The following is a 51,845-nucleotide window of genomic DNA, read 5'->3' on the forward strand; positions in this document are numbered from 1 at the left end:
GCTACGCATCACGCCGCTTACGACAAGTAGCAGTGCGCAACAGCTTTATCACTAGGTAGAGTAGTCCTCCTCAGTCGAACTGTTTCCTGACACTGTAGCGCTCATTAGTGGCAAAGACAGTGATCGTCTTATCCGAAGTGAGTGCGTCTTTTCACAAAGCACAATATAACTTTTCCAGGGTCCCGTACGTTGAATATTCTGCCACGTTGACTAGAACGTTCTGCATCTTCAACAAAGTCTCGCTTCTGTCGCATCGTTGCAACTAGGATGTAATTACCTGATTGGGTACAACTTACCACTACTGGTCAGTGGAAGTTGTCGGCACAGTGCTCGACAGGCATACTTTGAAAATTCCGGCAATGACAAGCTTTCGTACGTTCACCATCGTGTCCCCTTTGAAGCGGCGCTACATACGTATCATTCACACGGCATGTCAGCGTCCTTCCTTTCACAATTTCGAACCTCACAGGCACGAAAACACTCAAAGGAACGCGCAAAACACGAGCAGCTGAACCACAAAGAGATGCACATTACTAAAGACGTGCCGGGGAACACTGGTTCTAAGAACGCGTGACGAACGCGCAATCTTCCTGCATACCGAAACCATTTGCCGCTTGATGAGACCGCCCACCTGCTGACGTGGGGCGAGTGGAAAGGGTTTTATCACTAAGCCCTCCTCCTTTTACGGTTGGTGTTTGTTACGCGCGGCGACTAGACTTAGCTAGTGAAGCAAACTATGAGGCCTGGAGATATAATTCATGCCTGTTCTACCCGTTTTATTATGTTTAATTGCGCCACTTTTGGCGAACGCTTGAACTCGCATAAAGCAACTTGATGTTTCATTTCATAGATGGAGCTACCACCAAAAAACGCCTGTGAGTCTTATGATTCATTGAAAATATTTTGTTTGAAGCACTGAGTGGTCAAGTTAGTGAGCACAAGTAGATAAAAGACCCAATATGCATCTACTAATGTGCAATACTCGTTGGCAATTAGCGTCTAAAAGAAAAAAATAAGCGAGTTTCTACGGGACTGGTCAGCAGGAAAATTACGTAAATTCACTGCTGTCTTGCAGGTTCCCTATTAAAGGTAAAGGAATTTTCTCTTCATAGAATCATATAAAGGGCCTTGCTTCTTCATTATGTAGAAGTTCACAGTATCAGCTTGTATAGTTTTGTCGCTTCATCGGTAATGCGTGACCAAGTACAGCCATAAACTGCCGCATTGACACAATAATAATTCATCAAGTTTTCGTCAGAACACAAAGCAACTTCGCATGGAAAATAAGTGTACTGTAGTCTACGTAGCCACTAAATATTATTGTTCTGCTTTGAAAAGTAAAAAAGATATTCTCACAAAAACTTTTAATATTTTGCCCATTTTCATTGGAGTGTAAATAAATTACTAATTACTTTATGGCTAATATCTCTTCATAGAAACCTTAAATAGCACTTCTTCTAAAGGCACGGTAAATTTGGTCTTGTTATGTTGAACAGTTTCGCCGTACTGGCAGTACAACGGAGGCTTGTACAACGAAAATGCCTTTTGTTGCTCACACTATTTTCATTGCTATTAGGTAACGCTTCCGAACAGGCATTAACACCACGTGTCATTAGAAAGCGGAGAAAGCCTGGAACACCCACGGACACATTACTGCAGTGGCAGGGTGGTGTGATTCATGGGTATCCCGTCCACCTATTGTGAACACTACACGGTTCAGTGCTCACCATATTTTGTCGTTTGTCCTCTCTGCACCAGCATTTGTCGACGCACTTCAGTTGCTGGCCTAGGCTACAGTGTACTAGAAGGGGCAGTGAAGCGGGCGGCAGCCTCCGCGTGACTCCGGCGGCGTCGCCAGCAGCGGCGGCGCTGCGATCGACCAATCTTGAAGAGGAGCACGCGAAACGTAGCAACCACTGCGACGCTCGCATGTGCTTGGCGCGCGCTGTGTCTGTGGTTCAGATGTTTGCGCGTAAGCACTTCGCTTATTTAGTCTGTATTATCTGCTAAGGACCAGAAACTACAAGACAGATTGGTTTTCCCACAGATGAAAACGCATTTTGAGAAAGTACTCCCCGCTTGAATAGAGCCACGCTCTTGAAAACACGGACACTTTCCATCGCAGTTGAGTCCCATTGGAACATATTCAACCGTTTCAGCAATCAGGATTGAGTTTGTTTAGCTTACAGAACTTGAAAGCGCAGACGAATCTCTGATAGAGAGCGAGTACATTCGGATCTTGGGTAAACGCGATAGGGAAGCCGTGTGAGAAAAGAATTAAAAACGTAGCTAGTCACCGCAACTATCAAAGTAAGTTTAAACTAAACAGTTACACAGTGCGCTCGTTCTCTTTGCACAAGGCCTGAAAAAAAAAATAAAAAGAAAGTGATCGCGCAAATGTACAACGTCACGCAGAATCAGCTGGTCTCGTTGCTGAAACAGCTATAATAAAACATTTGTGCACGAATTTGAACAGTCATATACGCCCACAGCAACAATTTATAGAAATCATGCCCGAAACACAAGGCAAGTAAGCTGAAAAATAGGTCTAGCACAGCACTGATGCATGCAGAAAGCCAAGTGGGAACTTCCTTAAACTTGCAATTAGCAGCCAATTTTATTTATAGGGACCGTGCAGGCTTCGGCGAGCAGTTAAACGAGCTACAGCATTTCACAAAATGGACACAAGGTCATGGTCTCCGTAATCAGTGAATTAATGTGACAATGCATCACAGACAATGCATCACAGAATATGAGAACACACACATGAGGCAGTAGGGCACAGAGCATTGATATATGACATTGTTTTTCACACTAATGCAATGAGAGCATTGCCATAGTAATGGGTAGAAAAAACAACTGAATTACTGTACAAAAGGGAAGCCGCTTGCTTTGATTCAGCAAATCCTCACAGCTGGCAAGGTAAAGCTCAGAAAATCTCAGAAATAACAGCAGGTGAGGAAGGCAAAAGTATAATGCATGCTGAGAGTGTTGCCATGCAGCTAGTTTAGCCTGCTTAGTTTGAGGTGCTTGGCAAAATTGTTTCCTCAGCAGATTGGACTTATTCCCGCCTGTCACAAAAAAGTACAGTAGCATATAATAACGTAAAACCCAAAACTGCGTACTGGTATAGGGTCTTAGCGTGAATTTCGCAATCGACCTGCAATGGGGAAGCATGATGAATCATGTGCAACACATCCATAACACTCTCGCTATGAAGTTTGCGTCCACTGAATAACGTTCAATAGCAAATAACGTTCCCAATCGCTCTGGGACTGGGTCTGCGGGCGCTTTAAACAACGAAAGCTTCGCCGTTTGTTTGCTTCGAGAGTACGCTGTGCTGCACCAGGAGCGAAGAAATGGTTCAAGCGTTGTTTTTTAGGAGCCATTCGCACGTTATAGCATCACACATTGAGAGAAAAGCGGGAGAATCACTTCCAAACAAGCGCGTTCCAGCCAAGGAGCCGGCAGTACGAGGCACCCGCCTTCAAGATTGAGCGACTGCAGCGCCGCCGCTTCGTTCGCCAGCGGCGGCGTCACCTGCCCCTATGGGTCGGTGCCTCCGCCCGCTTCACTGCCCTTTCTAGTACACTGTACCTAGGCAGTATGTGGTGGCGCTGTCGTCAGTAGCGATGGCCGATTGGGGTGCCACGCCTTTTCTTGAGTATAGGAATGCACGGAACCGAGAAGATGGTGTTTGAATTTCTCATTGCATAGCGGAGTTATGAATTCTAGCTTTTGTGAGAAAATTACTCTTACATCTTAGAAAAGCTTGCAGAACAAAAGATCTGGCATTGCAAACCGATTGTATATTTAAATACTACATGTATAGCAGCAGAAGCATAACACAGATACAACCATGCCATTGAACTGCCAGGTGAACATCTCAATGTGTCTCACACTCTGGCAATCACCGATAATGCAGGTACTTTGTCAACAGCTGGCCAGGGCATGTCGTAACTTTTTCGCTAACAACGTTAGCTACGCCAGCTGATTCGGAGAAAATTAAAGAATATCTAGATTGTACAGACTAACCGAGAGTTAAATGCGTCACTGCGTACATGGCGTCAGGATGCGCATAACGTGAGGAATACAGCTTCAGGTTTCTGGCATAAAGAAATAAGGAGATCTGATTTCTCTGTTTTCTGTATTTTATCAGTCGCAAAGCACGGCACTACACAAAAAAGGGCGCATCGATCGTGAGACCAATTTTATTCAACCTTATCCTTAAAAACTACGAAATAGCTGTCGAACGCTTGTACTCGACCGATGGAGATGTAGATACCGCAGCGACTGACGAGCGCTACGCAAATCCACATGAAGGTGTTGTCGAGTAAGCGAAGAAAGTCGTACGCAAGAAACTATAGCAAGCGAAATCGGCGCATCTGACGACCGAACATGCAGAGAGAGCAAAGTTAGCGTGAAAAGTAAATGAAAAAGAGAACCACACTGAGTGTGCATAGTCACCGACATTTCTCCTTGCAGGCTGATTCCCTTACCAAGACGATATGCACGTATATCATCAAAAACAATTCCAAACGCATACACGCAAAGCACAAAGATGGTTCTTGCGGTACTGTTCAACAGAAGAACGGCGAATACTTGGGAAATCTCGTACTTGTTTTTCTGTAAATGCGAGCTACAAAGAAAAAAGGTTCAGCTTCGAACTAGTGGTGCTAAGCCTGAAGTAAGTTCGGAGCTGGGCGGCCTGATTTGTTTCTCTTTAGTTGTCTCTTCCTTTCTTCCTCTCTTCCTTTCTTTTTGTCGCTTCTGTTTCTTCCGTCTTTTTCTCTGTTTATGTATTTCTCACTCTATCTATTCCTTTTTCTTTCTTGCTCTTTCTTTCTTGATTTAGACGCGTATGTAGTGAACACCATTTCCTCGGCGTAAATGTCATTCTGATTAAAATTCTTCGTAGACATTAACAATAGCAAACTCATGTGCTGCTTCCGTGCTACGCGGTTCATTTTCTTGGCGCCAGGCCTTTGGTAAATATGTATAGTTTACCACAATGCATGTGAAAGTATAGCAGTCTGCATGTAAAACCGCCAAATGAAAGAGTAAACTTGAGTGATGGGATATGAGCCATTCTAATGAGTGCAAAAATCTATTTGTGACAAGTCCGAGAAATTCGCAGCTGTTTACGAGCTTTTAACACGGCTGTACGAGCGCAAATTTTCTTCCCTGTATTTACAGGCAGGACATGAACAACATCCTTCAGTCATGTGGTCGGCAGACGCTCACATTGGCTCTAGTGCGAGCCGGATGCCGCAAAGGGGCGTGGTATGGCTTCACAACGTTCGAGGCTAAAACGTGGGACCCGCAGCAAAAAGCTTTCAGCCGTCTGCATATTGTGCAAGTACGCATCATCCTGTCAGTTCAACTCGTAACCAATTGCTGTGGCGTTACCAGAGATCTATACTTGCCGCATTAGTATAGTGCTTCGGGCGAATTACGCTGCTAAGCTCGAGATCGGAGGTTCACTTTGATGGGGGCGCGAAATGAAAAAAAAAAAGTCGTGCAGTTACATTTAAGTTTAGGTTAATGAAAAACTATACAGGGTGTTTCAGATAAAAAGCACCAAGTATTAAATTGTTGTCCTGTCTCGTTGCGCTACTTAAGATGGCATTTAGGTCCATGCACCAACTCGCCCAACGTTCAACACTCTTAAATTTTCAAAGTACATTTACAATTAGGGTGCTTCACTACGCCCTAAATAACTAAGAAACTTCTGCTTTCTCATCATTCTAACGGTTCCGGGTTGGAAACCATGACCTCGAGTTTCGCAGTGCAACGCGACAGGCACGTAGCTAACGTAGTAGGTGCTGGTATAGTAAAGCACCAGCACGTTGTACAAGGCAAAATTACAGCAATAGGATCATCGAACCCGATGACAGGAGTGAGAATGACCAACGTTGCATTTAGCACAGAACGAGACGGCCTGGATAACCTTCCCGTAATGCGCGCACATGCCGGTCAAGAGGGTGCTATCCTGGACTAATCATGCGATGGCGGTGTTTTGAGCCAATAGGCCGTGAGAGCTGTGTGGGTCAATGATTGCTTACAAAGTGGGGAATTGGACTCTGTCCAGGCTACCACTCAAAATGTCGCGTGCATTCGACTTCGGAGGGGCTTACGTTCGGTTGGCTGATTGCCATACGTGTTTTTATTGCTATGAGCTTGCCAGCGCCCTTAGGGAACGATGATGTATCGCGAAAGTTCGAGCAGCCTTCAAGTATAAAGCACCCGGAAACGGACGTAGCATCGTACACTGATTTTCTCTTGCCTGTGCCCTTGGTGAACATACATTGAAATCATGTCATGATCGACAGGGTAGTGCGTACGAGCGTGAGTTGCAGCCATTGTTATACCCTTGTCACAAGGTGCAACTTAAGTGCACTTTGAGGGAGCGCACTTCGCCGCTAGTGTCATTTGCACGCTGTCACACAGGAACGCTTAGTGACACTCGCTGCAAAGTACACTTACCGGCAAGGTGCGTTCGCCAAACTCACTTCGCTGCGACGGAGTGTCTAGCCTCGGTAGCAGTGGCTTGTAGATAAACACGCTAATGCAAAACGCGGCGATCATAGTATTTTTAAACCATCGTTCTCGTTATTAGGAATACTGCCATGTATTCAAACAAATCATACTACAACAAAAAACCTCGCTATAATCTCGCCCTCGGGCAGTTTGCGGCGACGTCCGCTAGGGGGATGCGGGAGCACATGCCGTGCAATGGCCGCGTCCGTGGCGTTGTTTACTTCCGTTGCCCATGTGTAGGTCAGTCATTCTTTAGTAATTTGCGATGGCGTGTGCCACGGGTGCCGCTTCCATGAAGACAACGTGGTCCGACGCAGAGACGCGGGCGCTCATACGCATTTGGGAGGAGCAAATGAGTGTTGCTTAAAACACGCTCCAAGCGCCCGTCACCACTACGCGTCCCTTCTGCACCGGAGTCCGCCATTTTTGTTTCCGATTCGTCTTTGATATGACACTGCCTTGTCTCGGCTCGCGACTACCAACGAGGTTATGCGGTTGCAATAGTATTTACTCCATTTTCGCGCAATGTTTATTGTAAATTATGTTCATGCCTATAATACGCTATTAAACAGCGAGCATTGCCAAAAATAACAAATATATGTTGCGCTACTAAACCACCAATTGCCACTGCCATCATTTCCAAAGCACACTTCTCTTTCTCGTGTAGCAGCGCGCTGCCAAAGTGACACTCTGTGAGCGTAAGTGCGCTCGCTCAAAATGACACTAAATTTGCCAGTGTGACCGGGGTATTATACGTACCAAAGAAAAATGCAACGCGTGATTGACGTATATAACACTCTTAAAGCAAGCACTTTCTGCCCCCTCTGTGCTGTGTATATGAATGCTTTCCATGCTCCAAGCAAAGTTATTTAAGAACTCTAGAACTTGTCGCCATTCGCATCTCACAGTTGGGAAAAGCAACTTCATAGGACATATATATCATCCAAAGAATTCGTTGTTTCCTGGTCTTTTTAAAATTTGCCCCTAAGATTTAGTTCTCGCAACAAAAAAAAGAACGCGGGTTTCACGAATATTTCAGGTTTCTTTTACGGCAGTGTGCAACATGTAGAGGACATTTAGGTAGAGAATTGATTGGTTAAATTTTAATATCCTGCACTGTTACATAAAGAACTTTTTGTTTAAGTTTACTGTAACCTTATTCGATAATGTTAAGTTTCTTACCGAGTGAAATCGAGTTAATTATTACGGCTCCTTGAATATTAATTTAATTCGTGTGCTGCGGGGTGCATCAAGATTTACATGAATCAGAGGTGACGGTTTCTTAGAATTAGGGCTGGCCACGCACTGATACTCTGGATAAGCGCATAACCAGCCCAAGCAGCGTTGGCCCAACCAACACCAACGAGCTGAAAACGGGCTGTTTGCTGATGTGTAAGCACGTATCAAAGAACTAGAATGTTGTTGCGGATCATGTGTGTAATTCTGCACAGTAGCGCAAACAAGCACACGGACGGCGACAGATCAAAACGGGGCACAGCGCTACGTGTACACAGCGCTATGCGTGCGTCTTCGCTAAACTTCGGAGCCACATTTCTCGCGAGATGGATGCGAAGTGTGCGTCACATAGAGTTTCTTTACTATAATACTGCCACGTGCGTTTCTTTATCACTTTTGCTGTATTTGGTTTTCGGCCACAAAGACTGTCAGCAACGCTCAGCGCGAACCGCGCCTCATTGTTCGAGAAGCTTCGCGATCATTGTAGATCGTTTTGTTAAGATTGCGCGCAAGACGCGCACACTCGAGCTTATTCTAGAATTTGCACGACAGCCAGCGATAACGCTGGAATATTCGACGGCGCATGTTTAAATGCCGACGCGCTTCATCGCTTGTCAGTTGATCGACGGTCGACTCTCTGTTCGCCGCTATCAGCGCATACAGTGTGTATTGCTGTAAATTACCTTTCCGTTTCTCGGCCACAAGTTCGGCCAAATAAAGACTTTCATCTCGGACACGTCGCCTGCGGTCTTCGTCCACGTCACGACCCCGTGACAATACCTAGAGGGGAATCTGGCGCTAGTGTCTACGCGGGCTCGTTCAGCGGCGCTTCAACCACCATGGGAATGATGGGAAGTACAGGCTTCAGATTTGCTTCGGATGCCTTTCGTTCTTGAGATTTGCGACGCTTGTTTGCCGAGTGTAAAACAAAGTGATGCGAAGTTATTTTCAATTAAAACTTGCTTAAATCTTTTTTTACGTAAAACTTATTGCAAAGTCTGTGTGACCGTGAGATGGAAGTGAAACCTGGAAAAATTCCACCACCAGGGTATGCATTGCTCTACAATTGTGTTCCACGTTTGGCATCACCATATAATGAATTATTTTTTATAACACTTAAAAAAACATGCTTCTTTTTCCCTCGAAAGTATACGCATTATCTATTTATGGAAATAACAGTAGCATATTACATGCTACAACTACGCGCAGCGCTCAGTGCACGACGCTTTGCTAAAACTGTCAAAATACTACCTGTAAAGCAGCAACGTCGCAGCAAACCAAAGACCTAGTGGTCTACAGCCTTTTTGAACGACAAAGGCACTGCTTGAGTGCTTCGCAACGCACCCCCACTGCCCACGCCTCGCGAAGAACGAAACTGAAACTAGAAAAAGATCCGTAGCCAGTTCGCTAGCTAACGCAATTTAATCCGAAGTCTGTACTTCCCATCATTCCCATGGTGGTTGAACGATCGCAGCGCCAGTTTCCTCTCTAGGTTATTGTATGAAACTCTATGGTGCGTCATAAAAATTGATGGAAAACGCAATGTTTTGCTTAGAATACGCCAGGTGGCGTACAATGTGACGCAAGTGTCTGGAATATAGGAGTGGCTATGCATATTTATGAAAGCCAGTTTCACCTTTCAAACCACGCATCTAAAATGGGGCGAAAGATTTTTTCATTTTCATTTTTTTTTTTTCATTCCATAGCGTAATATTTAAACGGTAATGTTCATTTAGGTCTGGCCATGCTGAAAAACGCACGTCGTCACTCTGGCCGCGAGCTAACAGTATCGTGCGCGAGTATGTAACTTCGTAACAAGGCGATTGATGTGACATTACTGATGAGATCGTGGCAAAACTGGTAGGCCTGCCTTTTCCAGGCGTAAATAATTTTAGGAATTACTTTAATAAAACAAAGTCACAGTTTCGCCGCAAGAGCGAAGCAATGAATGCGATAGCACGAAATTGGAATCTCACACGAAGAACGAAAAGAAGCTCGATACTTGCAGCGCCTGTCACAGTTGTAACGTCTTTGTGCTTGAGCAACGTGCTGCAAATGTCCAGAATAGAGAATCAGATGATGGTGATGATGATGATGATGATTGCCTTTATGAATGGCTCACACCCACTCTGGGGGATTGGCCAAGAAACGAATAATTAGATGCTCTTAGATATTTGGCTGCAAGTGTCCAGAATAGAGAATCAGATGATGATGATGATGATGATTGCCTTTATGAATGGCTCACACCCACTCTGGGGCATTGGCCAAGAAACGAATAATTAGATGCTCTTAGATATTTGTTTTTCTTTTAAACTGCGGCGCGTAGAGTGACCCCCTGCGTTTCTTGCCACACGGGGGCGTCTGATGCAAGGTGTGCCCCGGTGTTCTTTTTTTTTTTCTTCTTCCACATCACGAGTGGGTACAAAAATGGCCACTTTGTCGTGCGCGAAAGAAAATTAGAAACGTCCCGTGATAGAAAACACGATCAAGCTCCTCCGAGATTTGCTTACCACCAGCGGTAAATGGTGTATATAAATAGCTCGCCATTATTTCGCCGGCGCATACATGGGGCATGGCTTGAGTTGTCTAATGCAGCAGACTGGGGAGCGAGAGGTCGATGGTTCGAATCCCCGGTTGGGTGCTTCGGAATTTTTTTCTTCTCCTTATTTTTCTTTCTGCCTTTTTACATATATACATACATATACATATCCGGGGCATGACGGCGACGGCGACGGCAAAAATCAGTCGAGAGTGTCCATATAATTGCTATCGCAATAATATGAATGGTACAATATGTGGCTTCGTGACGAGAGCATAGAGGTATGCACAGATACATGCTCGCTTGTTCCGCAAGAAACCGACACGAATCTTCCTCCTTTTCAAGGGACAGGAAAGTCGTTGTCTTACGCTAGCGCTTTTTCGCAGGACGCGTTTGAAAAGTGCCCCAAAAGCATGTATTTCCATAACTTCCTAAAATTGTGCCTCTTCGCTGACTTCGCATGAAATTGTGCGCTGACGGCTAAGGTTAAACGAAGGAACAGTCATATAATCTCATTTGTAACGCAAAACACAAGTGCGTGCCGATCGAAAACGTCAGAACAGCTCGCATTTCCTACAGAAGAGCACTGCCGCCCCACAAGCGACAGGCCTCTGATCGGGAAGTCATCTTCGTGGCACCGTTTCGAAATTAGGAACACAAGTCCATCAATTAAGGAGCGCTGTGACACTTGAATGTTATATCTTACACTGCGTCTTCGGTATTGCGCGTACGTGATAGTGCGCACACGAGACATTGACAGAAGGCAGTTTTAGAATAGGGTACGTAGAGATAGCGTTCGTTTGGTGAGATGCGCTATTTCCGTAACTTAACGTGGCTACCCAAGAGGATAGCGAACGACAGCGTGCGCAGTGGCGACAAACGCTAACGTAAAGCTTTGCATACGCTATTCTAAAACTGCCTAATAGCGGGAAAGTCCCCGTTAGTGCGAACGCACTGATAAATAAGAGGAAAAACAAAAGGGGCGCCGAGTTCTAATGATCATTGAGTTTTAATGTGCTACCTTGCTAGGCTCTGTGCAGACTAATTCCGTGCATTGCAGTGAGCGGAAGGTGTATGTTCTATGCTGTGAGATTGAAAGCGCGCACTTGGGGCCGTTCACAGCGCGCCAAGGACGTGCGTGTGCAGACTGTGGGTCAGAACTTGTTTCCCGGAGACGTGTTGACGCACGTGGACGGAACCCCGGCTGACAAGATGAGTCATTCGATCCTGCGGCAGTACATGGCCAAGGCGCGGCCGGAGATCCAGGTCACCATCGCGCCTCTGTCGCCGCTGCGACGCAAGCGGCCCTCATCCACACGCCTGCACGAGACGTTCATGTCCGACGACAGCGTCGGTGAACCTAGCAGCGTGGCAGCTGACATCAACGAATGACGACGCAACCGAGGTCGGGAAGTGTTGCAGGTGGCAAGAGCGCGTGCTTGCACTCTGGTTGAGTGCTAGCTACTTTTTTTTTGTTCAAAACAAGCGTTATGGTAAGCTTGTTTCATTAAATTTTTACACTGAATTTCGCCTCCTTCACTGTCTTAAAATTTTCGAATAAAATAGCGTTTTCTTAACTAGCCACCTCTGTATTACTATGCATGCGCTGCAACGAAATTCAAACTTGTCTGAGGCATTTAGCACAGTCCTACTGAATTGAGATTGGATCGCTCTATAGCAGGGGAGGGAAATACTTCTATAAATACGTGCAATTTGACTGTCCACACGCGATATTAAGACGTGCCTTCATTCGTTGCTTCCTCGTGAGCTCATTTGGCTAACTGTCCCGCGACAATGTTGCACTACACAAATTGAAGCCTGCGATTTTGCAGTATACATACACATGGGACGAATACTGCAAGTGGCACAAATCTTGAGACAAGCATTGTAATATTGAGGTAAAAATCTGCTGCTCCAGTTATCCCCATGTGACGTCATCAGTTGACATATTCGTTTGGTCAAAGGTAGGCCGTTCCCGGTTGCAGTGCAACACCGAGTGAGGAGCGCTAAAGCTTTGGGGAAAAGTGGGGTGGGGGGTCAATGCAATCGACTGAGAACGTCAAGGTGATTTAATGCGTATTTCTGGAATTGCGGCCCGCTATGTCTTGCAAGTCTGGTCCTTGATTGTTACAGGGCAGCTGTATATGACTAGGGCTTTCCTTCTGTATAAGTGGCGTAGCCGCGTGGACAAAACTTTTTTTCGTGGAGGAGGGGGGGGGGGGTACGCCCATGATCGACGTGGGGTCCGGGCACGTAACTGTGGTCAAGTGTCATTTCGTGCTCTCTATCCCATGGCAGAAAAAAATTTCGGGGGGGGGGGGGGGGGGCACGGGCCTGGTGTGCCACCCCTGGATACGCCAGTGTTCTGAATGTGTGCAAACACCATTAGCGCACGTATGCGCCACAGAAATTGGCGGAGCCATACTGCTCACTGCTGGTTCACTCAGTGGCGTATCAACTCGTTCGCGAGCAGGGGGGCTGGCGTCTCTCACTCTGTCCGCCGGGTATATATATATATATATATATATATATATATATATATATATATATATATATATATATATATTATATATATATATATATATATTGTAAGGGAAAGACACAGAGAAATAGACAACGCCTGTTGACTAGGCCGGCTGTTCTATTCTGCCTCGTCTTTCTCTTCGTCGTGCTGGTCCAGCACGAGGGCCCAAGCTACGCTTCCGCTCATGGTCCTCACACTCGGCCATGACTGCGAATGACCGAAGCCGCCGACAGTGTCTCTGGTGGCTGACGTTGACTGTGTCGCCGTGGTCGCTCGATACAACGCCGCTGGGCTTGCCTTTGTGCTTGGTCGATGACGTCTGGCGGTCGGCATTGGCTGTGCCGCGGTGGTCGGTTTTGCTTACGCCACGACTTGTCTTGCAGAGCTGCCGAACATTCTGGGGGGCGATGCTGGCTGTGTCGGGGGGGTCGCAGAAGTCCTCGGTCGCGCTGTGACCTAACGTGGTGAGCGGCGGAAGACGACGCGAGCAGTTGGCACTTTTTTCGCAACCTCGGGACAAGCTTCCGCACTGCCGCGTCATCAATTCTCACTACTTTAGTACCACACACATGTGGATACTGTGCGTGCCACAGAACTTCATGTTCTTTGGTCGTAAGAGAGCGACACTTGGATCGAAGTGGCATGTCATTGATGTCTGTAGGCGTTGTGGTCTCTCCGTCCTTCATCAGAGAGACATCCTTGAACGGGATGTGAACGTCCATGCAAGCTCTTTCCGGTGCGCGTCTGCGATATGCTAGAAACGCCGACTGCGGAGTCATTGATGTGACAGCATCGTTGCGGAATTCATCAGTCACGCCATCGGCGCACTTAGGCTGTACTGGGCGGTCTCTTGTACCAGCAGCTTGGATCTTACTCAGGGCAAGGTGACCATTTGCGCACTCGGCCAATGACTGCGATGAACTTCGCGTACTGAGCTCCGGTGGGTCTGAGAGCACATTAATATCGATCGCTGGCATGGGCTCGTCCAGCTTTGGAACGGTTAGCGTGTTGGAAAACGGAGGAGCCGGCTTGTCCACGTGCCAAGGTGAAGATAAGCCTGGCGCTCGCGTGATCGACTTCTGTGGCTTGGAGGCAGGCTTGGTCACGAGAAAGGAAGGTCGTGAGGTGGGTCGCGACAATGAGTTTGAGTTCTCGACCACCAAGTGCAGCTGGCGGCCTGTGTCGGTGTCTGGCGCGGAGCGTTCCGCGAAGCTTCCTGTGAAGGAGCTGCAGGACACAGCTGTACCATCGGGCCGGGGTTCAGGAGCGGAGATGCTACACCATCGTGATGGATCTCTTGATCTCGGTCACCGAGGGAGGGCAGGGTAGTAGGGGCCCGAGATGCACCGTCGAGGTTGTGCGTCTCACAGCTGCCATGAGTGGTACACAGTGAGTCGGTAGGGGAGGGGCTACAGGTATGTGAAAGCGGGCGAAATACGTATGTCAACCTGGCGCACCATTCAGTCCAGGATTGTTGTTTGACGCCTTCGTAGCCATGCCATGCCTTGGCAGCATCGCGGAGGCGGTCGATGGCCACCAGCCATTTCCGATGATCCGGCCAGGCATGGCGGGCGGCGAGGTCGTTTACTGCTTTGATCCACAGAACGGCATTATCCTGGAATCCTCGGAACTCCGGCAGTTCCGATGCAACCGCTGATGGTAATGTGGACTGCAAGGATCTGGAGGCTCTGGCGGCGAAACGGTCTAGTTCCTGGGCAAGCAAGGATGTCGCCCGCATGACGTCCGTGGGAAGGTTGAGCGAGGAGCCCGAGGAGCCAGGGGCGATGGCCGTGGAGAATATGGGCACTCCGGTACTCACGGCGGCAGTGGAGAATCCACAGTTTGAAGGCGCCAAGCTGTGAAGCTGTTCGGACAAGCGCGTGGCTGCGCGGATGATCCTCGTAGCATCGTCGGGTGAGCCGCCTGGAGAACCATTGGCTGCGGCCGCGGAATATGTTTTCGTCGCAGCAATCAGCGTGGCGATGTCCTCAATCAGGGAAGCGTGGTCAACACGATGAATGCAATCACCGGTACAATACCGTCGAGTCGCCGAGGAGGCCTGGACGCCTTCCCCGGACGGTGCTTGTAGCGCCGGCAGGTAAGCAGGTGTCGAGGAGGCTTGGACGCCGTCCCCGCCGTACTGTGCTTCCTGCGGCGGCAGGCTTGCGGTTTCCATGCCCTAGGAAGCGTGGACGGCGTTCCTTGACTGGCGGCTCCGCAAAGCCGAAGACAGACGAGCACAGGCGGTTTCTGCCTTAAGGCTCCGTGTTCGACGACTGCGCCATTGTAAGGGAAAGACACAGAGAAATAGACACAACGCCTGTTGACTAGGCCGGCTGTTCTATTCTGCCTCGTCTTTCTCTTCGTCGTGCTGGTCCAGCACGAGGGCCCAAGCTACGCTTCCGCTCATGGTCCTCACAATATATATATATATATATATATATATATATATATATATATATATATATATGCATGCGCGTCCCCTCCCTCACAGGGCGAGCGGGGAACGCGGTCGACAGGCGTGCAAGAGGGGGGCAGCGTAGGAGAGGAGAGAGCGGGAGGGGACGCGCATGCGCTGGCACTCATCGTGGCGTTGCGCAAGAGAGAATTTCGGCATGTCTAGCCCGCATTTCAGAGGAAGAGTGGAGAGGGGAAGTGGAGAGGTGTAGGAGAGAGGGGTTAGTTGAGAGGAAAGTGGAGAGGGGGAAATGGGAGAGGGGAAGTGGAGAGGAGTGGAGAGGAGGAGTGTGGAGAGGGTATGCGCATGCGCAGTAAGGGTGGTCACGTCGCACATCACCACCACCACCGGTTTGAACTCCGCTATAAGATGCTTCACATCTAAAAATTGGCTGCGTATCTGCGTGCTTCGCTGCAAATGTCGTCTAAAGACGATAGAAGAGGCGCTGCGTGAGATATGGACGCCATCTGGCAATACGTCGGGAAACATGAGTGCTGTGTTGCGGGCTGGTAGTCCCGGCGCAGCAGCAGGCAAAGACCGGCGGTGAACAACGCGACCGGCGGGGACGCCAGCCAGCCCGAACACGCGGTTTGGCGCGAAGCGCCGAAGCAGAAGAAACGTCCGCGCACAACGAGTACTCTCCACACACTCTTTTATTTACACGTCGCCTGGGTAAAACAGGAATGCCAGAGCGGCGCCCCATGGCATTCGTACAGTGCAATACTGAACCGAAACCGAAACACAATGAGCTCGTGCAGAGGGCACGGAGGAAGGCAAGGTTCAGCGCAGTCGCATTTTCAGCGCAGCTTAAGAAACTAGGGTCTCTATAATTACGTATCTATGTATTTTCTAATAAAGGAACACACCACCTAATACTCACCTAGTGATGTTGCGCCTTAGATATGCGTAATGTTTGCTTTTTTTATCAACAGTGTACACAAGTATGAACCTAGTCAGCCGTTCAAGATGGCTGGCCCTTGGGCAAGTGGTTCAACTTTGGCCGGGTGGCTGAATCGTGTGACGTGTCGACCGACAAACAGAAAGACAGAAAGACAGACCAAAATTTCTGCGTTAAGTTCCACAAGAAAGACTATCGTCTTTAAAAACCATGACAGATTGCTGTAATATTATAGAGCCCCAGCTGAGCGATAGCCTCGTTTGCGATACACGAGCGCAAGACGCGAAAGCTTGGAATAGGGATAGGGAGCCCGCACCGCAGGTAGCCTACAGTGCGTAGTCATGATACACGGAGGACAGTTGTCACAGCAGAATCGTAGGACAAATTTTATTACAAAATTAGGTTATTGCTGCGTTCAAGTAAAACTTTGCCTGACTTGTTAGTTTCCCAGTCTGCAGCCGACAACGATCACTGTCAAAAGTGGGGGGGCTCCGCCCCGCTAACATTTCTCAGTGGGGGGGCTAGAGCCCCCCTTGCCCCCCCGGTAGATACGCCTATGGGTTCACTACAAATGAAGGGAACACACGGGCGGCAATCACTGTGCGGCAATCATGCGCATGCGGCAAACCAGACAAGATGACGCATGTAGCGGCGAAAAGACGCATGCTGCTCAGAGGAGCATATGCTAAATTCAAAAGGGACTTCCTGAACAGACATTCGGATTTCGTTGCATGGTGTGTAGTCACCTCTATGTCTTGTGCCAAACAGCTTCGCTGGTCATCAACCTTCATACATTGGAATGGCTCCTCAAATTTTTATTAAGGTGAAAGCTTTAGATCTCTGTTTCAAGCTCGCGTTGTGAGATACAAAAAATATCCCCTGGGCGCTTGAGCGGTGTGTTCACTTCGCCTCTGCGGGCGGGGAAGACCGAGAAAGTACGCCACGGCGGATGAGGCTAGAGCAACTCGAAACGCCGCTCGTCGTAGCCGCCGTCGGGAGGAAGCGGCTATAGAAGTAAGCTGCGACAGAGGCCCGACGAAGACAACATGCGGCCCTAATGCTACGCAGGCGTCCTGGGAATGCAGAACTTGTGGAGAGAGAGGCCGCTGTCGTAAGAGCAGATCAACAGAAAGTTCAACAGCAGGTCAACAGAAGGTCCAAGTAGCCTTAAAGGTACGAACACGCTGGCGGCGCTGCACTCTCCCGCCCGACGCTCACCGCTCGCTCGATGCCGCTTTTCTCTCTTTCTCCAGCGGAGCGTCGAAGTCTTTCTCCCGCCGACTCAATCGCTCAGGTAGAGCACTGCATGGGCTCGGGCCTACCCGAAAACCCGGGCCCGGCCCGGCCCACGGGCCGGGCCGGGCCGGGCAAAGTAGTTTTCACGGCGGGCCCGGGCTGGGCTCGGGCCTGAAGCTCCGTGCTTAGGGCCGGGCCCGGGTTTGAGGTGGCGGGCTCCGGTCGGGCCGGGCTTGGACTTTGCTCCGTTCTTAAAAGGTCACTAAAGTGAAACACTAAATCGGTTTAGACCGATAAAGTGTACTCCGAGAACCCGAACGCCATTAATTTCACCATCAATGCATTTATTAATAAAGGAGAAAATCAAGGTCACAGTTTCATTTTGAAATCTCCGCACCTGACGTCACGGATTTCAAGCTGTATTCGTCCTATTTTAGGGACATTGGCTCAAAGAAATTTTCAGAAACTTGGTATGTTAAGTCTATGACCCCCTCAGAGGTCAATGCACTTCATTTTTACCCACTATAAACTACGTAGGGCCCAGTAGATGCCGTCAGAATCTATGACGTCACGGCGTTTGCTGCGTGAATTTCAAGGTGGCGTCGTTACCTGCATTTTCTTGCGAGTTTTCTCTCTTACCAAGAGTCTTGTCGCGACGAACGTGGTGCTTTTGGAATGGTAAAAGAGTAATTTACTGATAATAGAAAAATCGTTTTTCTCTTTAATGTGCCTTGTTCCGCATACGCTGTGCGTACATATATGCCCCACATTTTATCTAAAAAAAACGTTTTTTTTTTTTGTGGGGTAAGCTGTTTGGAGACGTTTTATGAGGGATAAGTACTGAACTTATTTTGCTTCTTGCATATGAGCTACTTGATTTATCTGAAACAGGTGAGCTAAAAGTAAATAGACCAGGCCCTTATATGTAACATCTCGCTATTCCGTGCTTTATTTGCTTTCGTTACTATTTTATATCCCAAATATTACTCTGTAATCGCAGTAATAAGTGTAATATAATAAAATCAGAGCTCCAAAGTGGGGAAATGTTGTTGAAAGTACAGCCCCCCTCTAAAACGAAAGGACTGCACGGAGTCTTGATACATAGAATCCCTATAAAGGCACATTGTTTTTCTGTGACGGCTCCCAGTGGTCATGAGGCGCGAGATGGACATGAACAGCCTGCTTTGTGTGCCCACAATATTAACGTCTGAGCCTTCGTCTTGTTCCGCCATATCAGGGGTCTCAAACTCACCTCAGCTAACGGGCCGCATTCACGAAAATTAACTCCCGCAAGGGCTAGGGCAATGACGAAGGTAGGAGCGTGGGAGGGAGGAACAGGTTGTTTTAAAACTATCGTCATTTCACAGCAGACCTTTCCCATATCTCATATTCGCGATCATTTCTAGGGGATTTGGCGGCAGGATTCCAACAACATATCGATACCCATAATGACTAAACTCTGGACGCCGATTCTGAAATATAGCTTTTGTTTCACGGTTATGCATCATCACATGGTGACCGCAGGGGGTGCCTCACGAGAAATATGCTTTCGACCTGTCATGTGCGGGCGGAGGGCCGCTAGCGAGAGGTCCGCGAGCCGCGTGTTTGAGGCCCTATATAGTGCGCTATGTAGTGCGAGAGCTGCATGATACTGCCACAACAGCGTTGGAACTTGCAGGAATAGAATAGGTCCATTAAACAAGGCGTGGGGTGAAGTACATTCGCTTGAGGAAATATCTGGCTTGAAAAAGGACAATGACAGATTCCGTGCCGGGCCCCTTACCTCGAACCGTGCCGTGATGCCCTTACCGTGATGGCCCCTTAGCTCTAACCATATGAATTCTATGAGTAAGCTTCGAGAAGCTTAGTCGCACCTTTATTACAAAACTCGAACAAGCCCCGAAAATATATCGAAATCGCTTCGTCCACCTCCTGCCAGTCTTTACCGCGTAGTCCAATGGCCACCTTCTACCGGTACAACATCGCTGGGAAAGCATGAACCATTATAATATGGAAAATACTAGCACGGTGCCAACCGTGCACAACATACACTGCTGAAAACTGCAAGGAGAAGCCCTCAAAGAGTAGTTTTATAGATGACATTGAAGAGCGGCATGACGTTCGGGAACCAGAGAAGAGAAGGGATGAGCTGGACAGCTATGGTCATTCTGCAGAGGGCCACAAAGACATCCTAGATTTGCTCCAGTGGTGGAAGTTAAGAACAACGACTGCCGACGCCTTCACAATTGGCAAGGCAGATGTGGTGCGCCCGTGCGGCCAGCGCGAGCAGTGCAAGAAGCTTTAGCGCGGCAGGATATGTGATGCAACAGCGCATGGCATGCTTAAAGCAGGAATCTTTTGATACTTTGATTTTTCGCACAATAACATGTGACGAAGTAAACTATAAACTATGCCATAAGAAACTTACTGTATATACTAGCAGTGGTGTGGTGTAGCAGTGTGTTCCATACCTTTACCTAGATTAGTGTATTTACAACAACGGTCAAAAAATTCGTTTTTTTCCCTCTGTTTCTCTTTCTGTGGCAAAGTGCTACAATGGTGAAGACAGGTGCAACATATCGAGAAGGGTGCGCGATTGGCTTTGGGCTTAGAGCATGCTATAAATTTCAATAGGCTATAGAGTGCAATTAAAACAAAGTGAAGTGAGCGTTTTGTTCTCTGCCAAGCCAATCTAGAACACATGCTCTGGCGGTGCTCCGTGTTGCGCGGCGGCGAAGTCATCACGCAGTCCAAACGGAAGGCTGCTATTACCAGCTCCGCGCTAGAAGAACAGCTATATGGGCAGTCCAACGGGCCCGCGACGCAGCAGAGAGACTTGGTCTTTCTGTTCCGATGTCGGAGCGGGCCGCAACGTGCTAGAGCGAGTTCCGATGGACCATAATGAAGTTTATCCATTCATCGATTCATTCTTTGTGGTTATTGCGCTCCCTGTCGAAACTGAACTCGTGCTGCAAGTCACTTTCCTTGCTACAGTGTCTGCTACAAAACGCCCTTCATGGTCCCCAGTGTATTTGCAGAAAAAATGGGTACAGTATACCACTGCCGAATGAACATTCATTGTATCCAGTATGTCCGCTCAACTGTTCTCATCATGAGCGCCTTTTTACAAGAAATTACCCTATGTTAAAGTACAATTGTTAGCGAAACATGCACCAAGCAACAAAGCGCAGATATTTGCCACTTCAAACACCTTGCTGTCGATTCTATGTTCGGGCACCACCACCTAGATTACTGGGTCGGGCGGGCCTCAGTCGGGCCTGATCTGTGGTCGGGCCGGGCTGGGCCGGGTAGGCAAAATTTTTTTTCGGGTTCGGGCCGGGCCCGGGTCTCATTTTGAGTCACCGGGACGGGTTCGGGCGGGTAAACTTCAGCGAGTTCCGGGCCCGGGCCCAGAATTACGGCCCGTGCAGTGCTCTAGCTCGGGGACCTATTTTCGCCGCTACCACCGGCTGCCGCGCAAGCAAACCACCAATCAGCGCCTGCTTTTCCTCCTCTTCCTTCTTACACGGGCGGTCGTCATAGCAACCAGACATTGTTCTCCTCACCCGCGCCACCCCTCTCCGTCTTTCTGGGAGAAATCGCGAGCCGGCAGCAAGCCGGCGGGCGCGCGCTCCTCGACATGTACACTTTTGTCTCGTGATTCTCGCTCCGGCAATGGGGACAGCGTGCCGCTGCTTGCCGCGCGGAAGCGCCGACGGGCGGGACGCCGCCGCGGCATGCTTTCCGCCAGTGTGCACGTACCTTTTCTAAGCATTCCCCGTAATTTTTTCTGGCGCCAGTTATATAGCTCAGAAAGTAAAATAGGATTTTGCATGGGCACCTTCTGCGTACGCGCACCGGAAATGTTGTGATGTAGCGGCAGGGGCGTAGGCAGATTTTTTTTTTTTTGGGGGGGGGGGGGGGGGTCAAGTCACTTTCCTTGCTACAGTGTCTATAGTGGTGGAACTTAAGAACAACGACTGCCGACGCCTTCACAATTGGCAAGGCAGATGTGGTGCGCCCGGCCCGAACCCGAAAAAAAATTTTGCCTACCCGGCCCGGCCCGGCCCGACCACAGATCAGGCCCGACTGAGGCCCGCCCGGCGGGGGGCACCTCCTTGACCTGAAGTGGGGGCCGGGAAGGCAGATGTGGTCGATTGCCATTTCGGACTCTGTATGCCATGGAGAAAAGAAATTTCGGGGGGGGGGGGGGGGAGGCACGGGCCTACTGCGCCACCCCCTAGTTACGCCAATGTGTAGCGGTGAGCCGCCTAAACATTCTTGGTGACACCGGCCCGACACAGAGAATGCGCGTGCGGGGCTTTCCGTATTGACGGCATCTTTCTGTGTTTGCCACGCTAATCGTTGGCATACGGGATCATAACCTTTTTAACAGCGAAGCTATTCTCGGTCGAGCCTTTCATGCCCGGGACCGTGGTAACGCTTGTCGGCATCATAAACGGGTATGCGTCACAGACATTGGGTAAATCCCACTACTCACCACTGGTCTACTAAAGAACACCAGGCCTGCGCTGAAACCGCAGCACAGTCACAGCGAAAGCTGGAAGAGCGGCGTTTCTAGAGCCCTTTGTAAGCTCTCTTGGGGCTACTAATACAAGTACACTAGCAAGGTATACGACAGCATACGGCAGCCCGGGCCCCTAAAGTGCTCTGCACGTATCATCATCAAGGCGGTCGAAGAACAAGAGGAAGAAGACTTCTCCTTGGCGCGAGCGCGCGCTCAGACGGCTATGCTAGGTGGTAGAAAGCGGACGGTCACCAATGGAACTACGGACACAGCCCAGCGCAAAAGCTGCTTCGCATCTAAAAACCTTGTTTCAAAATGTTTCTGCAGTTTTTATACTATTGAATAAAGCGTGTTAACTAATGGCACGTAGTGGAATTAAACGTACTGGAAGCCTACGTGGGGTAGTTGATAATAGCGTGCGTCGGACTAATCCTCAAAGCAGTGGTCTGGATACGCAATGTTAATGAACACGGCGTTTTTCAGTTTCTCATTAATTACGTCAACTTAGAAGTTATGCTGTCTATGACGACGCATAACGTTTGCTTTTGAGCAAAAACTTAGGGCCGCTACACCAATGGGTGACATGACTTCATCAGGACATGGAACGTACCCGTAGCAGGCTTGCCGGCAGCCGACGGGGCAGCAGCCGCCATGTCGCCCGATTTGCCAGTGCCCGGTCCTTGAAGGAGGGGGACTGCACGTACGATGCTGCAGGGGCGTGTAGTATCGACGTGGGCGCCTAAGACGCCACGTCGAAGGAACGCCGGGTGCACGCCGGAACGGCGGCCCCGAAGCAGACGAAAGGCACACAGCAGGGTGCCGAACAGAAGACCGAACGCTCACGTTTATTATGTACAGTGGAATATATACAGTTGAAGTGCGCCCCCTGGAGCAGGAGAACCGGTTCCGAAAACGGAACCGAAACCACTACACCACATCATCCCCTCCCTTGAGAGAGGATGTCCGCATCGTCGCTGTCACATTTAAGTCTACGGCGCCGACGCCTGTACCGGTGCCATTTCCAAAAAAGTCGTCTGAACTGCAGCCGCCCACAGCAGTCCCGTGGAGCGAAAGAATCGGCCCGTGAACTCTCCCCCCCCCCTTCAGGAGGAAGCTTCTTCCAGTGCACTGTAGGGGCCGGAACATGCACATGATGGCGAGGCTCAGATGGGGCATGGCTTGGCGCCACCGACGCAGAAACCGTGCACAAAACGGCAACGGGCACAGTCGGCGTCGACACGACCGGCGGATGCATCCCCGAAGCATGCAGAACAGGAACTGGCACAGGGAACACAGCTGGCACAATCAGCGGATGCACCTCCGGTGCATGTAGAACAGTACCAGTCTCCCGGAAAGCACCAACAGTCGGCGGAAGCACAGCCGGAGCTTGTGCAGCAGCAGGTGGAATGGTAGTAGCAGGTACAACCGGAGTATGGGCTGCTGGGACGCAAGCAGGTGAAGTATGGTCAGTAGCAGTAGACCCAGTCGAAACACCCATTGTAGCCACAGAAGCATGCCCAGTCGAAGAAATCACAGCCAGAGTATGCTCATCTCCAGGTAACACGGCAGGAGCAGGTACATCAGGAGCACGGGCAGCTGGGACGCGAACAGGCTCAGCATGTGAAGTAAGCACATACTCTGACTGAGCAGGGATCGTCGTAGTACGGGAAGTCGAAGTATGGCCCGGAAGAACTGGCATGTTTTCCGCAGAACAGGTAATCCTTGTCCCATTGAAAACTGTGTGCACGGCAGTACTCACTTCATCTGCATCACTGTCCGGAACCGCCACCGAGGTTCCCGCTGTGCGGCACATCTCGCTGAAGTGTCCTTGCTTGCCACAGCTGTTGCAGGTACGACATCGCGCAGGACAGCTCGGAAAATTCGCCCAATGCTGAGGCGAACCGCAGCGGTAGCAGACACTCGGTGGGGCCGACGGTGCAGGAGGGGTGGAGACACGTTGTTGCAGTGTAGGTCCAGAAGGGCGAGCGCCGCGGCGTCCATGCTCGCGTCGCGTAGCAGCGTCCACTTGCAAAGCAGTCAGCTGCTGCAACGCGCGGTCGACGCGCTCCTCTTCCCTGGCGTGTTCCAACGCTAGCTGTATAGTGAAAGCGTCTCCCATCTGGATGAAAGTCCGAAGAATGTTAGGGTCGCGCACGCCTTGTAGAATCTGGTCGTGGAGCATCGTAGCTGCTGCGGTGCCGAAACTGCAGTTGTCGGCCAAACAACGCAGCGCTTGTATGAACTGGACGACACTTTCGTCCGGTTGTTGAACCCTCTGTCGGAATTGGGCGCGCACGCAGACAGCCTCTTCAGGCGGCACGAAGTATGCGTCCAGAACGGCTAAGGCCTGCTGGTACGCGTCGCGTGCTGCGCTGTTTCCGGTAGCCTGGTCGCCGTCAAGCTGCGTCTGTTCGTCAGCAGCCTTGTAGTAGGTATGCAATCCCTCCACGCCGAGCGCGTTGAGAAGCAGCACCTTCTTCCTTTCCGGCGTAGCGTCCGGGGCCGCCGCGTCGATGTACACTTGCAAGACGCGGCGCCACTTCTTCCACGGAATCGGAGGTACGCCAGGGCATTGCAGGAATGGAGGTGGCGGAATTGCGGTGTACATGTCGCCGAAGAGACCAAGCGCGACGGCAGAACAGCAGTAGAAGTGGAAGCGGAGGCAATGAACGTAGTGGCCGCAAACACGTGTAATGGCCCGCAGTCTTCTCAATCAGCCGAAATATCCGTGGGCAAGGGTATCTTGAAGGTGAGCCGTACAGCAGAAGCAAGCAGAAGGCAGGATGGCTCGCATTTCGGCAGGATTGATCCGGATTTTCCTCGTCGCCAATGTAGTATCGACGTGGGCGCCTAAGACGCCACGTCGAAGGAACGCCGGGTGCACGCCGGAACGGCGGCCCCGAAGCAGACGAAAGGCACACAGCAGGGTGCCGAACAGAAGACCGAACGCTCACGTTTATTATGTACAGTGGAATATATACTAGGGAGCCTATATGAACGACCGTTTTTTTTCATGTAGGCTCCCTAATATATACAGTTGAAGTGCGCCCTCTGGGGCAGGAGAACCGGTTCCGAAAACGGAACCGAAACCACTACACCACAGGGCGCCTCAGAATCCGGGCGGCGGCACGCACTCTGGCCAAATTGCAACGAAGTCGCCGAGGTTTCAGAGGTTTTGTTTGTTTGTTTGCCCTAAGGAGACTGGCTCATACCCACGAGGGGGACTGGCCACACTGACAATTATATAGGGTAATTTAAACCCTATGAAACTTCAAAAAGAAAAAAATAAGCACGAAACGCGATGTAAATAAAAAAGGAGAGTTAAGAAGTTAAAGCCATAGGATAACGATTGAAAAAATATATATATATAATAATAAAAGAGGTGACAATAAAAAGGTGACAAAAAAGGTAATAATAAAAGAGGTGACGCGGCGACGACGCGAGGCTGGAATGCACGAGAGCGCGCCAATCTTCTTCTCTCTCGAGCGCACCTGCAGGCCCGACACGTTGAGGCAGTTTTAAGGGCGAAGCTCCTTAAAGCGGCACCCGTTCGTCCCTCGTAGTGCGTAACCAGTCGTAACGCTAGTACCAGATATTGACCTCCAAGGTGGTGCCGGTGGGAGATTTCTCCTGTGCGTTGTTGAACAATAAAAAATTCGCAGCGTGCGCGTTAACTAAAAGCCGAATTCTGCTGTCTCTCATTCCCCATTAGCAGCCATTGGCATGTTCCAGTAGGAAATGTTAGTAGAAGTAGAAGTGTAAGTGTTAGCTAAAAGCCGACTTCTTCTGTCTCTCATTCCCATTAGCAGCCATTGTTTACCTCCAAGGTAGTGCCTGGTGAGATTTCTCCTGTGCGTGATTAAACAATAAAAATTTTGTTCAAAACGCCGTTGATCGATGAAATAAACCAACGAAAGACGCCAGATGTTTTCTAAAAGCAAAACGAAAAGACGCCAGATGTTTCTAAAGCAAAACGAAAAGACGCCAGCTGCTTAACGAAAGACGCCAGATGTTTTCTAAAGCAATGGTTTTCTAAACAATGAAAATTCACAGCGTACATGTAAAATTAAAGTGAGCTGCAAGTCGTCATAACTCTCATCGAACCTTTAGTATAAACGCGCCCGATCTCACGTCGGTGATGATGTACTGGGCAGAATTCACGGAAGATTCACGGTTTACCGATGAACCTCCGCAGCTTCGCCCACTCATCATCATTCACTCCGTGGATATGCTGTGACTTTTTTCCTCGATAATGATCATGAATCCCTCTAAAAATTGCATAATTCCAGCACGCGGGAGATAAACGAATCGGGTATTTGTTACGATAACAAAAGCTAAGCGAAAAGTTTTTAAAAAAATTAAAGGAGGCGTAGATAAAGGAGAAATAAAGCGCATGAATTCTTTTTCCATTATATTCGTAGCAATTCTTCTCATTAATTTTTTCGGGACAGAACGCTAATAAATTACTTGTCACTTAATACAGAGCAGTTAAGCTCCAGCAGAGGGAGATAGAAGCCTGGAAAAGTTCGTGATTCGTTCGTGACAATCAACATTTCCTGCAAGAGAAAGGAAGAAGTGACAACAAGCGAGCGAGAACACGAGCTCACGCGGGAACACGGTTTTATTTTCTCGCAGAGAGGGGGGGGGGGGGAGGGGCAAGCTGCGTACGAATAATTTATTAAATCGATTATTTATGAAACAGGACGGCTCGTAGGCTTAAATGGTAAAAGGGGCGAAAAAAAAATTAAGGAAGCTTCGCACTAGGGGTGCCAAGCCTGAAGGAAGTGCGGAGCTGGGTAACCCTCTTTGTTTCTCTTTATTTTTCTCTCTCTTTCTTCCTCTCTTTCGTTCACTTTTTCTCCTTTTCTCTGCTTTTTCTGCCTCTTTGTTGTCTCTGTTTATTTCTATTTCTGTCTTTCTCTCTCTCTCTCTCTCTCTCTCTCTCTCTCTCTATATATATATATATATATATATATATATATATATATATATATATATATTGTTACAGGGAGAAAAAGGCGTTGGAGGTTATATGTACAAGGTATATACAGAGGACAAAGCCAGGCATACAAGATGGAGCCATGTCCGCGCGGAATCAGGAAACGTCGTCCTCTTTCATCACGTCTCCCTCTTCATCATCGGTAACGCTTCGTAGTATCATATATATATATATATATATATATATATATATATATATATATATATATATATATATATATATATATATATATATATACCGCTTTGTCTTTCTTTCTATCTCTTGATCTCTCTCGCTTTTTCTATCTCTTTTTTTGTGCCTGTTTCTTTCTATAACTTTCTCTCTGTATATTCCTTTTTCTGTCTTTCTATCTTTTTCTATCTTTCTTCCCTTTCTTTCTCTCTATGTCTCTCTTTCTCTTTCTTTATATCTCTTTCTTCTCCATCTCTCTGTGTACTCGTGCTCTCTCCCATCAGAGTTATTGCAGAAGATGATGAAGAGGACGAAGAGAGTGCGTGCCGTTTCATGATGGTGATAGCTTCCTGTTCACTCTGTTAAAACTGTGACAGCTGTTCCCAGATGTAGCTGGAGTCGGAATGACCCAGTCTAGCGATTAAACTGATAACCCACGAAAGGGTGACGTTAATGTATTTACTAATTATTAGTTACTATAGTCGGTGACAAGCTAAGAATAAAAAGTAAACTGTACCGCTGTCCATTTGTATTATGCGCGTCCAACTACGGCCGCTCTTTACCATGACGTAATGGTTAAGACGAACCGATGAAAATGCAACATGGCGCTGTTCGCGACGCGAGGCGAAGTATCGCTGCATCGAGGGTCGAGACCGAGATCCGTCAATTCGAATTTCCTGCGGTGTTTGTTTCTTCCAGAAGAAGCTCTTTCTTACTGCTATCCGTACGTACTCAGCATAATCCTCACCAGTCGTCATTCGATGCAGTAGAAGCTTGTGAATGTGCGGCGTTTGAAGTGCACCGAAGCGGCAGCAGCTCGGAGTGTTTTACAATGCTTTAGTGCGTTCCGTCGTTTCGGCAGCGTCAAGTTGCAACACGGCGTGTGTTCCCTCCATCGCTCGGATACACCAAGCATATCGCCTGAGGGTCGCCACATCGGCGATTGTCGACGCGTTCAGTCGTGTGCAGTGAAGTGAAAGTGAAGTCGGATTGTGCGCGTCTGTGTACGGTTTACCGCCCGCAAGAACCATGTCGTTAGCGTTGCCACATGTCCGTGTGTGTGTGTGTGTTACTTGGAGCTCTCAACGTGAGTGAAACCTCGGTGATACGACCACAGCTCATACGAATTTCGGGGTGATACGAATTTTTCGTTGGTCCCGGCCAAGGCCCATTGCCTGCAATGTAATGGAGTACGGTTGCTACGAACTGATTTTTACCCTATGTCGTTTGATACGAAATTAACGTACGCTACCGCCCAGGCACGAAGAGGTGCTGTCCGCGCTGTCGCGGAAGACGCACCAAGCACGTGCGAGCGCGGGAATGCAAGCGTGGGCATGCGCGCCGCACCGCCAATCGTCAGAATTACGGTGTAAGAAAAACACTTTTCTAAAGGTGGACGAGGACCGAAAAAAGGCGAGGACGGTCTGGGCGAAGGAGTCAGGCCTCACAACGTCAACATGCGTGACCGTTGAGGTCGCACTTGTGCGGGCACGGTCGTAAATCTTCCAAAAAACATCCCCAACACCTACGCGATAACAAAATCAGAACACAGGACCGTGGTTCTGTAATTTTGTGGCCTTGATCCATCGCGCCAAAGCGCTTCTTTTGTTACTTGCGCTGTAGTACTCCGGTGTCATGCAAAAAAAACATACCAAAATTCGGACGGGGTTACTGCTGTCACGGGTCACAACGCACCTGGTTCATTGATTAAATACGCGCGTACGGGCCGTATATTTACGAGTGCTGGTATGATTGCCGACATCTAAAAACTTAACTGACAATCATTCAGGGTTCTTCCTGACGTTGCCGCGGCCCTGAAAAACAATAAATGAAAATGTACGCCAGCTTTTTTTTTTGTCGCAGCTAATTTTCTATGCTTTCTGGTGATACGAATTTCGGATGATACGAATATTTTTGGTGGTCCCGTGAGATTCGTATCACCGAGGTTTCACTGTATTGTGATACGCAACGTGCTCTGCGCGTATATGAGTGACGCATGTACGGAAGAAGCGTGAGAGAAAGAAAGCGACCAACATAACCCGTTAGCGCAACAAAATGCGAAAGTAAACAAACCCGGTGTGGAGAATATGCAGTGGTGTGTGCATTATAAGAAGATAATGGTGGTCATCTGGTGCGTGTGTGATAATGTGGCGTGTGCCTATGGCGCAGTTGCATCGTCTTGACGGAATTCAGTTCCACCAGCCTAGAATGATGTGCTAGGTTGAAGTGCCCGTCGCGTAAGTATCGCGCTCGATGCACGAACGCCTTGCAATGAGAAACGCTGTGCGAGGTAATCGTTGTCTACAAACCGCGAAATAATGCGCGCTAAATAATGTCGCTGTGACGCAGGAACTTTCCATTGCATGGATCATGATCGTGACTGAAGTGACGCCGCTAAAAATATTATTGAGGGGAAAAAAAAGCTTTTGTTGTTAATGGTGTTGCATCATACTTCACGATATCATATTTGGAATTCTTGCTTTTGTCTTAACATGCGTTTTTTGCATTTCTCCTGTATTGTGTGCATGTATAACGCAGTGATAATTTGTTCATATTAAACTACAGTAGACTCTGGTGAATCTTATAGTCCGCAGACCCATTTTTAAACGCTTATCCCTTCTTGTGAAGCCTTACCCCCTGTTATGCCCCGTGGTCGTCCCTCAGGTTCTTTGCTAGGAATACGCGTCGTTGTATCCCACCTCTGGAACCGCTGTTGGGACTTGGGTTGCGTGGCCGGTGCGAACACGGATCATGCTCGGAGCAGTGAGAAGGACACGTTGATGGACGAAAGATTTTATGTACAGACTATTTACATGTTTTCACTCTCAGTCAACAGGACTAGCAGCCCGACCACGTCGGCTGGTTCGACTCTCTAACCACGGACCGGCACGGCCTTAAATCGGGTAGCCGTCCATTGTCTTGTTGGCCCTCCGCCGGTTGCAGGTGATGGCCCTCCACCGGTTGCAGGGGATGATGATAGCACACGTGCTTCCTCTATCGCGCGAAAAGCAAGCTGGCGATGTCATCGACGCGGAATCAAGCTGTACCAGCCTGTCTCATTTTACCAGTGAAAAGTTCAGCGATGATTGCAGCTACTATATGAGCGCGGAAGCATCGCCTTTTGATTTCGACCTGCCGGCGCGTGAAGTAGCTGACGTGCCCCGCATCGATCTCCTCGTTGCTCAATATTGTGCGTGCTTACTGTAAAACCCGATGTCAACGACGACTAAGACGCAAGCAGCTAACAAAACCGAACAACTCTACTCGCGTCGTCGCCGGCTCGTAGAAGAAAGCGCGCGCTGCAACCGTCTGCGAGGCGGGGTTCGAAAAGGGTAGACACGTTACGTCACACACACACAGGGTTGCCCGCGTTAACAGGCCTGATTCCGGAATTGGCTACCAATTTCAAAATTCCTTTTCTAAAAAAACTGAACGACTTACGGTTGTATAAATTGGCACATATCATCAGGGTACCGAGGAGAACATATGTTCAAAGTTTAATTCGAATCGGTGAATATCGAAAAATCCCCGGAGTTCCCCTTTAACGAAACGGCCAAGAGAGCACAAAGCCATAGATAGATAGATAGATAGATAGATAGATAGATAGATAGATAGATAGATAGATAGATAGATAGATAGATAGATAGATAGATAGATAGATAGATAGATAGATAGATAGATAGATAGATAGATAGATAGATAGATAGATAGATAGATAGATAGATAGATAGATAGATAGATAGATAGATAGATAGATAGATAGATAGATAGATAGATAGATAGATAGATAGATAGATAGATAGATAGATAGATAGATAGATAGATAGATAGATAGATAGATAGATAGATAGATAGATAGATAGATAGATAGATAGATAGATAGATAGATAGATAGATAGATAGATAGATAGATAGATAGATAGATACGAGGGCTGTTCAAAAAGTAAGGGCCGTTTGCTAACATTTAAATATTTACACGTCAGAACGAAGCTTTATTTTTGCAGCGCCACCTGTTAATTCTTCGCGAAGGTACTGAAGTTATTGTTCTGGCTCAGTAGTCGTCTGCTTGTCGGGGAATGCAAACGACAATGTCTGCAAAAATCGTTGCTCGCGCCTGTTGCGAAGTAAGACTGAAGCGAAGTGAGAAGTGAGCGAAGGGAGAGCCGTAATTCGATTTTTGCTTGGAAAAGGTTCATCAGCTTTTCAAATTTATGCGAATTTGTGCCTTATGAGCATGAAGCGATCATTGAAGTAAAGGTCATGAAATGGTGTCGAGACTTCACAAATGACCGCACAAATGTGCACGACGAAGAGCGCAGTGAAGGACGAGAATCCAGACCAATGAAACTGTTCCACAAATGCACTGGGGATTGCGATTAGATCGACCACTGACAGTTAGTCGTCGGTCGGATGAATTTCCTCTTGTCAGCCACACTACAAGTTGCTCGATTGTAACTGAAAAGCTCTGACACCACAGAGTGTGCGCAAGGTGGGTACTAAAGATGCTTACCGACCAGTTAAAACATCAAAGAATTCCCAGGCGGTGAACTCCGACGCAGGGGGACTAAAGAAAGTGGTGCAGCGAAACGAAAAGTGCTTATAATTTAACGGTGATTATGTAGAAAAGTGAAGGAGTCTTGTGCTAAACTAAACCAGCCAATAAATACTTTTGCTAACGAATATTTATTTTTTGGGACCAAACGTCCCTAACTTTTTGAATAACCATCCGGATGGATGGATGGATGGATGGATGGATGGATGGATGGATGGATGGATGGATGGATGGATGGATGGATGGTGGACGGACGGAAGGATGGACGGACGGATGGATACGCTCAAGGTCGCAGAAGTTCGCTATGAGATGCTTCGCATTTAAAAAAATGGTACTGAAATTGCAAACCTAACATTAAAAGAGCGTCGTGATATCTTCATATAAAAAATTCGACAGATCTCACGCACTGTGGGAATCAATGTAATGCGAAGCAGCCAGCAAAGAGCTGCATACGTCGCCTTGTTTGCCCTTGAGCCAAATGAAATCATTCATGCCACGAAATCTAGTCCACCATATATCACATGTTTGCCATGCACGCATGCATGCACAATCTAGTGTACACCATGCCAATGAAACGCATATTCTGGTATATAAATGCATGACCTGTCGTTTATGTTCATCACGCACTCGTGTCATGCCATACCAATTTTGGTATATATCACGTTAACAAAACGGCCGGAAGCGCACCATGACAGTGGCATGTAAATCATACCGTACATGACATGCATAACATGATTCGCATGTTAAGACCTCCCATTTATGTTCGTCATACAGTCACATCGCGCAATACCAATTTTGGTGTATATCAAAAGAGCGAAATGGCCGCGAATGCACCATGAGCGTGGCATGTAAGTCATGACATACATGGCATGCATGTCAAAGTTTTCATGTTACCACCTGTTATTCATGTTCTTCATACAGTCACATCGCGCAATACCAATTTTGGTGCATATCAATCTAGCGAAACGGCCACGACTGCGCCATGAGCATGGCATGTAAATCATCTCGTACATTTCATGCATGTCATGATTGTCATGTTACCACCTTTCATTTACGTTCGTCATACAGTGGCGTTGCGCAATACCAATTTTGGTGTATACCAAGCTAGCGAAACGGCCGGGAATGCACAATGAGCGCGGCATGTAAATCATGACATACATAACCTGCATGTCATGATTTCCATGTTACCACCTCTCATTTACGTTCGTCATGCAGCCGCGTCGCGCAATACCAATTTTGGTGTATGTCAAGCAAGCGAAACGGCACGAGTGCGTCATGAGCATGACATGTAAGTCATGTCGTGCATGTCATGCATGTCATGATTTTAATGTTACCACGTCTCATTTACCTTCGTCATACAGTCGCTTCGCGCAATACCAATTTTGGTGTACATCGAGCTAGCGAAGCGGCCGCGAATGCATCATGAGCGTGGCAATTAAATCATGACATACATGACATACATGTCATGGTTTTCATCTTACCAACTGGCATTCATGTTCTTCAAACAGTCACATCGCGCAATACCAATTTTGGTGTATATCAATCTACTGAAACTGCCGCTAGCGCATCATGAGCGTGGCATGTAAATCAGGTCGCACATGACTTGCATGTCATGATTTTCATGCTACCACGTCGCACTTACGTTCGTCATACTGTCGTGTCGCGTAACACCAATTTTGGTGTATAACACGCAAGCGAAACGGACGCGAATGCACCATGAGCGTGGCATGTAAATCATGACATAGATGTTATGGATGTCATGGTTTTCACGCTACCACCTGTTATTCATGTTCTTCATAAAGTCACATCGCACAGTACCAATTTTGGTGTATATCAATCTAGCGAAACGGCCGCGAGTGCGCCATGAGCGTGGCATGTAAATCATGTCATACATGACATGCATATCATGATTTTCATGTTACCACGTGTCAGTTATGTTCGTCATACAGAAATGTCTCGTCATACCAGTTTTCGTATGTATCCCTTCATTTAAACGGCCGCGAGCCCCCCGAGACCATGTCATGTAAATCATGCTGCACATGACATGCGCGTCATGATTTGCATGTTAGGACCTGTCATTATGTTCGTCATGAACTCTTGTCACGCCGTACCAATTTTGGTATATATGAAATTAACGGAACGGCCGCAAGAGCCCATGTGCAGAGTTCCCCCCAGGGGGGGGGGGTGGCAAGAATCTTCGCAGCGCCCCCACCTCCCTATTAAGTCAAAGTACGGGACAGACTTTGCGGCCCCCCTCTTAGGTGACTAGGGGGGGGGGGACCACTACTAAGGTTAGAGAGGAAGTGGGAGAGGGCAAAGCATAGCTAATAGAAAGATGTCCAGGCAAGCGAGAGGAGAGAGAAGGGGTAGGCGAGGCGAGCGGAGGAAATGTGTTGGTGGTAGGGTGGAGCCGGGTGAGCGAGAGCCAATGCCCAGCAGGGCCAAGTTCGCGTGGTATGACGTCGGTGATGATGTCCGCGCTACTCGGTAAACGGCCGCAGAAAGATGGGGGATGGCAATGCTTAACTCATTTAAACTTTACTAAACTATGTGCCCTATATGCCTAGCTTAGCATTACTTCGCACTCCATCGCTGAGGCTACACCGTTCAGCTCCGCTGTCCCTTGGTCTTTACGACGGAGTCAGTTAACACTATAGGCGTGCGCAGGATTTCCCTTCTGGGGGAGGCGAAGGTTCGTCGCAGCGCCCCCCCCCCCCTCCCAATTATGTCAATGTAAGGCGCTGACATTGCGTCCCCCCCCCCCCCAAGTCGCAGCGCCCCCCTCCTTATTCTATCAATGTGTGGGGCTGACTTTGCGCCCCCCCCCCTCTTGGGTGAATAGGGGGGGCGGCCGCCCCCCCCCCCTGCCCCCTGTGCGTACACCTATGGTTAACACCACGCATCATTTTTTCATGTGTCACAAATAAGTAACCATCGACGTGCAGTCGTAGCTCTGTTCTGTTTTCTCGTGATATTTGTTTGCCTTAGTTTCTAGCAGTTTCTGCACGCTTACTAACGCTGTGTGGCTATCCCTCCTTGCGCTTGTTTGCCGTTTGTGGGAAGCGTACCAGCAACCTTTCCAGTGCGAGTATGCTTATGATAATCATCCGGCATCGCTCCACAGTCCGTCACGCCATCACCATCGGTATTTGGCTCCCAGAACGCGCGCTCGTGAGCACGCAGTTACCCGTTCTGCTGCCCCGAGATTCGCAGCAGAGAAGAAGCGCTGACAGGACGGAGCCCAGGCGTGTTTTATGACACCGCCGGTGGAGTACGGCGTAGATGTGCCTCTGCCGAGTGACAGCTTGCTGCGATTCGATCACGCCGTCTTCGTGGGCTCCGTGGGTGTGATCGCGGCGACCCTGTTCATCGTCGTGCCCATCTGGCTGAGCCTGAACCTGATACGCTGCAAGGGCAGCCAGTGCCTCTCGCTAGAGCAGGACATGAATCGCGCCATGGATCCTAGCGCGGACCCTTGCAGCAACTTCTACCAGCACGTGTGCGGCCGCTGGGTGCGCGGGAAGGCGAAGTACCGGTACGTCAACTACAAATACAGCAACTTCCGGAGCACGGATCTGGTTCGGCAACTGGTGACGCGCCTCTCCCTGAGTCGGAAACATCGTCAGACGATCGGTGACAAGCTGGCCATACTCTACCTCAGGTGAGGCGTGTCTGACAGGGCCGCGGCTCTTTCGCCGTCGAATCCTTGTCGACTCTGTTTTAGAACGTTCTGTCCGGGGAACTAACATTAGCGGGTATTTGGGCGTCTCCTCCGCTAGGAAATCATTTAGAAGCATATATTGAAATGTTCAGAAGCTGGTTCTACAGAATAGCACGTTATTGCGATAGTTATGACGGGAAGTGTTGCTAAAATCGATGCGTGGCGCGCGCATGGAGGGCTACACAGAGCCTCAAGAGACGCAAAAGAAACGAATGTTGTTTATAAACTGCAACTTGTTTAGCCGTCATTTTTAAACAACCGATGTAACTTTTGGTTTGCCTGGGTGGGTTTGTGTCTCCTTATATCGAGTACATGGAGGCCTTATGATTAATATATCGAAGCGACCTCTTAGTCGCTAAGTCACAGCTGACCTTGGATCTTCCATGACCACATTAGCTGATTACAACACCTCATGTTCCAGTGTATGCCAAGGTAATAAAGGTTCTGTGCAGCGACATTGTGGAACAATGTCAGAAAAGAGCACTATGGGACAGGTACTTCTACTAGTCATTACTCATGAATATATGCCGTTCTAACGTATTCTTGAATTTTTTTTTATTTTTAAACTTTGCTTTTCTATGCAGCTGCTACGGAGGCGTTGACAACGAGAAATCCATTGGCGACCTCCTACGTCTACTCGGGCTCACCTGGCCGAAGCGGACCCGCTCCAGTGCGTTCGAGGTAGGCAACACAGGGCACGATTCTCGGGACAATCTGCCTGACTGTCGCTCACCGCAATCGGGCCGTAAAGTATTGTTAATGCTAAGTTTCGACAGTGGTGCGCACTGTTCTTGCATTTTCGTGATATCCTCATGATTTATAACCTCACATATGCGTTTCACTGAATAGAAGTCTATTGAGGTTGAAAATAAGTCGAGCACTACAAAAATAGAGCGCGGAAGCGCACAATGGCAGCTTATTTCATTGTCCGAACGCTTCATTTCATTGAAACCTCAGACATATGCATAAAGACTCGAGCACTGCATGACGTAGCAGTATATTTTCAAATGTTCAATGGATGTTCTGGCGTCTTCGTCCTTCTTTAAACATCATGCACGACAACCACGCAATCACTACGCCAGAAAGCGTTGTGCAGTAGGTGAATAGTTGTAAGGAATCATATAATCACTCTACGAAAGGTTCATTTCGCAGATTGAATGTGAGTTATAGATAAAAAAATTGCGAGCTATTCCACTCCGTGAAGGTGGATGGCCAGTGAAGCAGTTGAGCACATGCCATACAGGTGACATGACGAAGAACAATTTGGTATCAAAGGCCAGGTTGTGAACGTGCCCATCAACGTTCGAACCTTTTTACGGAGTCTACCGCCAATCATTGACGACGACACAGCCATCGAGGTGCTCATTAAGCGACGTTTGCTCGCCAAGACCACCTGCAAGTGCGCATTCCGCGCTTCGCGACATGCGTCGTCTTGTATGGCATGCGCTTGGCGTTTCGTGCGCGATCTTCATTGGTATTTGCCATATATCAAAACAGGAAGGCCCTAGGACCTTTTTGTATTTTTTAATTGTTTGCTGTCGCACCGAGGCTCGCGCTTGTCTTTGCAAAGCGCGAACGCGGCATGTGCTCGTGTCATTTCATCGTGGTCCACACATACGTTACATTTTGTACAATTACTCTAAAAAGCATGCCTCCATATGCATCGTTTGTCATGGTTTCTTGCCTTGGTCAATCTTACCAGTAAAGTGCAGTTCACTATTGTACTACCTCCAGGACAAGCCAACATTTGCGGCTACGTCCGGCAGCCCTTCAGCGATATGATAAGTGTCCCTCCACACATGCGACCACAGATATGTCCGATGGTAGAAAAGTAACACTACAAATATTGGACGCTACAGGACGACCACGGCCGTAACTAAAGGGGGGTTGAGGGGGAAATTTTTTCATGCTTTAACTTTTTCGGGTGATACTAAAATACTTGCACGCCTTCACAGCGATCACCAGTTGCCAAAGTTAGCCGTTCTACACGCAAACACCCCCCGAAAAAAATTCCTAGGTACGGCCCTGAGGACGACTCCCACCATCTCAGGGAGCCTGAAGAAACTAGCCACTTTATGAATTTTTTGCAAGCGGACGACGCCATGAAACCCCGGATCACGGTGATATGCAGACCCTATAGCCTTATACGGCGCTGTAAAAATATCGGTGCCCGCATTCAGTTTCACCAATACCGAACATTTGAGCTACCATCAAGTGTATAGATGCCAGGCTTCGTAGCCATGCTCAGACTGAGTGTATTGGTACGCGTACGAAGAGCACAATCACGCCGGCGACTCCCAGACGTCACGCATCCAAGTTTTTCACAAAGCGGCAACTTACAAATGGGCGCTTTGGTCAAAAAACGACTGTTTCAGGTCGTTCGCTTGATTCTCGGTTTATCATCTGGGCGATTGACGTCGCTAAGCTCGCGAACCAATCGAATTCATCGGAAAAGGACGACTGTTTATTTTACGAGGGCGATGGCGGTGCGAGCAGACGTGAAGGGTACCGTATTACGGTTAGGCGACGGGTTTGTTCGTACTTTCCGTTCTGACCGCCGGTCGCCTCGAGTCGCTGCTTGGTCGCCAGACGCAACATTTGTCAATCGCCAGCGCGAGTCATTGGCAGGGCACAAGTAGCACAGGCGTGCCCACCGGATTAAATTTCTCGCATTCGTCCAGGTTCTGGACATCATGGCGGCCGCGTCGCTGGATTACGGCTTCTCGATCTTGTGGACGTTCGCGATAGGCCGCCACCCGCGTAGGCCCCGACACAACGTGCTCTACCTGATGTTGGACAAAGGCTTGTTTCTGTGGAAATCGGGGGTGACGGAACTGGGCGAGAGAGGCACGCTTGGTTACTTCCTGCGCCTATGCGCCGAACGTGTCGGCGCCACCGGTCAGTCATACGACCTCATGATCAGGGACGTCATGGCCACGCACGGGTAAGTTGATGCAGCTCTTCTTCTTCCTCTTAAGAAATAAACCGGGACAAAGAAGTAGTAGTGTACAGGACGAACACAAGCGCTAACTTTCAACAACGAAATTTTATTTCCAGGATCGGTCATATGTACGTGCACGAAATCACATGACAGCGATGATATCTTTTCGTTTTGCAAGTCATGGCACAAGAAAAGGCCTTCAATCTGGTCCGACAAGCCTGAAGACAACAGCTTATACATTGCAACCGAAAATATTTTGTCCTCGCTTGTTTCCGTGCTATGCTACAAGCCACTTTACGATGAACCAACAATCCCATATTGCTACCCTCGTCTACTTTCTCTGAGATTGCACGCAGTTCTGAAATACCACGGTGTGCTTTTTTTTTTTCTTTCTCGGCTAAAGACTTTCGAAAAGGCTTGGTAGTTCTAGAACTTGAATTTGTCGCCATCGTTGGTATTTTGTCAAATAGGAACTTGTCATTGTTTATGCTTTCTTTCACTCTCCCTGTCTTTCTTTACCGGTAAATATGTCATGTGTCAGTGATTTGTTCTTTTGGGATTAGCCACGCACATTTAACCTTTCATAATAATGCAAGAATTTGTCTTGCGTACTCGTGTTTCGTAAGTTTACCTAGAGCTGTTAAATACAATCGTGCACTTACCCATACTTTCGCTTTCCCTTTGCTCGCTTGTGCAAATTAATGATGTAGGATGACTATCTGTATGTATGAAGGAAAGACGATTACTTTTTAAGGGCTCGTATCTTAGTTAGACACAATATTAATGAGAACTAACAGACAATAGTGCCAACGAAAGTATAGGGGATGTTACTCGTTATAATAGGAAAAAGTGTGAAGAAAGTAAAGTGGACGAAAAGATAACTTGCCGCCGGCAGGGCCCGAACCTGCGACCTTGTAATAACGCGCCCGATGCATCGGGCGCGTTATGCATCGATGCATCGGGCGCATCGGGCGCGGTATTCGAAGGTCGCAGGTTCGGTCCCTGCCGGCGGCAAGTTATCGTTCCGTCCACTTTACTTTCTTCACACTTTATCCTAATTATAACGAATAACGTCCCCTATACTTTCTTTGGCATTATTGTCTGTTAGTTCTCATTAATATCTGTGTGTATGTATTAGGCTATATATTTCTTTTGTACATGGAACTCTTATGTATTTTCTTTTTGGACCCGCATTTAGCCTTTGGCTATGGGTCCAACCAGTTTTGATATTTCTGTATGTTTCACGCCTGCAAATAAAGAATTGAATTGGTGTAGAACCTTCACGAGCTACACAAGGGGCTCCAGAAGTGACAGTAGTCCAAGCCGTCACCGCCGCCTACGCTTAGCAGCATAAAATGCTATCCTTGGGGATTGCGAACTGAACATTTCTCTCAGTGTTCTATCCTTGTTTACCTGAGACAAATAAACTTTTAATAATTTATTTATTTATTTTTATTTATGACGAGGCACGCCATATAGTCAGGGACGACTTAATATTATTTTCACTAAAGATTATCTAACATGGACAAAAATTGTACCACCGTACTGTATTCAGTGAAATGCCGCCCCTTCTTCCTGATTATGTCAGTGAGAACACTAATCTTCAATCATCTGACAAATTACACTTCTTGGTTCCCTTGTCGGAATGCCTAGCTAACCACTCTGTTTTAGATGCGAAGCATCTCTTGCTCGGGAATATGTCCCGCGGCCTGGTAGTCCGCACTCACACTACGCATGCGCAACTCTCCTCCTTCCCTCTCTCCAACAGCTGCGCGTTACTCTCTCCACTTCTCTACCAGCACCTGCTTGCGCTGCTCCTGCGTTCTCGCTTCTGCTCTCGCGGCGCATGCGCTACTCTCCTCCTCTAGTCTCCTTTCCTTCAAGTGGTAGAGCGCTGCGCGCGTTCATTCCAGCGCTTGCTTCGGTTGACTCCTCTGAAATGCGGGCTTGACATGCCGAAATTTGCTCCTGCGCAGCGGCGCGATGAGCGCCAGCGCATGCGCGTCCCCTCCCCCGCTCTCTCCTCTCCTATTCTGCCTCCCTCTCGCGCGCCTGTCGACCGCGTTCGAAATTCTCTCCTGCGCAGCGCCGCGATGAGCGCCAGCGCATGCGCGTCCCCTCCCCCTCTCTCTCCTCTCCTACGCTGCCTCCCTCTCGCGCGCCTGTCGACCGCGTTCCCCGCTCGCCCTGCGTTTCATCACGAACACTAGTGCGGCCATTTCTGGCGCCTTGACGTCATCACGAGTACCGACTGACCTTTTTGCTATACCTTCCAGACAACCCTGTCAAGCGCCGGTGCGAGTTGTCCGAAAACTCTGATAAAAATTGAAGAAAAACTATGCGCACCTTCAACTGATTTAACGTCGCGAAGACTGATTAAACAGGGGTGCTGACGACATCAGCGCGTCTTTCTTTCGCTTTCGCGAACCATCAGCGCGCTCTTCCTCCTCTCTCACCAGCACCACCTCTGCTCGAGCGCACGATATCATTGGTCGACTCCTTTGCCCGGCACAGCCAATCACGCTCCTGCTCTCTCCTCTCCACACCACCTTCTCCGTTCCCGCCATAGCTTTGCCTTAGCTCTCCTTCTCCACGTCGCTACACTTCCTCTACCAGGCTCAACAACGTCCGGTCTGGAGGCGCGCGCTCGCTCCCGAAAGAAGCGAGCGCTCGCCTCCAGACCGGCCGTGGCTTAACTCGCTACATTCGGCTTCCCTCTCACCCACTTACCTTCACCCATGCTCTCCCTCTCGTCAGGTTTCGCTCTCGCAGCTTGATATATAAAAGGAGAGCAATGGGTTAAGATAAGGGTTATATATGGTAGCGTGGATATGAAGGTATGTCAGATTGAAATGGGAGCCATATAAGTACGAAATTGATGGTTGTGGTTCAGGTGAAGAGTTCTATTTTTTTACCTTTCCTTCGCTCTTTACTGTAAGTCCTTAAAGGGACACTAAAGAGCAAAACGATTTTTCTCATACTAGTAAAGTGCTCTTTCACGATACCAAAAACACCACGCTTTCTGGGAGAAGACGCTTAGTAGGCGAGAAAACGCGCAAAAACAAAATGTGGGTGGCGACGCCACCTTGAAGTTTCCGCATCATTTGCCGTGACGTCACATGTTTTGACGGCGCCTACTAGGGACTACGTAGTTTCTAATCGGTAAAAATGAAGTACATTTTCCACTGAGGGGGCCATAGACTTAACATACCAAGTTTGGGACAATTTTGTTGGGCCAATGGCGCCAAAATACGATAAGTACACTTTGAAATCCGTGACGTCACGCGGGGAGATTTCGGCGCGAAATTTAAAAATGAGACTTTAAACTTGATTTTCTCCTCTATTAATAAACCTATGATGGCGAAATTAACGGCATTAGAGTTCTCAGAGCACAATTTATCGATCTAGGCCGATTCGTTGTTTCTCTTTAGTGTCCCTTAAAACGATTACAGCAACCAATGATCCTTTCGCGCGCAAAAATGGAATCACAACAAGTACTATGCAAGTGGCGGCCATTAGGCATTGCGCAGACATTGCTGCTTTCATGCACCGACAAGTTAACTATTGGATTTCTACATTAACTTCAGTGCCTTCAGAAACGACCAGTACATAGCCTTGAACGTGTACAATGTTGTTCTTACCCTTCAATAGTTAGGCGTAATAAAGTGGCCCTTACATTTGGAACTTCTTAAATTTAAATGCCTCATGTATATACAGGGTGTTTCAGCGAACACTTTCGAATCTTTTTTTAATAGGCTCTGCGATAAAAAAAGGAAACTCCTGAAGAGAAAACAGCTGCGGTGGACGTCAGAAGTGTTAAGGACGTGCTATTTAGTTACGTGACTAAATAAAATTTACCAAAGCGCTTTTTAATTAGCGATGTTCTGAAGTTATGGTTAATGGCGATTTTGCAGCAACCGAGAAGGCAATGGCATGTAAGTTTTTTCAAACACAAGGGTTGCTGTCTAAAGCAAAGCCTAAGTCTTTTTCAACACGAAAATGAAACTCGACGCATGAGAGGTGCCGGAAGCTTTCACGAAACCCAACATCCTCTGCATACGTGTTGCAATGACTACGGAAACGAATCCGAAATGTTCATGCTACTTTCCCTAGCTAGGAAGTCTAGAGGCTCAGCCTAGGTAGAAGCCAGCGTTATCATCTGCTTATTCGCAGTGTGCAAAACCGAGGCTAGTTATCCGCGGCCGTAAGTTTTGAGCTAGCTAGGCACTAAGAGCACGTAGTACATGCGAAGTGACCGCCGCAGTCATTGCAACACGTGACCAGCAGAAGTTGTTCTTGCTCAAAACTTCCGGCGCCCCTCATTCGCTTAGTTTCGGTTGCGTGCGAAAAAGAAATACCGCATTTTCCCTGGATTTAGGGCTTCAGATAATAACATTTTCGTCTGTTTAAGAAATGATACGGCATTGTCATTCCCGTGACAACCACCGCACCATTGGCAATGACCACCGGACGTAACTAATTAATAACTCCATTACACAGTTGTAGTTAATTAACTATAATTAACTACCACACACACACACACATGTATATAGACTATTTTACATAGGCGTGCGCAGGGTTCCCCTTCAGGGGGGGGGGGGGGGCGAAGGTTCGTCGCAGCGTCCCCCCTTCCCGATTATGTCAAGGTATGGCGCTGACATTCCGCCCCCCCCTACCTATTATGTCAATGTGTGGGGCTGACTTTGCGTCCCCCCCCCTCTTAGGTGAATAGGGAAGGCGACCGCTCCCCTTGCCCCCCCCCCCCCCCGTGCGCACGCCTATGCTATTTTATGTAGTCCGCTACAAATAGCCTAGCTATTTCAGTGAGATGAACGACTTGTCACGCAGCTCCACTGTATGTCTAACTCCTGTACATCAATCATTCGTGCACAGCCCACTAACGTGCTTTCATTTCCAAATTTCAAAATTCTTGAGCTCACTGCACGATGTTGTCACTGTCACCGAGGCAGAATATCGTAGACCTCCTTCGGTCTATCGTCTCTTGTTTTAGCTTTTTTTTTCTATCAAAAGCCTGCCCTGAGGCATAGTAATCCGCGGTGTGTCTTTTGTTTACTGCAGGGTGATGATGGATATCATGAGCGCCGACTATGTGGCCGACAGACCCGAGTACATGAACTACGGCGATGCGGACCTGAGGAGGGCCGTGAATCGGCACCTGCCCGACAAATTGCAGCAGTGGTCGAAGGACGTTATCGTCTGCCTGCAGCTGAGGCAGTTCACCCGCTTCCGCGACGAGTTGCGGAGTCCGGAAAAAGCCGCCAGCTTAAAGCTGTACCTGGGCGCATACCTAGTCTGGAAGATGATGACCTTTGCTTCCCGACGCCTAACGCACGCTATGCAGGAAGGAAAAGGCACACCTCACCTAGTGGACATGTACTTGACGGTGCAGTGCACGGACCTGATCAACGCCGCCCTGCCTCTGACAGTCTGGAAGTTCCAGCAGGACAATATTGACAACGCATCGCGACTTGCCCTCTTCGACGTCTACGCCCGCTTGCGACGAGCACTCGTCAGCCTAGTCGCCGGCCACGACAGCGACACGTCGCGTCCAAGATAGCCGATTTCGCCGACACGCTCTCCCTCGGCGCTTTCAACTTCACCATCACGCGAGAGCAACTGGACGACCTGTACGCTTTCGTACCTCAATTAGGAATTGAAAAAGTGCGGACGTTCCTGGACCTGTACGCCGAGGTGGCGGTCTCTACGCTGGCGATGCTGAAAGATTCCGCAAAGGCCCGCAGCGGGAGCCTCGTGCACGTTCCCCACCTGGCGACCAATCGAGTCTATCGCCTTCTAGTGACGCGCGAGATTGAGCTCTCTCCGTTTGCATTCCTGTGGCCCGTTTTCCATCACGAGTACCCGGCGGCAGTGAACATGGGGCTGCTGGGAACAACCATCGCTCGAGGACTGGTGGACATGGTGTATTACTTGTTCTTCCAGGTGAGAACCTCGATCTCTTTTTTAACGGCGAAGCTGTTTGAGCTAGACGTAATTTGTGCGGCCTATGAGAAAGCTATCATCATCATCAACGGGTATGCGCCACAGAAATTGGGCAAATCCCACTTCTCACCAATGGTTCACTAAGAGAGAGGAGAAACAAATTGAGAGAAATAATGGCAATAAAGACATAAAAACATAGAAAGAAGACATAGAAAGAGAGAGAATAGAAAGAAACACACATAGAGAAATAAGCAGATAGAGAAAGAAATAAAGAATATCAGGATCTATGAGAGAAAGACAGAGAGAAAAAAAAGCAGAGACAAAGAAAAAATAGTAAGACAGAGAAAGATATAGAAAGAAGCAGAGAGTGAAAGAGAAAAAAATACAAATATCAAGCGAGAAATAAAGAGAAAGAAAAAAAGCTGAGATAATGAAAAGATAGAAAGACAGAGAAAGATATAGAAAGAGAAAGAAAGAGAAACGCAGAGAGAGAGAAAGAGAGAAAAAAGTAGAAAGATCAAAAGAAAAAGAAAGAGACAGGAAAAAGCAGAGATAAAGAAAGCGTCGTTCTACGAGAAGTGCGAACGCTCGGTTCTGGAGTTTGGACATCCGTGTCGTGACTAACCTAGCTAACGCCTAGGAACAACCTAGAAGCAACCAGATTAGAGTTTAGAATCGTCCAGTTACGCTGTTTCAAGCCTTGCGCGACTTAGTGCAAGCTTCGACAATTTTTTTTTACTGCAGTAATTATTATAAGGATACTGCGCGTAAATTCTGGCCATTACCATCGCCATGATGTCCTGTATAACGTTCAAGGTGGATTAGATTGTATCGCGCGCCGCAGGCTGTGGGCGCCACCAAAAGTGTGCGAGCTGCGTCGGTAAAATTGCTGGCTTTGTGCCCGCCCCGTGGTAGCGGTCACTTGAAGCACGCATTACAGGAAAGCCATATGACAGCGCCCGTCTCCTTCTGTTGTCCGACTGCGGCTGCGCATGACTGTCTTCACGACGCCTCCGGGCAAGAAAGCTCTTGGGTGGTATAATGTACAAGTTGTCTCAGGACAAACATTCATGAATGTGCCAGCGCATAGAAAATTCGGGAAAGAAGAATGTCAGCTGCAGAAATCAAAGCATGTGAAGAAAACATATAAATTCTGCGACGCAAGTTCTCTGCTAACTTCCGCCGACATGTGGCATGGTGTGAGGCGGCCGATGTGACAATGTCCGCATGCGCGAGCACTGACCAGCTCCCAAGGAACTGGTCGCTTGGCCTTTCACTGTCGTATCGTTAATGTCCATCGCTTTTTAAATATGTAACGACTCTGGGCAGAGGCAAGACGAAAACCGAGGGTGACCGAGGACGTTATATATCAGTGCATGAACAAGACGAAGGAAAATACGTCACTCTTTCTGTCTCCCTGAGGGTTAGAGAGACAGCTTTCCTAAATGGCTGAGCTTTGAACATGAGGAAGTAGTATGAGTTAGGGCAGATCGTGTTCTTTATCAACTATATGGTACTTCGCTGGGAGCACTGCGCATGCGTTGGCGGTTGGTTCTTTGAGGAATATGTCGATTTTTCAATTACATGTCATGTGCCAGTCCAACGCGGTGTTGCCTCTTCTTTCCTTCGTGCATGCGCGTACTTTTTTTCGCTAATTTCTCTCAAAAATATATGCAACATATATAGTTACCCCTCAGCCTACACTGGCGAACACGTCATTAGGGGAGTGCACTTTTTCTGGAATAGGGTGAGGGGGAAGCCCTTAGAGCGGGAACAGCCGTCTGTGAACGAGAGCTTTTAGTGAGAAAGAGGCATTGCAGGAAAGACGACTCAAAGATCTATTGCGTGTCGTCAATTAGTACAATGTTCAATCCTTGCCGATGAGCGTTTAGGCATACTAAAATGAAGCGGTTAATATCTATGGCCCGACAGAGTGTGCGGGGTGCAAGAACTCCATCGTAGCATCTGGAGCTGTTTTTTTTATTTTGAAACCTTTTTCGGCTTAGCAGTCATCCTGTCACAGTACAAGGTAGTTGGGCCCTGTTTGATGTCATGAGATTTCGCTGCCGTGCGTATAGACACGATAAAATATATTGCTTGGCATTTCGCAGGATAACGACTTCAATCCCCTACCTCTGGCCGACGTGAAGTTCCCACCTGCGCTGCTGAGCTTTATCCGCAGTCTCGAGCGAAATCTCAAGGACATCCGGCAGGTGTTAAAGGACAAGGCAGAGTCGCAGGCGGAGATTGAGGAGCTAACCAAGCAGGTCATCGCTGGTCACCTGGCGAGCAGGGCCCTAGCTACAGTAACGTCGCCCAAGCCCAGCGCGTACTTTTCGTCGCTGCCCGCAGAACGCCTCTTCTACATGGCCACCTGCTTCAAGCACTGCCAGTGGCAGCCGACGTTCAAGAACTTCGCAGCCTGCAACGTGGTTACACCGCGTCTACCCGGGTTCGCTCGGGCGTTCGGATGCGACACCACGTCGAGTTCGGCGTTCGCCTTGGGCGACATTCCCGATGCAGCGCCGGATATTGTTGACGACGTTGCTCGCAACGAAAGTAGAGATTCTGTGAACGTTTGAGATATTGAAACTAAGAAATTGTTTACCGAAACACCAGATGCAACGTGCCAGCGGCCACGTATAACAGTAATCGAAACCCGTTCTTATATCTGTATTTTGTATTTGGAAGGCGACTTATTGCGTTGAATGTGGTACTATGAATTATTTACGTTCACAACTTAATTTGTCGGCATAACGTGCTTTCATTACAGAACGTAGCACGTGTGCACACGTTTGTTCACTTGCTAGTGAGAAGGCAAATAACAATGTGATCGTAACGTGCCATGGTCCGAAAGAGTGCACGATAATGAGACTGGCAGTAGCCGACGGGCTACGACATGACAAAACGGCAAGAATGACATAGAGGACTGTAACATGCCCAGTAATCCACGGAGCGCCTCGCGTTTCCTAGCAAGTGATAATGCCACGGCTGCGCCGCACCTGCTCCGCGAGACCGGCACGCGCTCTCTTCCTCCTCTTCTTCATCGTCGGCGTCTTTATCTTCTGCTTCACTGTCAAAACACGTGCGCCGATTGCTCCGACGCGGGATGCAATAACTGAGGGGTGAGAGCGTGTGGAGAGAGAAAGAGAGAACGGAAGAGGAATAAAGATAGAGAAATTCCAGGGAAAAAATTCTTCGCGAGGCGAGATTCAAACCCGCGTACCCACAATTCGACGGCGAGAATTCTTCACAACTCGGCTACCCGGGCACACCAGCAGAGCATGGCAGAGCTAGCAGAGCCTCGTATAGTATATAGTATAGCGAGGTGGAAGGAAAGAAAAGTGAGGCTGAGGAGGACAGATGTGAGGCTGAGGTTGAGGAGGGGAGAGAGTAAAGCAAAGAGAAAGAAAGAGAGAGAAAGCGCACGCAAGACAGAAAGGTAAAAAGGAGAGAAAGAGAGATGATCAAAGAGAGAGAGAAAGAAATAGAGCGATAGAAAGAGATAGAAAGAAAAGCGACAAGTACAGAAACGGAAGACAGAGAAACAAAGATAACAAGACCGAGAAAGTGAAAGAAATATAGAGAAAGGAAGAAATACAAATGAACAGAGGCAAAGAAAACATTCATAAAAAAGAGATAGGGAAAAAGAGAGAAATAGAGGAGGAAAGAGAGAAAGTTTGCACAACTTAGCAAAACAGCAACAGCCAGGACTACTCAGATTGCGAACCCGAGGCACATTGAGCGTTCTTTATCTATCTATCTATCTATCTATCTATCTATCTATCTATCTATCTATCTATCTATCTATCTATCTATCTATCTATCTATCTATCTATCTATCTATCTATCTATTTAGCCGCCCACGTCTGGGCGCTCTCGTGACCGCCTCCTTAACTTGGTGTAGACCAAAATTGGCATGGGAGGGTAAGAGGATTTGACGAATATGACTGTCTGGTCATGAAATGAATAACGTGAAAATCCTGTCGCGTACGTCGTCAAACCCTTTGCTCCAGACACGTGTGGCACATACCCGTTTACGGCGTTTACCACGGGCCGCGGTGTACCGGTATGCGCCACAGGTTATTGACGATTTATATCTACCCAGGATGGGCGAGCACAGATATTGGTAATTTAAATGCGAGGGCGTTAAGAAAACCCGACGTCAGCAGCGCTGACGCGATGAATGCAAAGAATAAAAATGAGAATCCCAGCAGGAATCGGACTCAAGCATTCTGCGTGCCAGTCAAGTATTCTACCACAGGGCCACGCCAGCTATGGAAATTGCTTCGGAAAAACAGCCTGTGCAGGCGTAATGTCAGTGCAACGTCAATTGTGGTTGTGGTGCTGGCTATCTAATTTTATAACAAAGCAATAAACACTACATATGTACCCCTACGATACAGCCGTCATGTCAGGTTAACGACTGTGGTTCCATTGTTGGCTCCGCTTTTATGGCAGTCTAATAAACATTACAATTGTATTTCTATGATTCAGCAAGCTACATTCAAGCGGTGCTCGATCCATCACATCACATCATTCACATCATCGCATCGTAATGTGCACTTCGTTTCGATAATACTGACGTATGTGCTCTAACGTGAGTGCTATAACATACGTCAGACCATAACATTTTCATAATAACCTTTGTTATACGTCAGACCATAAGCTTTAAACGCCAGCGTTGTCGACGTGCCTGGTAAGCCCACGGTGTGCACACAACTGCTACACTTACAAAAACACGTCGATCCACCTGATAACGATTGGCTCAAAGCAAAAATATGCAGCATAGACAATTACTCGCCGACTGCTCCGCATGAAATCGATTCCCACAAGGTATGGGAACTGCCGAACTTTTTTTTAACACGAAAGTGTTTTATGCCGGGGTTCACCAAGATTTCAGTGACGTATTTCCGTCACGGAAATGATGTCGAAAAAATATACACGATCAGATGACAAAAAAAGTTCCGTCAACGGGCATCGCAGGGGCGTAGCCAGAAATTTTTTTCGGGGGGGGTTCAACCATACTTTATGTATGTTCGTGCGTGCGTTTGTATGTGTGCGTGCCTATATACGCAAGCAAAACTGAAAAATTTCGGGGGGGGTTTGAACCCCCCCAACCCCCCCCTTGGCTACGCCCCTGGGGCATCGAACCCACGACCGCTCGGTCCGCAACAACAGATGCCGGGCACGCTATCCACTGCGCCACGGTCTTTTTCTTTTTTTCTTTATTTCCGGATCTGCGCCACGGTCACAGACTCTAAAGGCTTTACAAACGCGCCTTTTATATCTACCACTCTCCCGGTCGGCGGGGTGGTGTTGCCCTTTGGGAGCGGTAAAGTATAAAGTAATTCGTAATTACTGTGGCCTGCGCGATAAGCACCTGCAACGCGTTACACGTCCGTCCCATTCGGCGCGTTTTCCATAGAAGTTCAATTGTCAATGCCTTAACACACCGCGAGGTGGCGACCTTAGCTCCAGCGTCGTAAAAGCGTCGGCCTCGCTCATAGCCTCACGCTAATCCAAACCAAAGATAGCTCAGCGACGCGCGCCTGCCTCACGTGGCTGTAACACCGCGTTCTCCGCTCACGCGCTCGCCCCAAGTAAACTCGCGGGGCTACGGGGGCGGCACGACGCGCTTTGCGTTTCTCTCTAGTCCGGCCGTGGTGTTCAATCACATTTTAACATCCGCGGGATGGCGACCAAGTTCTGCGCGATGCTCTTCTAGCTATCACATCTCGTTTTCTGATTACGCTTTCACCGTTAACTATACTGCAGCTACCACAAGGGTTTGTTTGATCATTTAGCATGGACGTTAGTCGTCGGGATCGAGAGGTACCACCAATCATCAAAGTGGGTACATCCACGTTAAACGGTGCTATAGCTGCCAGACATCAATATACATTGTGCAAATTCTATTATATCAATGTACAGTAAACATTCAGTTACTTCTGTAAGGGCACGCTTTACTTTCGTGTTATTCCGATTCCTATGACGGAGGGATCAACCATGTTTTTTCAAACAAATGCTTATTTTCCGTCCTAGCTGTTACTTTCTTCTGAACCGCTTCCACACTCCCCTTCGGAAGATGCTGAACCAACTAGCCCAACTACTCGCTTTAAATGCTTGTTTGCGTTCCTTGCAATCCTGAGCAGTGTGACATATGTGGTGCCTGCAAACGGTGTATGCTGCTCGTGATTCGTGCGTTGCTGTACAGTACACTTTAGTTGCATCCCATACTTCGACATAAGGCCGGCAGAAAGATAGGGAAGTGCGTCAAACTAGTGAATACAGTGTTTTACTTTATGTTGTATTCTGAGCAAGCTTTGCCGCTTTAATGCTTATGCTCAGCTTTTGCTTGTGCTCAAAACCATTCACGGTCCATGCTGAGATTTCCCGCTATATGCAAGCACAGCTGTAACCTGCCATCGATATTGAAGCCGGCCTTACGTTTTCACTACGTTTTCACTCAAATTACGTTTTCACTCCGGGAATGCAGGCGACGCGTTAGCGAATGGGTGCTATCCCATTGTGCATCACCCGTAGAACGTATCACTAAATTAACCAAGATATTCTTGTTAATTATTGTCCTGGCTGTTTATAGGGAGCGAAAGTAGTATGGTGTCAGATTCCACAGGCACAACATTCACCACCGGCCACCGAATGCCGTAATGACATTCGGGGGCCGGTGGTTATAGAAATGGTGCTGAAATTCCATCAACGGTGTATCAGTGAGGATACACCTAGGGACCTAAGCTGTCGCGGTCATGAAACTGTCCACGTGCAGCGCCTGAAGCCGTATTACGATCTATTCGCGCTATGTTCTCCGTAAGTCGCCAGGAAAATGGCTCCTTTGGTGCGTTTAATGTCAGACAAATCGGCAACTACTTCTATGGAGTCACGTTTCACTTTCGTGTTTTTGCCAGTTTTAAAAGTAAAAAGAAAAATATCGTACTTGGATAGCCGAGCGGTTACGACGTTCGTCTTCGGATCGTGGGTACGCGGGTTCGAAGCCCGCCTTGGCAAGAAATTTTGTTTCGTCAAGAATTTCTCTCTGTCTCTTTCTTTCTCTCTTTCTTTCTCTCTCTCTGTAATTCTCTCGCCCATCAGAGTTATTACATCCCCCGCCGGACAAACCGGCACACGTGTTGTGGGAGGAACCAGAATATGAAGAAGACGGAGAGGAAGAAGAGGACGAAGAGAGTGCGTGCCGGTTCATGATGATCATTTCTGTTCGCGCTACTCGGCGTAACGAATTTTAACAGCTGTTAAAATTAGCGCAGCTTGCACTAAATCGCACAAGGCTGAGTCACAGCAGAGCTTCTGGACACCTATAGCTGGTCCTGGCTTGGCTAGGCTTTTACCCTCTCACCTGTCTCTTTCCCACCCCTTGCTATACTGTACTATGCGTGACTATGCCTGCTCTCTAATATAGCGCTTGTGTGTCACAGAAATTGGGCAAATCCCACTACTCACCACACTGGTCCCACTAAAATCAAGGGAACACACGGGCGGCAAACACGATTAGGGGCCGCACGTTT

The 51,845-nt window shown here is 48.3% G+C and overlaps 1 protein-coding gene across 1 annotated transcript; it reads left to right on the forward strand.

Annotated features, from left to right (window-relative positions):
- Positions 1–5,199: 5,199 nt before the first annotated feature.
- Positions 5,200–11,792, forward strand: LOC119385053 (uncharacterized). Its single transcript, XM_037652613.2, has 2 exons — positions 5,200–5,359; positions 11,438–11,792. The coding sequence occupies exons 1-2, from the start codon at positions 5,204–5,206 to the stop codon at positions 11,705–11,707; spliced, it is 426 nt and encodes a 141-aa protein (XP_037508541.1). The 5' UTR covers positions 5,200–5,203; the 3' UTR covers positions 11,708–11,792.
- Positions 11,793–51,845: the final 40,053 nt, after the last annotated feature.

This window comes from Rhipicephalus sanguineus, chromosome 3, assembly GCF_013339695.2.
Source record: "Rhipicephalus sanguineus isolate Rsan-2018 chromosome 3, BIME_Rsan_1.4, whole genome shotgun sequence".
NCBI classification, from domain to species: Eukaryota; Metazoa; Arthropoda; class Arachnida; order Ixodida; family Ixodidae; genus Rhipicephalus; species Rhipicephalus sanguineus.

What these genes read in the sequence shown, in the direction of transcription:
- LOC119385053 (XM_037652613.2), top strand. Translation starts at nt 5,204, where the DNA reads ATGAACAACATCCTTCAGTCATGTGGTCGGCAGACGCTCACATTGGCT. An exon ending in GCCGTCTGCATATTGTGCAA is followed by an intron (nt 5,360 to 11,437) that starts GTACGCATCATC and finishes GGCCGTTCACAG; the next exon opens with CGCGCCAAGGACGTGCGTGT.